Source organism: Echeneis naucrates, chromosome 5 (genome assembly GCF_900963305.1).
Source record: "Echeneis naucrates chromosome 5, fEcheNa1.1, whole genome shotgun sequence".
Classification (NCBI taxonomy): domain Eukaryota; kingdom Metazoa; phylum Chordata; class Actinopteri; order Carangiformes; family Echeneidae; genus Echeneis; species Echeneis naucrates.
In genome coordinates this window covers 23,168,409-23,240,497 of record NC_042515.1, presented here as the reverse complement: position 1 = coordinate 23,240,497, position 72,089 = coordinate 23,168,409, and the positions used below count along the sequence as shown (strand labels likewise).

The following is a 72,089-nucleotide window of genomic DNA, read 5'->3' as shown; positions in this document are numbered from 1 at the left end:
GCACTTGGTTTTTGCCAGTTCAAAACATCTGGCTGTTTTGGTTTGGAAAACAAAATACATTCAAAAGAATGATCAGGTACAAAAAAAAGTTATAGTGGTTGTTCAAATTGTGTGCACACAAAAAAAAATTATATCACTCTTGAACCTGCCCTTCAAATATATCGGAACTGTATGTGTAAAAATCCTGTGATGCTTCATACTTTGTTCAGGATTTGTTTTCCACATGAGAGCTGGAGCTGGAAGCACAGCTATACTAACTTCTTCACTAGAAATCTGGAGCTTTCCTTAAGCCCTCCCCACCACTTCTCCAGGTTGACAGCTGAGTGAGCAGAACACGTGAAGATGGTTTGAGATGACTGAGACTCAGTAACATTTAACTCTCAGTCAAAGCCATAGTTGTTTGTCGTGCACCAGAAACCAGACAGTTAATTTGTTATGTTGTTTCTAAGCTTGTAATTAAGAACATTTCTGTTCTGTTTCTGTTCTGTAGGTAAAGAAGAAACATGTTTCAGAGACTCCACATTAAAGTGGATGTAGACTCATTTATTCATCTTCTACTGCTTTACAGGTTGCTGGAGCCAATCCCAGCTCACTCTGGGTGAGGGCAGGGTGCACCCTGGACAGGTCGCCAGTCCATCATAGGGCCAACACACAGAGACAGACAGAGAACAACAACCAACCACACTCAGACTTACGCACAAATTAGAGTCACCAGTTAACGTAAACATGATGTCTTTGGATGGTGGGAGGAAATTGGAATCGCCTGTTAGCTTGTTACTGTGGCTGATCTAATGCTAAATCTGACTCTCTGTACTTGGAATCTTTCCGGTTTATTCAGTACCAACCCCTTACCCCCAGGACTGGTTCCTTAGGTTTGGTATGTAAGAGTCCCTAACTATTTGAGTCTGTTTGATCTTTTTTTTTTTTTTTTTTTAGAGTATCATTGGTTCACTGATTGTCTAATCAGGTCCCTGCAGATAAGGAGCTCAAAATAGAACTAAACCATAGAATTTAATAAGCAGCTTCTCTTCTCTGATCGTTGTGATGTCTTGTGCTATATTAAAAATTCCTTTTAAACACACACAAACAAACACACAGAGGTACTTATGTGCAGTAAGTGACATTCCACCGTGTCACCAATTAGTCTTTCTACCTTATATTTCTAATTCCATCTCCAGTGTTTCCTGGTCTCCCTCTTTCCTTTTTGTAATTCTCAGTGATGGCAGGTATGCCTCTGGTGGCACCTACAAAGTCTAAGTGAGACAAACATACAGGAGGGTTTTAGGTAAGGACTTCGGTGTGAACATTGCACATGAATCACTTGAAAGACAACATAATTTTTTCTCTAATCAATACATAGAACAGCTGTTGTTAAAACTTTCCTCTTACACTATATCACCGGTTCTGATTTGGGAGTTAGTTTTTTCCATTTTTATTGGATAGACCAGTCAACGCAAATAAAGCAGCAAAGAGACCAGCCAACCAGAATACAAACCGGTGTCTCAAAACAGGCATTTATTTTAGCTGTCTATTGACTGTGTTGAGCAGAGCTTCAAAATCTGACGAAGTATAGTTCTTCATGTGGTACTGTAATTAACAGGGTTAGGTTAGGGGACAAGAGGCTCATTGTTTTTTTCTGAGCAGCTCTGGCACAGGTGGCGTATTCACTTTATAAAACGATTTTTTCATTTTTTCCTTTTTTATGGACGGAGGAAGAAGAGAGAAGAAGAAGAGAAAAAAGAGAGAGAGAGAGGAAAAAAAAGGAGGGGGGTGGGGGAAAGAGCAGGGGAGAGGTTAAGGTTAGGGTTGGGGTTAGGGTTAATCCTAACCCCAACCCTAACCCAAGTTCAACAGCAGCCAATGGGGAAACACCGGCATTAAACTGGCACACCAATGGTGTAACACAAAGACTCAGCAACATGCTATTTGGCTTCCAGGTGGCTTCCAGGTGGTCGATCACAAACTCTATCAGTCAAGGGCATTCACACTGATAAGTGTGTTCACCCAAAAAGCACCTTTTGTACTAACTCAGTAGAGCAACAGCCTATAGGGAAAGACCAGCATCAGGTCATCCACACAACTTGGCGTGGTTCATCATTCAACCCAGTTAATCAGTTTAGAACATGCAGATTTGTAGGTCTGCCATTACCTTGTCAGACAAGAAGGAATCAGTTTGCTTCTAGTCAAGAAGTTAAGACCTAGTCTTCTGCATGACAGGCAGAGATACTGATGAGTTTTTAAAAAGATATCCTATGGGTAGTCCAAATCTAAAGGATTCAAATGCTTTGACAACATCCCCGGACTTTTAGGAATCTCAGAGAAAGCCCCTAGGACATGGTTAGAATTGAGGAAGGAGGAAAAGATTAAGTGTAGGGGAATCTAACCTGCTCTGACTTCCATCTTGACTGGGTGGTACAGGCCATCAATAGCACTGTAGCACCACCCTACTTGTAATGAAGAAGACTTTGTGTGAACATAGAACAATCAGCATTAACTCCTGGCGTGGCTAACCAACAACCTAAGCACATACAAGAAAGCTGAACAGTCCCCATATCTAATACTTATGTACTAAAGTTAACAGTGTTGGTCTTACTTTACTGTCCTGTGCTTTGTCCAAGTCCAGTGTCCAGACTCCAGAGCTGCACGTCTGAATGGTTGAATTACTCCTTCGTTCCTTGAGTTCTTTGCGTTTCTAGTGTTGCTGCTAAGTTAGAAGTTGATGCCAGCTTGAGGCTTGTTGTGTGCAGGAAACAGCAGGAAGACATTGCTAAAATATGCCTGCGTTCAGCTCGTCCACTTTTAGAAATCTTGGGCAGGACCTTCTGTCACTACCATGGGGGAGAGTAAAGTGTTGCAAAGGAGGTCAGGGCCAAGAGTCCTCTGAGTCAAATCCAAGAGAAAGGATCCACAAGAGGTCTCAGAGGATCCAAGCCAGGAGAGGATTCAAGGCTGAGAGCAGACTCAGGGCCACAAGGGAAGAGAGCAAGAGGAAGAACAAATGGGAATTTTTCTGGATCACATGTCATACAGTGAATAGTCACAAGTGGAAATTAATTTAATCCCATTTATATTATTTCATTATAATATATTGTTGCTTAGATATTTTGCTGGAACATGTTTTGTTGATGTGAAATGTGATTTTGTTTCATGGATTTAAATATTATTTAAACCTTTGTGTTATCAAAAAAAAAAAAAAAGTCACTTGTACTGACTGGATAAATGCGACACAGAGACCTGAATGGCATCGTGTCGATCTATGTATATTTAACAGTGCAGAATAAAGAAAAGAAAAATTCCCGCAGAATGACACCTAACTTCAGAGTGGAAAGGTAAGCTCTGTGGGGGACGGAGTTCAAACGAGCAGGTTGTCTTGCCCCTTTCCTGAACTCACTCACTCTCACTTACTCATTCTCTGCTGCTTATCTGTCATGGTCACGGGGGGTGCTGGAGCCAATCCCAGGCCATGTTCTGGACATGGGTGGGGTACAGGCAGAGAGAGACAAACCGCTCACCCTCACACTCGAACTACGAACAATTTAGAGTCACCAGTTAACCTAGACAGTGGCTCTGGACAGTGGGAGGCGTGCAAACTCCACACAGAAATGTCCCAGGCCGGGAACCGAACCAGCAACCTTGCTTTGAGTGCTAACCCCTATGCCACCTACTGGACCTCAAACCGGAGATGTTAAAATGCATCTTCTGTTTTTTAGTTAGCCTGCAACAAAGATCATAAAGAATCAAAGTGAGTGTGTAAATAATCTAAAACACTTTGTTTCATTTGCTACCGTGAAACAGCTTTTTTACTTATTGCAGAATGACAGTTTCCAAATAAAACCACAACTCAAGCTCAGAGACAACTTACATGCCAATGTTTATTTTGACTCAGTTGTACCAAACAGTCCTTTTGCCTGACACACTAACTAAATGTGCAATAAGAATGCTCAGAATGCACAATTCCTCCTGTAGTACTGTTTTCTCTTTGTGTTATTTTGTAGTTATATGTTTATTTTCATTTTTCTGGGCATATCTATATTTTCTATTTATGGCCCTGAGCAACACGGTGTTGGTTTTGGTCTTTTCATGAGAGAAAGAAGGATTTCAGCTTTTTCCTTATTCCACATTCAGGTTTATTTATGCTTTTCTGTTCTGTTTCTGTGTTATAGTATTTTTTTCCATGATAAGTGTTCCTGGGCAGTGAAGCACTACTCTTCCCGAGCAGAATATTTCTTTTTTGCTCTTCTAATTCTGTCCAACCTACTCTCTTCCACACCATAACCTGACCTGCAGACTCACATTTCCAGCTCCACCTGCAATACACCTTACAAAAGTTAAACCCTCTGGGGTGCACAGAATAAGAGCCAGGGCCAGGCCGGGCTGAGCCATAATGCCCTTGTTGTTGCCGGCCTTCTGGCACCAAAGCCTGGGAATAGATTTCATGCCTCCGTTCTCCCTCTATGATACTCACCCAGGCAGATCTTCATGCAAAACAATCGCCTTAGAATGTCCATGCTTCACTACAGGGCTGTTGTGTTTGCTTCTTTGTCTCATGCCATTCCCAGACTGTTGCCAGGCCCAAGGCCTGACCTGTGGGGGGATTACTTTGTCACAAAAAAGGAGAAATACATTTTCTTTGGTTTACGTGGGAATTCTGCAGCTCAGCTTACCTCTCTCTTCCTCTTAATTTTTTCCTTGCAAAGTAGTAAAGCAATGTGTAAGAGCGATTTGGCAGAAAGACGGAATACAATGGCAAATATAATGGAAGATGAAATTTACTGAGGGTGCAGAGAGGTGGAAGAGAAAAAGAAATTAGGCGAGTGTGGGGGAGAAAAGGTGAACAGAGGAATGGAGAGAGGGGGGATGGAAAGATGAAGGTACTTTTGTCTCCACATCAGGGTGCTGTCAGGTTTATAAATAACAGTAATCAATGGCCCAGCTGGCTCTGTCCTCTGCACTAATTGCTTTAAGATTTTAAAAACCAGCCTGTGATGTTTTTTTCCCCAGGACACTGTGCTGTCACTGGCCATTTGTCTCATCCATTGTTGTTTCACCTTTGGACCAATCTGTTTTTGAACACAGTGGTCTTGTTGGATTTATTTGCTGTGCAACTTTATTTTCAATATCATACACCAAGAAGTCTCCATTGGCCCAAAATCCATGTTAGAAAATTGAAAGCTGAAACTGTTTTTTTTTTTGTTTTGTTTTTTTTACAAAGCTCCAATTTGGAGATAACTGAACTCTGACACGTTAAAAGTGGACATAGACTCTGGGCCTATCAAGTGAAACCAATACAAGACAATGACCATCAGAGGGGCAGGGCCACTGCTTGTAAAAAGAAGTCAGATTATCTTGAAGTGTATGGGGAAATTGCCCTACTTCTCCTCCGATTTATTATCACAGTAACGATTTCCCTAATGAGTTTATGGTCTCAGTCTCTAGCATCATGTCTTTTTCAATACAAGATGATGTTCATTTTTTAAATGATGGTCCTTTTTAGGAGTAAACAGACCATAAAGCTGTGTATGCATTAGGGCATGGCTACTGTGTGATTGACGGACTCTACCACACAACCAGGATAGAGTACAGAACAGGTCAGAGTCACTCCTCAGAACTGAGGCTTGACTGACTTGTTTGATATTTATGACTTGATTGAAATTTGGCAGAACTGAGGGATATCTGGTGCAATGCCTACAAACCTAGAAAAACCTAGTAGGAAAGTGGGTAATCCATCAGGCTAATGGTGCGTGCTAATGTGACTGTGTGATTGCAGTTATCAGACACACTGGGAGCATGGATGTTGGGGTTTCTCTTAGGGGTGACTGTGTGGACAGGATTTTGTTCTAATTGATTGTCAGTGTTGGTTATGTTGTTTCTTATTTGGCAGCATCCGCTTTTTCCCGTTTCCAATCCTACTCTGTAATTAACTGGTTAACGGTTTATATCTTTCTTCTCTAAGTGTGACTTGTAACAGCACCGTGGGCTCATCCCTCGATTCACTCTACAGGGACATGTCTTAAATAAGAGGTTAAGAATTGAGAATGTCTTGTGATTGGCCGCTGCAGGAAGCAAGAGGATGACAAAAGAGTGCAAAACGTTGACTAAATTTTGGTTCTCAACCTGAGCTTTTTCAGTTATATCCCCCAGAGCAGGACGCTGCACACCTCATTTCTCACACTTTGCAAGCTGTTCTAGGCAACAAGGTCTAAATGCCTAAAAAGTAAAATATGGGAGAGTTCCATGACACAAAGATTCTGCTTCAACTCTTTGTCCAAAAAACTCCTTCCAAGAAACTCATGAGAGCTCAGCAGTTTTAATTCATCTTCACACATACCTCCCAGCAGCATCAAAGCCAGGGACATGCCCTATATTATAGGTCTGCCTGGCAGATATAGACTCTCTGTGGGCTAACAAGCACCGCTCTGCCCATGAACAGAACAGAGGAGCCAAAGTTTTCTGGAGCCCATAAATGTTTTGTTGTTTTTCGAATACCATTGCCTGTTTTTGTTTTTAATTTAAGTTAACAGTATTGAGGTCTGTATAGTTTCATAGACCTGTAAGACCTGTAAAGCTGAACTGACGAAGGAGCAGGTAACTTTAAGAGCAAGTCAACGTTTGTTGCTGTATAACAGTTTGTTGGTTTATTATGACTGGGAGATGACTGTTTTCTGACTGTGTCTAGATGTGCCAGTGAGGCACCATTTAAAATACAAAAGGAGAAGGAAGAATTTGTTTATGTTTGTACGTTTATTTTGCTCCAATAAATCAGCAAAATTATATAATTTTTTTAGGGACACATTTAGAAAAGTTTTATTGGCAAACTCCAGCTGAGGTTGCTTTTTTGTCTGGATAAATACATGCAAAACCACGAGGAGTGATGTCATCGCATGTAGGTACAGAGCGCACAGGTGGTGGAGAAAGACTGAGATGGAAGCTGCCACGCAGGCTGATAACAAAGATCTTTCACACATCATTCTCATGCCAGACACTCTGACCAGTTATTGTATTTTTTTCCAACTTATTTTGTATCTGTACATAAGGTTTGATCTCTAAGCTCCTCGCGCTGTTGTAGTCAACAAAATTTCACATTCAGTGACTGGATCTCTCTTACGGAAACATTTCTTAAAACGTTGACCTTTCTCCTGCCTTTTATTTAGACTTTTCATAAATCTTATACAGTGCTGGAGCCCATTGTTTGTTTCAGGCAGGAGACTTTATCCAAGCCTGAATACTTCCAGCTACTATTTTCCTCACAGGATCTATGTAAAAATAGACTGGCAACCCTGCTGCATCTTATAACCTCTTGCTCTACGCTACTCTAATAGCAGCACTCATAGTAGTGGAGCTGGGAGTTGGCCAGCGAAAAGTAAAATCTTTTTTCTTTTTTTCATGATTGCAGTAGTACACTTCATATTCTCCGTATTTTGAAATGTAGAGACAGGCAGTGAGAATAGCTTCAGGATGAGCTGACAGGAAAGCATTATTTAGTCAGGACACACAGAGAAGTCCAATAGCAAGCGTTAGCTTCTTTGCACTATGATAAGACAGACTGAAAAAGCATTCTGTTAAGTCGATAGGAGATATTCCATTCTTTTAATTAGCTATTACAGGCATCATTCTTTACACCTTGTCCTTTATGAAGGTCCCTTTACTTTGAGAGAACACCCTCTGAATTTTGTGAAATTTCTTTATGGGGAGTCATGACAGGTCCCACCTCCCCACAAGCAAAGGTTCCACCAGAAAAGTTCCTCTGTGACAGTTATACAGAGGTCACTGCATCCCAAGATCTTTGCTGCACAAGACAATTGTGATCATTTTTAAGAAATGCAAATTGAGCCACAATGATTCTACACCTACAGAACACTACACCCAACATCGTGGATGTTGTGAATGCAGAATTATCTTTGCTGGGGTCCCAAGAAAAGACTGAGCCTCCTGAAGACTACAAGTCTAAAACGTGAAGACAATGCTTAAGAGCCATTCTTTTAATGACCATCATTAAACTCAACTTAAAATAAAGTCAGATTGGGCTGAGGTCTGAGAAGACTGAGAGAGTCTCCCTGCTTCTCATTTGTTTCACTGACATTTTCTTTATGAGGTGGTGGTCTCAGTATATATTACAGTCTGCTTTAATACAATGTGATGGTCAGATCCAGCACTCACTTGTCTTCAGCTAGACGTTCGTCTCCAAATATGGTTTATCCTGGTTGATAAAAAAACAAGATGACTAACAGACATCTTACAAACTGGAGGATTCAAAGGAGCAGACCAATTGGTGACATTTGATGCGGCCATATTAGGATTAATATTAAATGTTATATAGTAATATTAAGGCTGTTTAGTGAAAGTTGTTTGGGTACTTGATAAATGGGTAAATACACAAGATGAAACAAAAATACGAAAGAATATGAATGTACAAATTAAAAAAAAATAGTTAAATGTTGAATTTGGCAGTGAATGCCAGGACGTTTTAGTGTTGATGTTTATTGGGACACCAAGCATGAAACAGGGATAGTCAGGAGCACACCTGGATGTATGTTTACCGTCTCTCTCAGATGTGACAGTAAGATTCACAGCGAGAGCCAGCTAACCACATGGACTCATGATCACTCATTTAACGCTTATCTGTTCTCAGGTTGCAGAGAGGGCTGGAGTCAATCCCAGCCAATGCTCTGGACAAGGGCAGGGTACACCCTGGACAGGTTGCCAGTCCAACACAAAGAGACAAATAGCCACGCACACTCACACTAATTACTGTAATCACCCCAGACATACATGTCTTTGGACTGTGTGTGGAAACCAGAGTACTCAGAGGAGACCCATGTAAGCACATGGTGTACATACACTGTTGTTTGTTTTATTAATGAAACATGCCAAATATATAACGAGGCAATTTCATCATGCAAATCAAAACTTACATGTTGGGAATTTGGTGAAAATTTGTCCCAAAAAGTTAGATCAACAGACCCATAGATTTAAAAATGAACCAGATGCCAAAAAAGCCATGGCTAAGAATTTTACAGGTCTGGAAAGTGACAATCTCTTTGTCAAGCACAACACCCACTCATTAATTTTTGTCTCTTTTCGACGAGATTAAGGGGGTGTCCCGAGTCCAGGTCATCTCTTTTCTAAACAGCAGAAGAGAGTTTTGGCATTTGCCTGAACTCAAAGACTTTCACACTAGTGAATGCAATGCAGTCTGCGAGTGGCAATCGATTTTTCAGTTATGTGAAGGTGAGCACTTACTTCCACAGTAGGCACCCAGCAGAGCGAATGGTTGTTCTGCTACTGATATTCCCGCAGTCATGGATCAAATAAAAAAAAACAAAAAAAAAAAAAAAAAAAAGCACCAAAGCTATAGGACATCCCAGAGGCTTAGCAGGATATAAACAACATCTCATGTCTCAGATAAATGTTCTTTCTCTTCTTTATTTTATTTTCTCCCTGTTTACCCCACCCTCTTGACCTATCCTAACCCTATCGTTCTATTTTCTCTTTCAGTCCATTTCTGATTTCTCAAGGGGAAAGTCCAGAGAAACCAGTTTCGTTCACCAGAGCCCCTGGCAAAACTTTTCAGTCTAATTACTGAACTGTGAAAGGCATCCATGTAGTGAATTGTATCAAATTTGCAGACATGCTCACTACTTACAGCCTCCTGCATTGTAAGTAGTTTGATCAAGTAACATACTGTAATACTGGTAAGAAATGATGCCTTGGATTTGCTGCTATGAGGAGTCAGTCATGCATAAGTGTTCCCGGCACCTGTTTAGCAGCCGAAGCGCTGTCTATCTCCAGTGAGGCCTGCCAGATTGGCTCATTCAAGAGTGTGTTTTGCATGGATGTGTGAGTCAGTGTGTGTATGTCCATGTGTTCATGCTGGCACAGCACTAAACTGAAGCGAAACCAACTGTGAAGAGATGACTAGGCATGCCAGGTAAATGTGGGGTTTGAGTTTTTGTATGGCTGGCCGGTGGTTTGACAAGATGCATAATAACCTAAAGTGCTGCCAAGCAACTTTTCACGTGTATGGGAATCTGTGTCTTTGCTCTTGAAAATCTTTAATGAGTCAGTCATGGACATGGAGAGTTAAAAGTAAAACAGTTAAACAGCAGTTCTATACTTTTACTAGGGCTGTCAGAGTTAAAGCATTATGTTGTTAATTGTGTGTATCACATGCTGCTATTTTGTCCTTTCGCACAGCCTTAATTTGCCATCAAGCCGTCAGCAACTTCCTGCTCCCTGAGGTCACGGAGGTGAACGACAACAACAATTCACCTCCGATGGTTCGTTTTGCTTAAACGGCTCACTAGACAAGTCAAAGTAATTATTTATATTGAATAATTCATATTTAAGGCAAGCTACATTTCTGAAGTAGACATTGTGTTCCCTCAGGCCTATTAAACTTCTTTTAAGTCCATGAACTAGTTTTCTTTGATTCGCAATCAAGATACATTGGTAAGAACTGCCTTACATTTTTAAAATTGCCAAAAAAACAATCAATCCACTCATCCATCCCATATTTACTAAAAAACAGAGCAATTTGGATTTGTCATATATAAAGAGCAAGTGTTAAAAATATATATCCATCTCCTGTCATTTATCTGTCGGTTCCAAATATTTTTCAGGCATATTTATGAATGGTAATTAAGAATGGTTAATACATAGTTATCCCATTAATCAGATCTAAAACTTCAATTATTTGACTGACCTAATTTTTACTAGTTCTAAAGATTGTGGATAAGGAAATGCAAAGAAAGGAGCTTGACATGTTAACAAAGTTCTGAACTTTTCAACACAATGTCTGTTTTGTCAACCCATGACATGAATTCCTTTCTTTGTGAAACTACTGCAAAACCTTTTTTATTTACATTCACATGTTCATGCTAGCAGTCATTTTCGATTTCCTGCACTGTTTACCTCATTATAAATTATCAGTATTAAAACTGATGTACACATACAAAACAAACAAAATGAGGACTCAACGAGATACTAAGGTATGCTTGAAAAAGATTATTTCACAGTGAGTGTGGTCTCACTATCTTGACAGTTGAATTTAACTGCCAGGAGGAAAATGGTATGCAATGTTTTAAGGGCAATGGCAGCAGCCTGAACACACATGATGGCCTGTTTAGACTATGGATAACGTTAAAGTTAGATAGATAAAGATGAAGTTTCAACACGAGTTATGCTGACCAATAATCTGGAAAAATATAAAAAATAAACATTGAGCATGTGAATATCAGAATTCGTGAACCAAAATTAAATTGTTAAAAGTGTGCTGCACAGAAGTTTCTGTTGGACTTAGAGGGAATTATTCCTTCTGTATATGATCATCCAGAAGGGCATTGAACTCATGGGTTAATTAGAACCCAGTAGGATTATGTAACAGAAAATAAATCCTCAATGAGGAATTACTATTGAAAATTCCATATCCCAAGATAGGTTCTGTCATATGGCCCTCCTTAGCAGAGCAAATGGAGGTTCCAAGAGATTGATATCAATACTGAACCGCGCAGCCAAAAAGCTGATGAATGTGGAGCCAAGACAGATTTTGTTGAGATAAAAACAATTATGTGTGAGAAGATTAAAGAGCAAAATGAGCAGTGAAATGGTGCTTCTAGTCAATGACATCAGCAACAACAAAGCAGACTTCCCATGTCTTTTCAGCACCATAAAGGTGGTATAGTGTGAGACAAATAATGTGGGCTGGCAAAGCCAAAAGCAGTCCACCAACACTCATTACAAACAGGACTGACGCACATTAGGACTTCATAATGTCTGCTTATGATTTTGAAAGAGAAAGCACGGCCCTCTGAAAGTAAAAGCTGCATTTGTTCTTGTAAATCCTAGTGTTTACTTGGCTCATTTTGTATTCATCCAAGAGGAGCATGGCAACTGACCTCAGGCACTGTTATTTACGGCTTTCATCGGGGCTTTAAATGACATGATCTGCATGGCACCTGATGAAAAAAGTAATGCTGCCACCTGTAGACAGAAGAGGTCAGGGTGCTAGCGTCAGCTGGAGTTGTACAGTTGGACACAGTTAATCTTGTCAAAGGGAATAAACGCTTTCTGTGCACTGACAAGCACTCTTTGTTTCAGAGATTGTGAAAGTCTCATGAAATTTTAATTATTTGTCTTCTTCTCAACTACTTGTGCCTAAAAAGGAAAGAAAGAAAGGCTGAAGAACAGAGGAAAAAGCGAGAAGGTGTGGGCCAAACCACTGCAATAAAAATGATGTATGAGACGTCACCCAGTGATTGGCTCAATACATCAACCTCAAAACACAAGCATGTCAGCCCCACACTCATTTTCGAGTATGGTGAAGTTCGTCTGCCTGTTGGCTAATAGGTGCAATATAAAATAACACATTGCAAGGATAGGATGGCACAATCCTTGTCACAATGCCGCAATCGTCATACACCGATCTGTAATACAACCACACACACACACACATACACACACTTTTTTTAGCGGGGGGTGGTTAACGCTGGAAGCACGAGAGCATTAACTTTGAAAATAAGCAGGTGGTGACTAAGTGGGATAACAGAGATGGCAACTGCTCTGATTGATGTGTCTATTGGTGGTCGCTGATGCTTGATGCTTCCGATGACACTCAGGAACCTATCTAAGAAAGGAGCCTGGAAACCAGCATCTGTGCGGCTTCATCACTGTGACTTAATGGATTAAATCATTCTTTGTTTCTGCTCTCTGATTACAGTGAAATCAGGATTTGATCCTAGAAATAAAAATATCACCAAATAAATACAGAACCTCGCCATTTGGCTTTTTTTTTTTACCTTTGTGATAGTGACAGTATGCCTAATGTGCCTTTTGGTGACATTGGTTGATTATGTGCCACATTTGAAATAGAAGTGATCTAAGGCTCTAATCTCTGTGTTAGCTTTCATCTTTCTCAATTAGCACAGATAATACCAGCTCTTGGTGCAGTGAAATTTGACTTCAATTTGTCTATAGATGAGCTTAAATTATCCCCACAGGGAGCATTTGTATCAAGTTTAGTTTTTTATTTGAAACGTATATTTGTGTTGGTTTGTGAAGAATGCACCATCAAAATGTCCTTCAATGTATCAAAGGAAAAAGGGCTTACCATTGTCACTTTAGAGTTTTTAAGAAAGTACAGCAAATAAATGATAATGACAAGTGTGTGTTGTAAATATTTTGACTGCTTGCTTACACCGATCAAGCATAACTGTATGACCACCTGCCTAATATTGTGTTGGTCCCCATTAGGCTGCCAAAGCAGCCCTGACCCGTCGAAGCATGGACTCCACTACACCCCTGAAGGTGTGTTGTGGTGTCTGGTCCCAAGATGTTAGCAGCAGATCCTGCAAGTCCTGCAAGTTGTGAGTTGGCGCCTCCATGGATCAGACTTATTTGTCCAGCACATCCCACAGATGCTCAATTGGATTGAGACCATTCCGGAACCAATCTTCATTCTTTGTAGCACGGCACATTATTCTGCTGAAAGAGGCCACAGACATCAGAGAATACTGTTTCCATGAAAGGATGTAGCTGGCCTACAACAATGCTTCTGTAGGTGGTACGTGTACGTGGAGTAACATCCACACAGATGGAGGACCCGAGGTTTCCCATCACACTGCCTCTGCTGGCTTCTTCCCATAATGCATCCTGGTGCCATGTGCTCCCCAGGTAAATGATGCACAGGCAGGTGAAAAGAAAATGCATCAGACCAGGCCTCCTTCTTCCATTGCTCCGTGGTCCAGTTCTGATGCTGAGGCGCCCATTGTTGGCGGCATCCCATGATGTGTCGCCATGGGCACCCTGCAGACCCAGACACAACAAACTGTGATGCACTGTGTATTCTGACACCTTTTGGTCAGAAACTTCTTGATTTTGAGGCCGGTGCATATTAAAAGCTAACAATACATCTTTAGCTAAGAATTTAAAAATGAAAAGATTTAAATTGGCTGAGGTACTAGTCATGTGTTTTGAACTTAATGCGTAGAGCGAGGGAACATAAAAAAACGATGTGCTGTGTCCTTTGCTGATGGTGACCATAGAAAAAGCCAGGTGAGACTAAATCTGCAGTTAAATCCAGTTAGATATTGATAAACTCTAGCATGCTGAGAGGGACCGCTTGGAGCATGGTGAGTGGGGGGATGGGGATTGGGTGTAGTGGGAGGGGGGGTGGATGAAGTGGTGACTCAGGAAAGACACTTGAAGTTGCCCATCCTGTTGGCCTCGCCCTTGACGTTGACAGTGCCACTGCCCTCACACTTGAAGAATGTCAGATCCTTGTGTGTCTGTGTGTGTGGGAGCAGCATCGCTGGGGTGGAGACGCTTCGATGGCAGTCACTATGACAGGGTCAGGAAGGAGGAAGAGCACTGACACTGACATCACTCGACCTTTGATGGCGCTCGCAGACACACACACAGAATGCATGCCTCTTGTTCAAGCACATTCAGACAATGTTACACAGAACAACAGTTAGATAAAAACTGAAAGAAAATCAGCTAGGATTTGTTATGACATTGTACATTACATTATTGTTGTACATTAAAACTAACTCAGGAAATGTTTTTGATTTAAAATGGTGAATTGTTCTTTTTATTCATCAGTGAGAGTTCTGGAGCTGTGAAAACTTCATTTAAAATGGTGAATCACGAGCCGAACAGGACTAGAATCTCATTTATACCTTGAATGATATTGCTTTAACTATACAAAAGTTTAAATTATTTCAGGCATAAATGTTCCTAGTGTTCCCCCTTTGACAATAATTATAACATCATTTGAAATGGCAAAGTTTGGTCCCACAGCAATTTTGTTTAGTGTATTTATAGTAAAACATTTTAATTCAGGTAAATTAAACCTGAGGAGAAGAAGAGGTGGCTGGTTTTGGAGCTTGGGATAAGTTTGTGTGCAAAAGAAGTTACACTGCTACAGATATTACTGTATCAGTGTGAATGCTGCAGCCACAACACAATATTACCATTATTGTTAGGGGCTGATAAAAGAGAACAGGTCTGGGTTAAGGGTCTTACTTGCTTTACATAATTTAATTCCAGATATTTAAATTCTCTCTCAGGCTATTTGTTTCAGTCTTCTGCTTGGTTGCACCGGAGACTCCTGGAGGCTAAGGAGGCTAAAGAGGTCGGCATGGGTCAGCGGTCCACACCCGGTCGGCATACCTGAAAGGGTGGAGGCATCCAGAGCCATATCTGGCGTGTCACATTCACAGGACTTGGATGGTGAAAAATATATAAAGAAGAAGTTTGATTTCCTGACTTTTTTTTTTTTTTATTTTCGTCTTCAAACTTGTGTCGGCTTGCTAACTTACATAAAAATCTCTAATCTATAAAACTAAGATTTTGTCCTGCAGGTCTCATCTAATGCTGTATCAGCAAAGCCCAAATTTATGGAAAAGAATATTTGTCATAATATAATATTTGAATATTTGTCATAATAATTATAAGAGGTTATTATATTATTATATCATTTGGTTTAGTTAATCAAATTGAATTTATTTATGTAGCATCAAATCATAACAGTTACTTCAAGATACTTCACATAAAGAGCAGATCTAAACCAAAATTTCCATAGAATCTTTTAAAGAAAGAAGAAAGAAAGAATTCCATCTATGAACAAAAACTTGGTGACAGTGCCAAGGAAAAACTTCCTTCAGGAGGCTGAAACCTCAGGCTCAGAGTGGGCAGTCATCTACCTTGACCGGATGAGTTGAAAGAGAAAGAAACAGAGAGATGAGGAGAGAGAAAAGTACAGTTAAACTGAGTACAGAGGAAGAAGACAGAATGAAAGCAGGAGGAAAGAGAACACAAAACAAAAAATGCAGGCAAAAACATACAGATGCACAGAGGATTAATGACTGGTACCACTAAGTTTGCATCAGTAAATATCAGCAACCTGCGACCCAACCCCAGATAAGCGGGTGAAGATGGGTGGATGGATGGATGGAAAGATTAGTGATAAATAAAAATAATAGAGGTAAAAATATAAATGATTCACAATGGCAGGAGGCAGCATGGCGGCACAGTATTTAGTATTGTTTCCTTACAACAAGGAGGTTGCTGTTCTGGTTCCCGGCCTGGGGCCTTCCTGTGTGGAGTTTGCATGTTCTCCCTGTGTCTGCGTGGGTTTCCTTTGCGTACTCTGGTGGTTTCCTGAGGACTGAGTCTGAGTGTGAGTGGTTGTTGGTCTCTGTCTGTCTCTGTGTGTTGGCCCTGTGATGGACTGGTGACCTGTCCAGGGTGACCCCGCCCTCACCCACTGTGCGTTGGGATTGGCTCCACTACCCCCAGCGACCCAGAAACAGAAAAGCAGTAGAAGATGAATGCATGAATAATAATGGCAGTTGATAACACAACAAGGAATTATAGTACTTGTGTGGGCCAAGAGTGTAAGCGTTCCTTTAATGCGGTTAGTACCTGAAAAAAAAAAAAAAAAAAAAACAATTATCTTGACATTTGCAAAGACATGAGCTATAATAGCCAGAAGCATCACCCATTGCCACAAGGCTATTCTCAATTCACACTATTATTGTTACCATTCCTGTTGCACCTGCTCCTGCTGCCTTTTTTCCATGTCCCCTCAAGATCCTGGTGACATGATGAATAGTGATATTGACTCCCATCCTGCAGGAATCCCAATGAATTGCACTGCGTTCATAGAAATAAATGTCATTTTCTGCATGAGCCATGACTGAAAGAACAAAAGTTTACAGTAATATTACAGATCATATTGTCATAAGACTCAGATCAAATTTATAGGAAAAAGTCATTGGTAAGAATATTATCAAAACTGTTGTTTTAATTTCTTGCAAGGGTTATATGGGAAAACTCAACTTGTGTAAAAGAAAGTCAACATACCTCCAGAGACAGGATTTTATGTGCAGTTATTTTCGAGTACCAAAATGGTCTCGGCCTTTCGGACGTCAATGTATTGCATTATATGATTGCTGCTACTGATGCATCCACATTAAGGCAGCCTTTTACTTTCTAGCACTGGTTGAGAGAAAGCTGGTTTTATTTTGCAGTTTGCACACTTGTATTCATGAAATTTCAAAGGCTTTATGGCTGATCATATGGTTTGCATGGAAAATATTCCACTGAGTGTTTCGGAGGATGCAGTGCAGTAAAAGTTGTAATATAAGTGAAGGAGAGCAGAATTGTAAAGTAGAATAAGTGTTGAGACGTTGGCAGTTAAAACTCCAGCAGAGCAGTTCATCCTCAGTATTGTAGCACCAGTGATATTGAGTTATTTGGTCAAATAAATCATTATATTTGACTTTGTCAATACCGCCCAGCTTTTACACTTCACATTTATGGCACTGTGTGTCCTTGCAGTTGTACCGTAACTGACTGGCTGACTGAGGTCACCAAGAGCTCCTGAGTACACGGAGTGTGCCATTATGTCGAATAATAAGAAGAGGCAGAATTTAAAAGGTGATCGATTACATCCAGAGAGACACTACACCAAACAGCCATCACTGTGGGGCAGGGACATGGGCCGTTATTGGTTGTAGCGAGAACTTATCGGCATGTGTATCTTTCTCAATGTTAGTGTAGTTTATATGGAATGAGACTACTTTGCCAATAATGCCTCCTCTTCATTTTTAACCTTGACCTAGCGCTCGTGCTCCTCAGGTAACCACAGTCACAATAACGCAAACACAGACACACAAACACACACACATTGAAAAGATGGATTCTGCAGAGGAGGTCATTTATAATTAGTTACACAGCGTGACAGTCGTTCTGGTCCAACACACACAATCAAAGACAACTCACAGCATACAGCATTCACTGCATGCACAGTAGCAATCAGTTTTCAGGGTAATCAAGTCATCACATTTTTAATAATGCATCTCCTGCTAAGGGACAGTGTACAACCTTGTAAGCTGAATGTGAGTTAATAAGCAAAAGAAACAACACTCCAGTACACTCACATTCTGCTACTACATTGAACTTTTAACACCATTTCCTTTCTCCCCCACAGCAGCAGTGGCAGCAGCAGCAGTGTGTGTTCTCAGCAGAGTGAAGCTTTCAGAGAGTGTGACAGCTCTATACTACAACACCAGCAGGGAGACAGGTTATTGTAGAAAGCCTGGAGAGAGCTGTGGGCTAACATTCAGCAGCTGCATGCTGCTGTTACCATGGACCTCTTTCTTCTTCCAAACAAATTTGGTTTCCCGTTGATGAGTATGAGCTAAGTCTCCTACTTATTTCTCCCACCTGGTTCACTCAGTGTTCTTAATGTCCTCCCCAGCATACATCTTAATGGTTGTAGGTTGGATCATCTCTTTCTCACTTGCCATCTCTCTCATCTTTCTTTCACCCCGGCAATGAATCTTTCACTGATGAGACTGTTTGGATATTTGGGTTTATGAGGGGTCTAGTGTCAGACATCTACAGGAGGGAAGCTGCTTCAATGACACTTTCCAAAGGAGGTCATTGACATTTGATGTGGGAGAATTTGCAATATTGAAAGACTCAAACTCTGTCAAGAAATTGTTTCTAAACTAAGTAAACTAGGGCACGACCAGGACAAATGTGTCAGATCTCTTAGGGACTGAGACGACGCATCAAAGAACGTACGGGCCTATGGGAAAATTTGGGTCAGTGAAGTTTCCTCAAACTCTCTGTGGCGGTTCCTTGTGTGAGGTCTGTGACCCTATACAGCGACTTTGTAGGCATTTTAAAGTAATTTATGAAAAGATGACAAGATTCCTTTGACATTATTCTGATACCAGATCTTCCACAAAAAAGATACACAAAAAATTGTTACTGAGTATGAAGCATTGGTAGAGGTTAGGCAATTTGAGAAAAGTTACAAAATTCAGTCTTTCGCTGTCTTGTAGATTACATTCAGAGTACATTCATACAATGTTTTTTGGTAGTGATCCTTTTTTTGTTGACCTTTTGCCTTCTTGAGTATAAATGCATCATATTCTAGTATTTCAATGTTAATAAGAAAAAAGCTTAATCACTGAAGTTAGCTGAAGCTTAGCTTTTGGATAAATGTAGTGGAATAAATAGCATGATATTGCCTTTCAGGAACCTTGAGGAGTTATGATAATAAACAAGATATTTAAATACAAAACATTTGTTAAATACCACAGGTCACAAAAAGCAACAAAAATTGTCACTGATGATTTAATATAGACATCAGACATTTTTGAGAAGCATGGTCTGGACGTGAGTCCAGATCCCATGAAAGGAAGCCGGATGCTTTGTTGAGAAGTTGAAAATGTGCACCGTTTAATTTGTAACACATCATCTGAGTGGGAAAGATGTATCTATCCATCTTCATGTCAGCAGGCATGTTAACAGATTACTGTCGACACACTGCCTCGATTGTGTGATCGATAGACTTTGTGTTGCATTTTTCAGGTATGATATACACATTTCTCAGTCAAAGTAGATATATTTTTTTATAATCAGATACCTAATTTCAATATTTTTCAACCATTTTAGCAGCTGCATATGGAAACCATAAAATTTTGGAGTAATTTTCTGTCAAAAAAAAAGAAATGAATTCATAATGAAAAGAAATCAAACATTTAAGCAGCTTGGATGGTTTATTTGGAGAGACAGAGGTGGCATCACCTGGCTGTGAGCAGCAAAATTTCAGCACATACAAGACAAGAAGTGTGTCCCCAGTCTTAATCACTGCAATATGAGAAAAGTGATGTGCTGAAAAAAATAAAAAATCTCAAAATAATAGGATTTTTAGAGGCACTTTTGGTTTAAAGATGGTGTTAAGTACTAAGACCACTGATAAGCAAATTTTTTTCTGGACTACTACATAATAAAAGTCCAAATCATATATCCATCCATCTTTCACCGCTTTTCTGTTTCCAGGTCACAGGGGCTGCTGGAGCCAATCCCAGCTCACTTTGGGTACACCCTGGGCAGGTCACCAGTCCATCACAGGGCCAACACACAGAGACAAACAGAGAGCAGCAACCACTCACGCCTACGGACAATTTAGAGTCACCAGTTAGCCCATCCATGATTTCTTTGGACAGTGGGCGGAAACTGGAGTACCTGGAGAAACCCAGGCAGACACAGGGAGAACATGCAAACTCCACACAGAAAGGCTTCAGGGCAGGATCTGAACCCACAGCCTTCTTATTGTGGGGGAGACAGCACTAACCACTATGCCGCTGTGCTGCCCCCAATTCATACAGCAAATATAAAATATCCACACGCTCCCCATTGTGTCAGTTTTATTAAATGAAAAATGTATTGGTGTACCAACTTCTGTTTTTAATAGAACGAACAGTTGGTGTAGTTGTGCTGTGAAATAAGAGGTCAAATGTGTGAACATTAACATTTTAACATCATGTAGTCACATCCTCCAACGTTGCCATCTTGTGGCACAAAGAAAAATTGTGAACCAGAAAACGTCATTATCACAAGCTTCCTCTGTTTGTCTGTGTGTGCGTGTGTGTGCGTGTGTGTGCGTTTGTGTGCGTGTGTGTGAGAGAGAGAGAGCAGATCTGTGGTGATAATACCTTTTGAAAGAGTGCCAGCTATGTTGATTTAACCTTTCTCATGAGATCTGACATTGTGATTTTTCATATTGTGCTATTGATACTTTGCCTTACATTTGAGTATTGTCACCATGTATTTGTGAGTCTTTTGCTGTTCACATATGCAACAGCAACTCCAATCTCATCATTCTGTGGAGCAGGACATTGCGGTTGGAGTTTGTATGTGTGTCATAGAGCCACCCTGTCCTCTCTTTCACCCCGAAAATACAGAAATACTCTCTTCATCCTGCTCTCTCTCTCTCCCGCTCCCCATCTCCCATCTCCCTCCTCCTCCAACAAGCTTTGATCCGCCCCTGCAGCCACACTGGAAAGATGACAGCGCGAGGAAAGAGAGAGTGGAGAGGGAGAGGAGCAAAGGGAGACAGAGATGACAGCTACTCAACAAGTGTGGAGCATCGGGGAAGAGAGGGAGAGTGAAAAAAGAGGAGAGTGCTATTCTGGTGATGAGCTTCTCACAATGGGAGGAGGAGACATATGGAGCATCAAGAAGCACCCAAGCTGGGTTAAACATGCAGACGCTCACTGTTCTTTCTACGCACATGCACACGCAGGAGTTCACACATGCAGACACACACAAAGTTAACTGCCTCTGTTTACCCTCAATCTGGGTCGCATGGGGTCTCTGTTACCGTCTTCCCTGGTTGACACAAATGCTGACTTTTAATATATCCAGTAATTATCATAGTCATTGAACAGTTGATTCTCAGACACTGGCTGCCGTTGTAGCTGTGCACACACTAACAGGCCATAGATAGCTGAACATCAATGGACAAACTCCAGGGATTAAAATAATCCTAACACTGAAGAGCCAAAACCGGCACTTAATCTAGAGATGGCTAGAGTCTAGATGTGTCATTGAATATATCTCTATAGGCTCTCATGTTAAAAAGTCTAACTTTATAGGAAGAAACAAACATTCCAGTGTTGTAGAAAAAGAGTTTGGTCTTTAAAGCTATTTCTCTTCTTTGTGGCAACTATAAGGTAAATTTTTATATATTTCGCCTGTTTACATTTCATTAGGATACAATCACAGTCACTGAGCTATTTATTGACAGATTGTGAAGAGGCTGGCACTAAGTTGCACCACTCTCTGTGCTTGTTCAATTAGTTCATTATCCAGTTTATTGGTCAGAGAATTAATTATTAGCCTCAGATTAGCCTTTAAACTACACACTCAGGCACCCAGCTGTGGTAACGATGCTAACAAAAGCTTTTGCTCGCCACAGTTATTTAGCTGGCATCCAAGTCTACTCAAGCTACTCACACACAGAAGGGTGGCGGAGTCTTGCGCTGGCAAGATGACAAGCCTGAGTAGTTTACACTGTAAACTGCAATTCAGAAACATGGGGATGACATCACTGATGCCATGTTTGAAGTCCATGGCATTCAATCAATAGTTTTAAGGTTGATAATATTAACTTGCGGACATTCTAAGCATTTACTTATATTTTACTTATATTTATTCAAAATTGACCATTTTATTTGTTAATTGTGAATAGGAATGTCCCTGGTATATTTTCTAAAACTTCCTTTGACTCAATCCCATGTACAGCATCCTGCTGCTGCAACTACACAACTGCCCCAAATAAGGATTGATCCACAAATGAGTCCTATACAAATTTTTACAAATGTTTACTCCTGGGTGTGTTCAGTGTGTTTGGCTGAAGATACTGAATGTCTTCAGTTGGCCCCAGCGGCCAGGGGCCATGGGAAAAAACATTTAATAGCCCAATAAGACTAGAAAATGGCAGAGGAAAATTCATCTATGCCTCCTTATGAAATAGGCAGATGCAGAGGCATGAAATTTGGGACTGGCTGCAAGTTGAATTGTTAAACTATTTCATGTGCTTTCTGTACGTGATTGATTGATTTTTATCTGTGGTTTGCCATGTTGTTTGGTCCTCGATGAAATTTTACTGTCAGAATTAATTCATTTCAATTATTTTATTGAGCAAATGTTTGCTGAAGAGGAAAGGCACTTTACAGACTAGCTAGCTTGATGGCTAACAGCACAGGAGACACTGTTCTTTAACTACAGAAGCTGTGAGGGTCAGAAGGGGTTTAAATGAAGAAGACGTTTGGACTCTAAACTGTAAAACAAATCAGTTTTAATGGTGTGAATGGTGTGACAGCCATCCCTGGAAGCTAGTTTTTTGCTCCTTTTGAGTGACATAACCCATGTGAGACGGGTAGGGTTAGGGTTAGCCTAACCCTACCCCCTTTTTGCTGCCAAAGCAGCCCTGACCCATCGAGACATGGACTCCACTACACCCCTGAAGGTGTACTCTGGTGTCTGGTCCCAAGATGTTAGCAGCAGATCCTTTAAGTCCTGCAAGTTGTGAGTTGGGGCCTCCGTAGATCAGACTTATTTGTCCAGCACATCCCACAGATGCTCAATTGGATTGAAATAGGGGGAATTTGGAGGCCAAGTCAACACATCAAACTTGTTGTTCTGCACACAAGGGTATGTCAGCATGTGCAGGCATGTGGTTCCCTCCACTTGCAATTCAAAGTCAAGAATGGACTCAATTAACATATACCACTAATTGCAATATAACTGACTCGCCTCCATGTGTAATATTCTTGCTTTATTGATTGATTGAGCTTTATTTATTTTACAGCAGGGTTAAACATATTATCTTCTGTGATATAAATTTTTGTTTTCTTTCTTTTGAGTCACCACGCTGTTGCATAAGTCCCTTTGAAGCAAAAAGCATGGCAATTGGTGGAGGACTGTTAAGTACTGGATAATAAAAAGATTTGAAAAGTAGTAAAAGTTTAAGTTTCAAAAGTAAAAGTTTAAAAATAAACAAGGAAGTTGAAGATATCTCATAAAAGCAAGTCTGGTAAAGTGACTTAAAAGATTTGGCACGCTTATTTCCTTTCTGTTCCAAAGTCCAGCGGCCCTAATGGAAAATGCATGGCCTTCTTTAGATTCAAGTCCCAAATTTGGAAAAAAGAGGAGGGTCCCCCCCACTTGATCTCAGGGTGCTGGTTGGCTTATAGGGAATTATCAGCTCTTAAAGCCAGTCTCATGTAAGTTTGACCAGCAAAATCGTAAAATCATTTCTAGCATTAAATCATATAACCAAGAGGCAGCATATAATTGGAGATGGTACGCCGCAGTTGATGTTCGAGGTGGAGGAAGACTAATTTTCAGTTGTGACAGCCTAGGTTTGTTCTGAAATGTAGTAATTAAACCAACTAAGTGTAGTGTTGATGATACCCACTCAATTTCAAAGTCAGTGGCAATCAAATCTAAAAGAATTAAAATGACACCCTCCCATTTGTGACCATAAGGAAGGGCATTTCTATGCTATGATAAGCTTTAAAACCAGACTGACATTTTTCAGAGGTTATTGTAAGGTGGTACCTAGTTGTGTTTCCACACATTAATTCTCACTCACTTTCTCACTCATCTTCTACCACTTATCTGCTTCCGGGTCACAGGTGGTGCTGGGGGCAATCCCAGCTCACATGAGTGCGGGGCCACCCTGGACAGGTCGCCAGTCCATCACAAGGCCAACACAGAGACAGACAGAGACCAACAACCACTCACACTCACACAGATCTACAGACAATTTAGAGTCACCAGTTTACCCAAACATGATGTCTTTGGACGGTGGGAGGAAACCGGAGCATCCCAGGAAGAACATGAAAACTCAGGCGGGAATTGAACCCACAACTTTCTTGTTGTGAGGCAGCAGCACTAACCACTGGCCTAAAATAGTTCAAATCAGAGTGGTCCAGGTTTGTTTTCTTCGTGTGTCAAGTGCAACAGAGGACTGCTGGGTCCTCGGTGGGGACGCTGGTTTGGTCCCAGTGAGTATCATATCATTGACATCATTCCTTGCTCTCTCTGCAATTCCCTGTTACTCTTTAAGCTGTTGTGTCAAATAAAGCAAAAAAAAAAAAAAAAAGAGGATATGGTCTCAGTTAAATACGAAAAGAAAACAGGCTTGAAATGTTAAAAGAACTATTTACTGTATTTCCCCATTGGTGTTTAAAATGCAGTCTGGTGGGATAATTTGTTGCCTGATGTCCTTGACTTTGTGAATGAGATTAAAAACTTTTTGCATCTTAGGAGGGGGTGATTGATCCTATTTTGTATAGTATTTTGGGATTTGAGCGATTTCATAAAATCTACAATTATAATTACAATGATTTTAACCCTGCATCTGCATTTTTAACTGCCTTTTGATACATTTTCATTGTGTTATTCCAGAAATCATAAACCATCTGTAACCCAGTTCTTCCCGTTTTTGTTCCTTTGTCAGATAGTCTCTTTAAGTCCTCTATGGATTGTGTTACCTCAGGCTCTGTTTGCTAATTTATCCTTTTAAGAAGCAACAGAATCTAGGACAGACTGACAGGTGTGATTAAAATTGGAGACTGTAAAAGCCTGCTGAAGAGGCTGAAATAAAGAGCTCACAAAACTTGCGAGCAGACATTGAGTTAAAAATCCTGCTGCCTACAGATGCTTTGTTTATAATAGGAGGCTGGGATAAAGCTTAGGCTGCTGTGAAAAAATAAACTGAGTGGGGGGGCTCTTTAAGCGTTTGGGTTCTTGTATTGCATGTACAAGGTGAATATCCACAATGTTCATAATCATTATGCAACTGACAGCATTAAGTTATTCTAGTGAAGCATCAGTCCACATGTTCTGAATTTATGGACAAGACGTGGGTCGAAGGTCAAATCCAAGGTTTCAGGTTAATTTATTATCATTAATGGTGTCAGTGTATATGTTAAAAATATTCTATAAAATAGTCTATAATAATTAGTCACCAGTCTAACAGTCTCTGGGTTGAAGTTGTCTTTGAGCCCAATTGCTCTGGTCCTAATGCTCTGCAGCGTCTTGCCCGAGGTGTATGTGTGTGGGGGGGTGGTTAAACATTGCAAGGGCCAGGTAAATAAGGTCCTCCATGACGTGGGCTGCATTGTTGCAGCACTTACCGATTCGATGGATGCCTCAGCCAACTTAATCCAAGCACACAGGGCAAATTGATGTTGCTATCACAATTTTCAATTATATCACCTCATAAACATGCCAAAAGAGTTGTATGACATACATATTTTATTACCATATACAGACTGAAAGCAGCAAAAATTAACCATATTAATGTCGTGCCATGCTGAGGTGTGAGCCAAACATTCAGGCTACAAAACCCAAAACAATGAGCTAAAAGAGGCTAAAAGACTGCATACAAGGAAAGGTAACAAACCCAAAGGTTCATCACCCGGGCAGCACAGCGCCGTAGTGGTTAGCGCTGTCGCCCAACAATGATCCTGACCAGGATCTTTTATGTGCGGAATTTGAATGGGTCCTGCATGGGTTTCCTCTGCGTACTCCGGTTTCCTCCCACCGTCCAAAGACATCATGTCAAGGTTACTGGTGATTCTAAATTGTCCGTAGGTAAGAATGCGAGCGTGAGTGGTGGTTTGTCTCTGTCTGTCTCTGTGTGTTGGCCCTGTGATGGACTGGTGACCAGTCCAGGGTTAACCCTGCCCCTCGCCGGATGTGAGCTGGGATTGGCTCCAGCAGCCCCGCAACGGAAAAAACAGTAGAAGTTGGATGGATGGATGGATGGATGGATGGTTCATCACCCCAAGTTAGCACTTTCATACTACACATCTGACCCATTGATAAGAAATCTAGATTAGCGCAGCTCTAAACAATAAAGCCAATGAGAACGGACACACAGTGGGACACTGTCTTTTTTAAATCTACATTTATTAAATGTAGGAGAATGATAGCGCTTGAGCGCTTTAGATCCCGACTGATTCTCTTAATTAAGAATGCCACACTAACGAGTCTGCATCTCAAGCGAACTGTGTGGAGTACATGCTTGCAATTGTCCCTCACACACAATGTAATAAAGTGACTGTGACTTTGTCAGCAGCTGTGTGGACAACTGCCAACACAACGAAGTTTGAATCTAATGCTGTGACTGTGATTAAAGCCTCTGTTAGTGGGACTTAAGTTAACCCAACTTAAGTTGATGAGTTTTAAAGAATTTATTCAGCAGATAATATCTGGAAACAACTCCCCAGCCCCTCCTCCATCCCCTCCACCACCCCCTCTTACTTTTTCACTCTCTGCCAAGTGGCTTAAAGTTGCCAGATTAACACACTGGTACACATACATTAAAAATGTTGGTCCACACTACATATCTTCCTCTGCATGTGTATGTGTGTGTGTGTGTTTGTGTGTGTGGCTGATTGCCCGGACAGGAACAGTTAACTGTGTCATTTGGATTTTCAGGGACAAGGGTTCACTTACCGGTGAATGTGGCAGACAAAGAGCTTGGAAACACACAGAAAACACACAGAAAACACACAGATACACAGACACACAGAAAAAAAAACACACATATAATAATACACACAAAGACTTGGATGCGTAGGAGTTTCACGGCTTACTGTTTCCATGTCACACCGATAGTTTGTGTGTTGGGTGTGTGGGATGGCAGGCTGTATAGAAGGAGACAGATGCTGGAGCTTACAATGGCAGATATACACACACACACACGCACACACTATATGCATAGTTCCCAAAATCTGACAAACACTGCAATAAAGCTGATGTGCTCAGCGGTACTGAGTGTCCCACAGATGAACTCCTGCTACTGAGATTCACACCAAACTGAGGGGAATCTGATCAAATACTCCAATTCCCTCCCCAAGTCTAAACTCAGGCACACACACATGCATCAGGATGTGGGCTGAATGCTAATGTCAGACCTATTTACATTTCAAGCCATTCGACTGTCAGTATCTCTGTTCAGGGAGAGAGTGGGGAATTGTCAAGACCACACAGTTCTCGCTTCATTCTTAGTTTTATTCCAACCTCTAAACCACAACATAATGGCATGATACTCTCACATCAAGAGCTGATAAGTAAACTTCAGTGATAAATGGGGAGGGGGGCTACAGTTTTATCTCTCGTTTTGTTGACAAATCCCATGTTTACACGAGTGTAGACATGAGATGCTTCCCCTGCTTTTCATCTCGTTGTTTTGGCTTCTGTATTACATCAGGCTGACCCACTAAAAGCAGTCAGCCACTGCAGCTTTTGAAAGTCTAGACCTGCTCAGATGTTCTCGTTCTAGCTGCCTCTCATGTTGTAAGGCAGGTTTCTCTTCACAGAGAAATCGAATCCAAAAGTAAATGTTGGGAAAAAAATGAAGAAGAGCCAGGACCTTTTTGGTGATGAGATTTAAATGCTTTTGTCTTTGTCAAAGATGGAGAAGGGTGAAAGTCTGCGTCTTATGTATATTCATATGAATATATATGAATATACCTAATATTATAATTCCAAATATAACTGGTTTGCAAGCAGTCCTGCTCTTAAATTATGCTTATTTGCATATTTTGTCATGGTCAGAGTGAACTGTCGGATATAATTTATTCCAAATATAAGGAAGTCAGTAAAAACGGATAGAGGAGGAATTTTTTGTACCTCCCCTTTATAAAATATGAAGATGTGGTAATGCTTGCGTGGACTTACTGTATCTATATCTACATTACACCTCAATTGACTTAATTCAGCATTTCCTTTGAAAGTGAAAGATAGAACAAAACAACAAAGACTTTAGTAAATGAATCATGAAATCTTAAATCCTAAATTTAACTTTCATCATATTGAGATAGTTTTTCCTTCTAATTTTTTCATTCAGTTACTATAAACTCCTCATCAATCAATCTGTCCTCCAGAGCTAGAAAAGAGCTGGAATCCAAGGGTGTAATTTGATACTGAACTAACATCTGATAATCAATTCAAGCACATGGCTTATTACCAGTTCAGGATCATTTCTAAGATGAGATCATCTGACATACAGAAAGTTCTACACACTTTTATTTAGTCTCAGCTTGATTGAGTTAATGCACTTTATTGAGGTATCAGGCTCCATCCACTGTCTTCAGCTGCTTGTCTTATTGAAAGTACAATCACGTGAATACGATCTCCCTTTATTTGCTCCCTGTTAGAGTTTGAATAGTTTTGATTAGGTTTGTGCTGACTTTAGACATCAGAAATGGAAGCAGGGCTGAGTGATTAGCATAACTAGAAACAGGGTGAATATTTACATTTTTTTACTATAGTAAAATGTGTTACTTCATGCCATTAATTTCTGTTATTAAAGAAATAGGGTTTGTGGAAAAAGTTGAACTGTTGTAGAAATGTTTTACATTTACATTTTACATTACATTTTACATAATTTTCAGGGATTTGTTTTCTCATATTTTTGATGGGAAACTATTTGATGAAACTATTTGAGTGAACTTATTTATTCATCCCTCACTCTTTTTATTGACTAAACACTTCCTTGTTCTGGATACTAAGGCTGAAGTGAGTCACTATATTTATCAAATCATCTTTCCAAACCAAACACTCTGTTGTTCTGGATACTAAGGCTGTTTGTACATTTGTACCCGGGTTTGTTTGTTTTTTGTGTGTGTGTGTTTGTTGTTGTCTTTGTTCTTGGGTTTTTTTATGGACTGTTACTTTACTGTACATCCATGGATATGCATTTCAATATGCAAGCACCACAGCCACAGCTGGGGGAGACCAACTTCTAAAGCGAAATTGTAAGAATTTGAAAATACAGCCGTCATCCTGCAGCTCTCCTCTCAAAGACATATGCCCAGCTGCAAGTCTTTAGGTACAGTTTAGCAACAAGTATTTGTGTATCAGCAACATTGGATAGCCTACTTCCATGCTAAAGCTGAATATTAAAGGAAATCTCCTCCATCAACCAGTTCAGATGCTATCTATCTAGCTATAGAAAAGGTCAATAACTGGCCAAAGTCAAGATTTTATGGAGTATTTAGGAATGATGATTAATCACGGTTAATCTGATTCTAATTCACTCTGTGATTATTTTGAACAAAACATTTCATCTATAATTTTACATAAAAAACAAGAATAGAAGGTGTTTTTCCAGACCCAAGTCCATATAAAAAACAGTAGTAAAGCCCATTGATAATGTAATGGAGAAAAAGTCACAAGTTTTCCAAGCAACATGTATAAAGCAACATCAAGGAAATATTGAGCAGAAGCACAGTATTAACATTATATAGTTATCAATGACACTTCCCAACTTTAAAACATGGGTGAAAGTGATAACATTAAAGCTGTAGATGAAATTTTTTAAATGTAATTATTATAAATATGGATACATTTTCAGTAAATTGTTATATTAAATTGAATGTTTGGTTGAAAAATGTTTTCAATTATTATTGGATAAATAATACATTTTCATTCACTCAATCAACTGTTTAAAATTGATAATTGATTCAATTCAAAATAATGCTATGCTGTCACTCTTTAAACTGGCCTATTGAATAGATGGCTTAACTTAAAAAAGTACACTCTTAACTTCAGCAATGTTTTTAAAGGATCAGTGGAGTGATGCCACACTCAGCCTTCTTTGTCAAATTGCTAAAAAATGCAATCTGTGTATCCCTCAAAACAGAGTATGACAAAAAAAATAAAAATAAATAAAAAAAACGCTGCCGTGCATTAGCATAAACCATAATTGGACTTTCAGTATGTATCATTTGAGCCTTTTGCACATAGAAACAGGAAACTGACAAAAACAAATGTATAGCTTGAAAACTTGCTCTTCTAACTTTTAAAAACCCTGCAATGCTCTCAGTCCACGTGTTATGTGCCTGTGTCTCTATTTTCTCCACACACACATGCTTTACATAAATCACAGTTAAGAATTAAGTTAAGCAGCAAAGCCTCCTTTCCATCTATCTTCCTCACACTCCCTGTATTTCTTGCTCCAGTTATCTACAGCACTGCCTGCAGCTACTCATCTACGAACAGAGCAGAGAAAATGAGGGAATAAACTCCAAAGTGGAGGAGGATGATGTGTAAGAACAATCATTGTGCCAGGAGGCACAATAAGCCTTTGAATAGGAGGTTCATTTATGGAACCTCTTAACCCTGTTGCTTTTTTTGTTTCTCTCTTGGAGCATCAGCAGGTTGTTTGCAGATTGTCAGGCAATGAGTTCACCAACTGCGGGTGTCACAGCCAGGTCAAGAGACATAGGCAGATGTAGTGAGTCAAACATTTGGCCGGCAGGCATCCACCGCTAGTAACTGACTGGAATTAGCAATGCTTTGCACTCTGGCAAGCTGCACTCAAGTCGCACTCTGGGCCAAACACAGTCCTGCATTGCCCTCTATAGGAGGAATAGGGAAAGGGATGGGGGCTTGTCAACACATATATACCTGTGATCTAATATCATCCATGTTATCCCATTCATTACTGTCCAATCAGTATGTTGTGTGGGTAACAGCAATCACCACAAAGTCCAATTTAAATCTGAGCTGCAAACGTCAACATTTCTAACACAAATGTAGTCTATCAATTGGTGACCCCATATATTTGTGAGACAACACTATTAACCAGAGCATTGGGAAAAAAAAATCCAAAAAAGCTAAATCTATTCATTCATTCATAGTATTCATGTATAATTTCAAGGTACTTGCATTACTGTTTTCATTAATTTGCAACATTTGAACCTAGAGTACACTTGTACAATAATAAAGTAGATCCATCCCTTCTCTATGGGAAGATGACCACAGTAAACTAAACTGAGCTGTCATCTCGAGCAAAACATTTGATAAGTCATCTTTTTCCAAATGAATGACAAAAATAATCCAATATCAACAGGCTGGGATAAGTCAAAACTTTTGGTTTTTGGTTTTCAGGTCTCCCTCTCTTGCTGTCCCTGAACTGTCCCTTCACTGCAATGTTAGAGCAAAACTATTTACAGGCATGAGAAATCTCTGTGTGTCTGTGTTTGTGTGTGTGTGTGTATGTGTGAATGTCTGTGTCTGTGTCAGTCTGTGTTTGTCTGTCAGTCTCTAATGTGTTTAACTACACTGCAGCAACGAGTGCTCAATGTCAGTTGAAAGAGAGAGAGAGAGAGAGACAGACAGACAGAGAACACGTGTTCATGTGAGTGTTGCAAGCGTCTGTTATGTGCAGGGGATGCCAACATGAAATTAAACTATGATCATGCAAATTAAATTCATTATTGATTAAGTTAAGTGTAAGCCCACTTCTTCTTGACCAGGCAAATTAAATTTTCACAGTTATAATTTTTCCCATGGCTTGGTATTACACCCCTGTTCATATAAAGGGGAAAAGGGAAATAACACAAACAGTGATGAAAAATGTTGGTTATTTATTTTAGAAGATGTAGGTGAAATAATAAAAGGTTCAGCTCTCAGTGATTAGGGAAACAAATCAGGGAGGACTCCAGACAGCAAAAAATCCCATGTTTAAATAGCTTTAATTTAAATCACTAACAAAAGGCGTAGCTCACACAGTTGGCTAGTTACAAACAACCCAAAAAGGATAGAAAGAAATGAAAACCTGACACAGTTCAATGGACTTACTAAACTAACAGGTCCCAACATGGACTAAAAACTCAAAATCATCACTTCATCCACACAACTTCCAATTAACCTTTGAGCCAATAACCTTTGAGTAAATCCAATTTACTGACAGATTTGTCAGTGTCCAGGTTATGAACACAAAAGAGCTAATTTTACGAGTCAGTGATGGTAACACCGCTAACCTTATGGACGTCAATGATGAGCCACGGGGAGCCATCAGACTTTCCCTGTATAAGGCAGGGTGAACTCCAGAACGTGGAGCTGGGGACAGCAAAGCCATGTTGTAACAAATCCTTGGTTTCCTGTTTCATTAAAGCATGCTTAGTTGGATTGGCTCGATAAGAATATTGTTTTATTGGCTAGATGTCTTTAACATCAATTTCATGCCAGAGGTCTGTGGTTGGAGATGGGACATCACTGAAACGACAAGGGAAAGAATGTATTAGTTCAGTCACATCAGCTTACTGCTCATCTGACAGATCTTTCAGATCTCAAGCTGAAATTGTGCTTCTCCGATCTGCTCTTTTTCACGTGCCTCCATCCAAATGTGAGTGAGGTGAGCATCCTCTCAGGAGTCAGCACTACGAAGAACGAGGCAAAGTGAATGGCTTCTCACACTACTGAAGTGAGTCACTATATTTATCAAATCATCTTTCCAAACCAAACACTCTGTTGTTCTGGATACTAAGGCTGTTTGTACATTTGCACCAGGTTTGTTTGTTTTGTGTGTGTGTGTGTGTTTGTTGTTGTCTTTGTTCTTGGGTTTTTTTTATGGACTGCTAGTTTACTGTACATCCATGCTTTACACAGCTGGGGAAGACCAACTTCTAAAGCAAAATTGTAAGAATTTGAAAATACAGCTGTCATCCTGCAGCTCTCCTCTCAAAGACTTATGCCCAGCTGCAAGTCTTTAGGTACAGTTTAGCAATAAGTATTAGCAACATTGGATAGCCTACTTCCATGCTAAACCTGAATATTAAATATTAAATATTAAATCTCCTCCAACAACCAGTTCAGATGCTATCTATCTATCTATAGACCAATGACAAGCAGGGCTGGGAGAGGTGCACCAATGGGAAGACAGAGGCAGAGTCAAGGTGTAGAGCAGGCGAGAGAGAGAGAGCACCAAGCAGGGGGGGCTGGACCGTAACACTTGGACTCATCACGCCACAATTGTGATGAATCCTGGTGAAGCACAACCATAGGGCCAATGTTGATGGAAACAGAAAACTTCACTGTTACCAGCATAACCGATGAAAGGCCTTCAAGATGAGATGAGTATTAGCATCATAAAGGCAAAGTAATGTTGGGATCAAATGTGAGCCTGAAATAATATCTAATAATATAGCTTACAACAGTGATTCCAATTTTTTTCTGTATTTCAAAGGCATTTTAAGCCTAAGCTGCCAGTCGTGGTTGGAGGTAATGTGCATTATGTTTCCAGTTATCCACATTTCTCAGAAATGACATGTTTTACAACCCAACCGGTCGAGGCAGATGGCCGCCCCCCCTGAGCCTGGCTCTGCTCGAGGTTTCTGCCTCTTAAAGGAAGTTTTTCCTTGCCACTGTCGCCAAGTGATTGCTCATCGGGGGATCTGTTGGGTCTCTTTAAATCATTTTATAAAGAGTTTGGTCTAGACCTGCTCTACATGTAAAGTGCCTTGATGTAACTTTGTTATGATTTGGCGCTATACAAATAAATTTGATTTGATTTGATTTGAATTTAGTGCAGACATTCACTTGCACTCAAGGAAGTGATTTTGGTGGTCTAAGGTCTTTGGAGCCTTAAAAAAATGCTTTTCAATCTCTTGAAATCACTATCCCAATATTGCCTTATGACAGTTATGACAACTTTCCCTTAAACTAAAAATTACCTGATTTTGGAGGCAAAAGGTTAAAGGTTATCACAGTGAACTCACACACGTTCCATTTCTCTGGTTACTCAAAGACCTATTCATCCATGTTAGCTCCAATGTTGAGACCTGATCCTCTAAATGTTGGACTTTAACAAGCTATTTAATGCACGTGAACATGGACAAAGCATAGCTTCAGCGTCACTTAAAAATTAGCGTTATATCGTCTTGTAGCGCTAAATAGTGCTAGTGTGAATAATGTAAAAAATCACCATCCTTCAAAGTGTGTACCACTGATAGAGTTGCCAAATCACCTTTTTTGTTCTGATTTGTTTTGTTGTTTTTGTCTATTCAGCCTGTCATCAGTCATCATGCCATATCACGTCATGTGTGGGCACGTCAAGTCACGTCACTTCACATCAGCTGGGATTGGCTCATGCCTGCCATGCAACTGCATGGATCAGCATTATAGATAATGAATGGATTGACTTTGTTTGATGAGTGCATCAGTGTGTCCAACTTGACTGACATCTGTCTGACTTGGATTACTTTTGTTGCACATGTCAACCAATTCCAGCTTAAGTCAGTTCAGCTCTAACTGGCACACAGCTCAATTGAACTGCAATAAATGAGGACACATTGAAATGTGTAGCAGCAGTAAAGGCATAGCACAGAGCCAAGAGCCTTTTTTACACAGTTTTTATTTTTGTACTTCATGGATGTGTCGTGTTTCAGCATGTGTGTTAGGCATCCTTGAATAAATGTGTTTAAAATTTAATTGGATTGTTATTTGAATTTTATTGTTTCATTCACGCTTAAGAAGGAGTTAAACAAACTCACGTTCTAGAACCTATACTTACTGTTTGCAATGCAAACAGCCGATGACATGCCTCCTCGGCGCTGTGTTGTTAAAGAATTAAAAATAACAAGCCTGGACTGGTACTGAGGGTTGTTTGTTTAGTTGCGACATTACAACGCAGATTATTTGTGTTGTAACATCACAACTATCAGAACATCTGATGACTGTGGCACAGGTGGAAGAGCAGGTCATCTACTAATCGAAAGGTTGGTGGCTTGATCCCTGACTCCTCCATTTGTCGTGTCATGTCCAAATTGTCCCTGAGAGCTGTGAAATTTGTATGTGTGTGTGAATTTGCCAGTGCTTTGAAGTCTAATCAAGAAGGTACCCTCACATGCCCAGTTTCTGAATACAGGGTGAGTACATGTGCCTATAGCCTGATGGTACCTTCACCACTTACGCATCTATCTATATGCAGGATTTTGCTATTGTAGCTGCTCTAATTGAAACTACCTCAACTGCATTATAATCAATTAGGTAAGTTAGTTAAGTGTATAAAGACTACTCAGGGTGAAATCAGGATCAAATCAGACAGAAAAAAAAAACTCAGGCACACACATTAATGTTACTGTTCTTTACTGTTCTGTACTGGTAAATTCACCTTCTTAGATTTTAGAAAGGAAATAATTAGGTAAAAACAAGACATGACAAGAGCCCCTTGACGTGGATTTGTTTTAGAAGGGATCACAGGCTGCTGTGGTTGGGGAACACTGATTTGATCTTTAACTTTCCAACTTTATGAAACGCCTTTTCAACTGTGAGATTGCACTTTGAACTAGTCCATTATATAAATTCAATGTGCTGAAAAGTACACTATTTGCCTCTGATTTACAATCCAATAGAAGAAAAGTATTGTGAAATTACAGTAGTGGAGAGTAGCCCCTGTTATATGTGGCCACTTCTACCATCCATTATCCGTACTGCTTGGTTCAGAGATGTTCAGAGACAATCAGTATTCAAGCTTCATGGTGGTTTTCAGTTTTATTTGTGAGCCATCTTCATGTAGACATTTTGAAACTCCTAAATGTGCGGATTACCTCAAATTATATCAAGTTGTGTTTGCAGATATTTTTGGTTGCTGCATTGCAGTTTGAAATATCAGCCAAAAGAGGGCAGTGCTACACAGATGAGGAAACATGGAACAATGTAGTTTGCTTCTGAATGATCCTTCATGTCTGTGATTCAACATGGTACCCAAAGTGGGAGAATCTAATTTTTCCTCACTGCAGCAGCTGCATATGAGATGTGGATCTGAGTGACTATCTGATTATGTTTGAATTTCACGTTATCACCCTACTATCTATAGTCTACAGAATAGTTGAATTAGTAGGTGCACATATCCATTGATGCATTAGTTATTGGCCCCCGAGGTGCTATAAGAACATGTCTCACAGGTAAAAGGACTTTTTCTGTAGTTGAAGGCTGAAGGACACAGAGCTGGGATTGAAGAGTGATCCAGAGTCAACTGTGAAGGCACAAAGAGAAAGACGAGTCACTTCCCTGGTTGCCACAGCAACACACCTGCTCCTCACTGTAGCATCATCCCAGGGATGATAATGCTGAAGTCTGTCTGATGTGGAAGAAGCAAGTGAAGGAGACAGAGACAGTCAGATAGAGGCAGAGACAAAGAATGCATTTTAACTGTTTCTTATTACCTTACATACAACCAACAATACGGAGCAGCAGCTGACTGTCTGATCAGGGAAATTTAATTCCATCAAAGACAAAGAGACACATGGCATTATGGGAATAACTCACATTTCAAATAAGCCCAGCTCCACCCACTAGTGGACGGGACCTACTCAAACACAGCACATGTGTGGGTGGACCTGAAATTCAATGAATATAAAAAACTGTGTTGTTTCAAACACTCTCAACAAGGATCATTGTAGTATAACTTCATAGGCTCATAGCCAAATTAATTATATATCAAGGTTACGGATTTCTTGAGTAATGGACACTTTACCTTCAGCTGTTCTATGAGGCTAATTTGTTTCCACACATTCAATTTGAAATGCTGTATAAGTTAATATAATGCACTGTGTATACCGCTTTGTGGGTATGACATTTTTAGTCTGACAATCATGCAATTGAAAATGTTTAAATGGATTCCTTAACATACACCCCACAGTAAGCACATACATTGAAAACCTTAGGTAAATTTGTTTAATGGCATGTTCAGTGAGCAAAGATATTTTTTATTGGCACCTGGCAGACAATGATCATTGGAATTCACACAAGAAATTAACAATTAAGGTATCCCTTTCTACATTCCTTTCGATCGATATATGATGCATATTGTAGCATATCTTTAAGTAGTTTTGGGTATTGCTAGAAAAAAGTATAGTCCACCAGGTTTGAGCTGAAGGACAATTTTTAGCAAAAAGGATAGGATGACAACAAATAAATCAGATATTCGTTGCTTCATATCTGAATTGTAGAAATTGATATAAGGAGAGTTGAGAAGTGTTTGGCTGGAAAAAAGTCACATTATCATGTCAAGAAGGAAAGCATGTCAAAGAATTCGAATTGCTTTTTCCAAAGGAAACAGGGAGCATAACATTCATATTGGAAATTATGCCCATTGGAGACGGGACAATTTATCTGTACCTAACCCATTTTAGAGCATCTCAAACTCAGCTTTCCAACTAACTTAAAACAGCAATCAACCAATGACAGTCTTACCCATTTGGGTTTAGTGTGGCAAGCTTAGTTTGGGTACAATTTTGGTGTCTTACAGAGAGTTCTGAGGAATTTCAGACCAGCTGAAACTGAGGTCAGCAACGGGGATTCTCAAGAGAAATGGAGCAGGAAGACTTTGCTCTCATTTGTAATTGCAAATCACTGCCTTTGCCCACCCTTGCCAGCATGCTACAATATTAACATTTGCATGGTAGCATGGAAGCAAGTGGTGCTACATTATGTCAACAAATTTGTCATTCAAGGTCAACTCACTTTTTTACTGAACAACTGTTCCTTTAGAGAATTTGCAGCACATGGAAATCCTCCACTGCCTTAGGAGGAAAAGTAGTGCATATGATTTGTTGTCCTGTTATCTGTTCATTGAATTTACCTTAGACTGTATCGCAAGTTTAGTATCATATGTTTTTCAAAACTTCCTTGATGGAATTCCAACATTAAAGTAAAACAGGCAAAACAGACAAACATACATCAGGTGACTTGTGCTGATTTATAATTAAAGGCCCAATTGGAAGAGTATTGCAAATTAGCTGAAGCTGTGATATGTGGTGCGCATGCTTAACCCTTAAAAATGCACACCCTGTAGAAGTGTACTCTTAAAAGCGTACAGAAAATATATTGAGTGCTGTTGGAAAATGGCCATTATAAATCTATGTTAAGATGTATGATTGTCGCTGGCAGCCAGTAGCTTAAGAATATTAAGTTTGACAATGTCGATCCTAAATCTCATTCTGAGATAAGGTATAGCAATACTTTTAACCTCAAGTTGATGAATACTCCATGTCTGCACTCACAGTATGTAGCAGTAGCATCACAACAGTCACTACTTAATACCCAGGATTGACAGTTTTCCATAGAATTGTTTATATTTAGCAGACAGGCCAAAATTAAAAAGAGTCCATGAAGTAATGCACATATACACGGCGAAGAGTTATTTATCACAATATGATTATGAGGTCCTGTTAACCTTTTGGTAGCAATGTGTAAAATTAGGAGAATTAAGCACAGTACAAGTACAAGTACAAGAGTGAACACGGTGGTTATCATGGTCAAGGTATGAGTTTGAGAGTATGGGAGTTGCAGCCAAAAAAATATACTGATAAATTAACAGAAATTTTGCCATGAGAGTCATAAATGCCATTCTCCTTAGATTTTTCTTTTTCTTTTCTCTCTCTCTTATTGGAGGAAATTTATCACTGAAATTAACTGTAAAACTGTAATGCCATAGATACAAGTGCTTGCAGCCTTCACCTCATGCTGCAGTGCCAGGTGAAGCAGTCTTTTTCTAGTACCAGCAAAAACATTGCAAGTTCAATTACTCTGGCTCAGATAGACATTTTATTTGTGCACGTTGCAATCTATGATTGCAATGTTGCTTTGTGGTCTTTTGGGACCCTCACTGAATTGAATGTTTGCATCCAACCTGAGGCCCTCTTTTTGTTTTCTTAACAGTGCTAACTCAACCGAGCTTGCTATCGGAGGCGGGGCACTGTATGCTAACATTGTTCCAACGAGCACCCGAAGTGCCCAACGAGAATTTAATTCATCGTTCAAATCGGCCAATGGCGGTAGAGAAGCGCCACGCTGCTCCTCTCAGAGCTCTGCGGGGGCGGTGCTTGTCGTTGCGGACCCACCCCTCAAGGCCGTGGGTTTGGTTGCACATAGGCTGCAGTTTCAGTTTGTTTTATTCACCATTTTGAGTAGCTGAAGGTAAAAAAAAATAAGATTATTTGCGTTTGGAGGACACGCCGCTGTCGTACTTTTATTTTCATGTGCTAGCTCGGACGGTGGAGTTTTGCACCAACCTCGCTCCCCTCAGTGTTTCGCAGAGCGGGAATCTATTTCTTTTTTTTTCTGTGCTCTTTCTTCTCCCTCCTTTCTTACATCCTTAACCTCTACAGTATTCCTGCAAAATGTCAAGACCAGTGAGGTAGGTGTGCTAAATTTGTCCTCTGCTCGCCGTTAGTTAATAACGACACTGTGCTGGCAGGCGTCGCAGTTAAACATGCACGCCTCGACAATGTTGTGTTTCTACGAGCTGGGAATTTTGTTTATTTCCATGAAAAAATAATGGGAACGTGTGCGTGTGTGCTTCCCCTCTCGTGTGTGTGTGTGGGGGGGCTTTTTTTTCTAACATGGATCCCAGCGGTGTGGACTGTTCGCCATATCTTGTGGAGATACGCACAGCCCGCCGCTGGGTCGTGTTTGTCGTGCTTTTAAATGGATCCACGATGGGCATCGTCGGCTGCTATGTAGGCCAGGCGGAAAATTAGTCGGTGTGATTTAGCCAGCTACGTCTTAGGGCTCACTTAAACCAGGCCTAATAATATTTTTCCTTCTAGAACTGAGAATGAGAATATGGCTACCCATTCATCCAGGGAAGGCTCTAAAACGCTAGTATGCTTCCCCTCCCCTCTCTACAAAAGGGGGGGAAAACCGGAGGAGGTGGTGGTCGGCCTTGGGATTTGATCGCGTTAACCGCTCAGACTGGGTACGTCGCGCTGTAGGCTCCATTACATCGCATTGCGCTGCATTTGCGATGTTTTTTTTTTTTTTTTTGTTTGTTTTTAGTTGTTGTTTCGGACCAACAGTATATATGTATTACTCAATGAGAGTGTCATTGTAGAGGGTGGGGGGGGCGGCAGACCCAGGGGGCGCAGATCTACATTTTCAGCGCTGGCAGTAAATTACCGCTGCTGGCTGATGTCAGAAGAAGGCGGAGAGCTACAAAAAGTCACCACACCCCCCAGTGCCAGATCCCCACTGTGATTATAACGCATGATGTGTCTTTTAATCCAAATTAAATGCCCCTTAACTTGATTACAAGTCATTTTGAGAAGGGGAATCTATCATACAGTTGTTCCCTGAAATCCTGCTGCATATTTGCACCTAAATGCCTGTATCCTGTATTTAAATCGAGGATGTTAGTGCTTGCCTTTAATTGTGTACAATGTTTTAATTTACATATTTCAAGAAGTTGCATTGAAATGACGGAGAATGCAATTAAAAATAACTTGACAAAAAAAAACTAATGTAACAAAATGTCTGAATTAGAAGTGCACAACCACTCCACTGACATGTGAAAAAATCAGAAATTCATTGAAGTTTGCTTATGTCAGCACATAGCATCAGACTTAAGTTTACACATTAAAATAAAATATTTTTTAGCTTTTATCGCCATGCTCAGTCCATTATACATGCAGAAAGATTGGCTTTATATGAGAAAACCACCACCCAACTCCAATGTCCAATTATGAAAATGATCTACTGAAGTTACCTCAAAAACAAAGACAGTGGGAAAAATCAACATACTTCTTCTTTGAATTCAGTTTTACAGCCATAGTGCAAATTTAAGGTTAATATACATCGACAAAATTTTGTGAGTAATTGGAAGGAAATGCAGCTACTGCTAAATGAGTATCTCCACAGACATGATGTAAACTTTCCTCATCAAGGATCATAAACTGTCACAGTATATATGGGGTGGTGGTACTGGAGGGGTATTAGACTGACTCCACTTTGATTTTAAAACTCTAGAGTTGTGTTGTTGCCTCGATGGGCAGGAAACAATGACATAGACACCCTCTTGGCTTTTCTGTCATGATTACCAGCATGGATACTAAGCAAAGGCAACACCTCCAGTTAATTTAAGCAATTGGAAACCAATCTCATTGCTGATCATGAAGAACGCATAATTTAAATTAGATTCAAGTAAACAGCATAGTAATCATGCATGGAAATGGTAATTGAAATAGAATCCATCGTATTGATTTGAAGTTGCATTGTATGTGTAATAATGCACAGGAAAGAATAGATAAAAGCAAGTAAACGAAGGCTGAAATCCATGTTTTTATTGAACACTGAAAACACAGCACCTCTATCAATCCTTACTGGCTGCATTGACATTTTGCAACTTGATTCTTCATCGTTTCAGAGCTGTGGGAGCAGCTGAATGGCATCAGTCACTTTACATATGAGTACAGATAATTTCTGCGGAATTTATCTTTGTGCAATGTTGCATGGCATCAACAAGAGGAATCTGTTTGGCCGAGTGTTTGCGCATCTCACAAAACGACAACCCTACACCAGCTTCTCTTTAATGGTCTGAATGAGCTCTACAGCGAATGAGTGTGTAGCCTGTGTTTTTAATTAACCTTACAGGTGTATGTCAGGTCTGGATTTGGTTTAGCGTGCATGCAGGTCTCCAGTGTGTGGAAGACCATGTTATGCATATGAACATGCTGTGGGGAATAAATACTGAGTGTTGCCCTGTTGTGCATGAAGGAACTGTCATGAGGAAACAGTTGAATGTAGGTTGATAGATTCCAAAGAATCAGATAAGTAATTCTGTTCTTGCCAAATTCTGTGTAATGTTTTTGAATAGGCATAGTAACCATTATATGAGGAGCAAGTTCCACCCACTCGATGAACAGTATATCACTCTACTCAGTGCTTTATAGTACTGTTTCCGTGCTTTATCAAATCTGTTCCACTTATTAGGAAAAATCCAAATCATTTAAACTCTAGACCACATTTTCATTGCTATCAGCGGCTTCTCACACATTGTGTGCACAAAAAAAATAAACACAGGTACATACAATGTACAATGTACCTGTACACTGATTTTCATTGTGCATACACTAACACTTAGCTGCATTAAGATGGGACAAATATTGCCGTGGAAAAGTGTTCAGGTTTTTTTTTTTTTCCTTTCCTTACTCTAAATCAAAATTATCAGTCCCAGCACTTCTAGTAGTCTAACTATAAATTCCTGGGACTTCTTGTGTGTAAATTGTGCTAATGCTAGGTTACCTAGGTTTTCATTTGATAGTTAATGTAGGATAGAATGGTCTGTTTTTTTGGCTGTAAGTTTCGGTTTGATATACTTTCTCTCCCATAAGTCATCAAATCAATTTTTGTACTTTTGCCTTTGCAATATCTTTAAATCTACACTTTTACAAATACAGGAAATGACATCTACTCTTTAAAACATATTCTAGGTGAGAATCTCCACACCCCCTAATTCAATTGTCCTACAGACATTTGAAATGCTTCCTACACCCATGATTTTTGGTGTCGGATAATCAGTCTGTCTCTTGGGGCTGATTAAGGTCTGAATGATTAATCAAACTAGATCCAAATCCTCGAAGCAAGAGTTTTTTGGTGACACCAAAATATTTGACAAAAAACATAAAGTGTTCTGAGTGTTTCAGTTGAACATAACCATTCAAGGTGATATATGCATTATAGAAAAATATGGACTTGGAGTTTAGTAATTTCCAGGTCAGGATATGTATGGAAAAAATGCATGGAAAAATATTTATATATCCAGACTATTGCCCCCCCCCCCTTTTTTTTTTTTTTGTTTTTTGTTTTTTGTAAAAAAATAAAACTGGAAATAACTGGAATACCTTAACAATCCCAAATGCAAAGCCTGATTGGCTAATGATTCAAAATAGGAAATCAAAGCTTAATGCAAACCTTGTGTAAAATTATTCAACAACTCCAACATGGGAGAGGGGTCTGTTCTAACTCATCTGCAAGGGCAGAAACACTGTTGTCCCCTGACCACATGCTCTGCAACCAGAGTCACAAAAATTTTCACCCAATGTGCAACCAAGGCCAAACACAGCAAATAACAAAATTCAAAACACACTGAATGATTAACTGTGAGAATTCATACTAGTCATTCTAGCCTTCACTTGACTTGTTAACATGAACTGAAAGTATAAATAGCTGAGAAACTGAAGCTAATGTCATTGCAGTAACTATTATCTTGGTCACCAAGCCAATAATTTGGTTTTCTCAAGCTGCATCTAAATGCACTGACTGTCCAAGCATGTCTCATGCATTTAGCCCTGTAGCCGTGTCGCACCCCCTTCTTTGGAAACCACTGGGTTATGTTGTGGTAGCTTGCTAGCCGGTAGCTAAATGATCCAGCTGAAGTCAATGCACTTATTTTGAAGTGCAATATCGCCAGTCTTTGATGCATTGTAGGTGCACTTGTCTACACTACTGTTCATGGCTCCTAAAGAACCAAGGGAATCAGTTATTACGGTTTTGTATTATTTAGTTTTTATTTACATAATAAACATCAAACAATTTGTTCTCGGGTGTCTGAACCATCTATCAAGCATGAGCAATTTGAGTCTGAGAAATATATGGATTTTTCAAATGGAAAATGTGTAGGAACACTAACCAATTATAATAAAACATTGACTATATCTTTGATTGTTTGACAGCATGTTTGATAGTTTCCTTTCTGTCCATGTACATTGCCTCCCCTAGAACATTTTGACAAAAACTGAATATTATCACTTTCGATTATACTTATTTGTAAAATTGCCCAGTTCCTTTTTAGAATAATTAATCGCCTATACATATGCACCTGGTAGTCCAGAAATGCTCTTTACTGTATCATCATTGTATAACATGTTTTTTCCTTTTCCTTTTTAAAAATGTAATGAAGTAACTGATGCAGTAGTAGGCGCAGTAAATTTGCTTACCTCCAGATACTTGATATTCTGTGACTGAAGCATTAACTGTGAAACACAGTTAACATGCTGTTTTCTTAATCTGCTAAGCTTGAAATTTCAACCACTTTGGTCAAGTGCCCAACATTTTATCCAATCGGCCCTAATATATATTTAGGAGTATTTGGTGCATCTTCCTGTGAAACATTTATTAACATGGTCATGTGAGCTGATAGTAACCATTCTAACAAATGAAACAGCAGTGTGATATGTTTTACTTTAATTTTGGTTGTAGATTTGTTGATATTGGCCTTCAATCACTCCTTACCATGGCTTCATTGTCACATCACGTGAAGAGCAAGCTAGTGAGATGAAGTGAATGAAGAGAGATACACAAGAACAGCAAAAGTAATATACAAAGTAGTGTGAGACAAAATCCAGTGGGCTTATCAAAAGGCTTTGCCAGTTGTTAAAATAACAGGGTTGTAAAGAGCACAAGACTACAATTAAGTTATGACAAACTGAGAATGTGTATCAATTGAAAAATTACATCAAAATTACAACAAAAAATGTTGCTCGATTTGTACTCCAAACTATTACTTGTGAAATATATTGTTTTTCTATAACATATATTTTTTATGGGCTGTTCCTCAGATTTTGGTCAGCGCATCTTTTTGAAATTGGGAACACCACTGGTACTAAGTAGAAAATTTTATTTCAGGCCCTCTTACCTGCTGCACATTCATGAATGCACACCTAGTTCAGCTCAATCACTCCTGAGCTTTTTTTGTTGAAACTAGTCAAATTAGTTGTTTACTTTAACAAAGCTCCAAGCAGTAGCTTCAGCATACTCTCCTATCCTCATGTTGTGTCTCATTTGGTTTGAGCTAGTTGGAAAACCAGCACCTCACTCACTCTAATATTGAGTGAATGGCAGCATTTGCAAAGCCTGGCGCGCATGTCACTGGCTGCAGGCTAAAGCTTTTACTTTGGTGAGTGTCAGTGCCTGTTCTTGTTATTTGAGTACTTGTAAATGTGCTTGTTTATGGCACCGCTGCCCAACTCTTCCTTCCGCTCCCACCATCACCGCACACTGCTCACCTGCAGTGTGGTATTCAGCCTGGTCAGAAAACTGATACACGTCTTTAGTATCTTGCAGATGATCGCAGGTGCTGCCAGTTTATCATTGTCTTCGCTGGCAGAATATTTGTTTTCCCCTTTGTTTTCTTTTGAATCTGCTAAATAACAGCATTTTGGGGGTTTTGTAAGAGGTTTGGAGGAATGACGATTCCACTGTGTTTTGAACCTAAACCATTGCTCCAGTCTCCGTTAGGTGTTTGTTACCTGAACTATAGTTGGCTACTGTCACCTGAGGCTTCCTTCATACACTTTGCCAAATTAACTGTGGAAACTGTAGAAGGTAGAGCAGTGTCCAGTTCAGTTCTCCCAGCTGGAGGCTATTTGTGGCCACTCAAACCAAATCTTACAATCCAGACATTTACACACAACGGATTTGACACTGCTTGTTGAATCTCTGGGTGTGATATGTAAATATTGTACCTCCGTCCTCCTAGCACCCATTCTTTTGTCCAATATATGACGTGGGAAGTGCCACTCCATTTGTCCTAAATGTGATTTGATGTTTATGTGTATGTGTGTGTGTCTGTGTGTGCTTCTTCACAGGAACAGGAAAGTGGTGAATTACTCACAATTCAACGAATCTGACGATGCAGGTAAGAGACATGTAACACGTTTCAGTGTTAGGAACAATTATTTGCGGTTTGTGGTGTAACTATTTTGTTCATTGGTATAAACACGTCCTACAAAGAAAGTCAAAAATCTTTGGGAACCGCTGATGCCCATGTGTGTTTGTATGGCTAAGGGGTGTCACAATCTCATTTTTAAGTTGAGTGTTTCCTCCAGGATTTTTTTCAGCAGTGGGGGCATGGTGGTGTAAACAAATTACACTAACTTTTATGGCTTTTTCCCTTACACCACAGCCATGCAATGTCAGATAAAGGCTGAATGTAAAAAAAAAAAATAAAACAATAACATTAAATAAATTAAAATAACAAATAATAATCTCTTTAACAACTAGATGGGGTTGTAGAATCAGTGGCAAAATTTGAACCCAGGCTCAGAACACTGACTTTTTCTTCGCTTTTTATCGAAGAGCTCCGAGGCTCTGTTTCAGGGACATTTTCCCAGAGGTGGCCCATTGATGCTTGGCAGCATACATGCGGCAAGGTGATCCCCAGTTCATCTGAAAATGCAGTCTGCAGTTAATACATCATGGCATGTAGATATTAACTTTATGCTATCAATTAGTTTACCCACGATAGCGTCACCGAGTTGGCACCGGGCCCAGTTAACTTAAGTTACCCGTATGTTAGCTGGCCATGAATACTTTGTGAATGTATTCAACTTATAAAATCTATTATGAGTTATCTTAAGCTAATAAGTCTACCTTTTCTCCAGTAAGTCGCTTCCCAATTTTCAAGAACGACGCTCCTCTGACTCTGACCTGGTGCCTGGCATGTCACTTTCAAGGCTGTGCTCTCACAAGTAATTAACATTGTATTAGCTCCAATAGGACCCCCCCCCCCCATCACCAGGCTGTGCTGTGAAGGTGGAGAAATGCGGCAGTGGTTTATTTGCGACAATTAAAGAATAGAAAAGAAAATAAATTCAGATGAATGTAGAGGAAATGCTGGTTGAATTTGGATCACAATCATGATTTCGACCTTCAAAAACAAAAGTGGAATTGAGGATAAAGCCATGCCCTCAACGTCCAGTCCCCCAGGTGTGTCCAGAAGAGAGAAGACACATTTCAGCTAAAATACACTATGAATACTGCCACTATAAGAGACATATTTACCAAACTTGAATATTTTTCATTGTTAGCTTTACCAACAATGTTTGCATTGTTGACCAGAAAACTGATGGTTGTAAGCTTTGTTTCGCATACCTAACAGCCACCATGTGTGAGGAAAATATGGGAGGACATCTCCATGGGCATCATTAAGAAGTAATTTTAACCATGAAAACAGCACATCTAGCACAGGCTCTTAACTCTTCTGTCCTCATTTAGAGCTACACTCCAACAAAGTTCAGTTCAGGCTAAAGTAATAACTCGCTATCTATGGGGGTATCTGTGGAATCAGACATGCAGCCTGATTGGGTGGTACAAACCCTGGATTCAAGCACTTAATCAGTGTACCTTCCATGTAGGGTATCTTTCTAAGTAAGTTTCCGTTTATTAAAGAATAAAAAATGTATTTGTTACAATGGTGTAAAACCAGTGATACTGGATTAAACTAGACTAGTTTAATAATGGCATAGCTGTCTGTGCTGAAAGGGTCTTTTCTGACCTTTTAAAATCTTTGACTCAAAAATCTAGAGAATCGTGGCACCCTTTGTATGCATACACCTTCTGGAAAGTCATCCAAAGACAAATTGCTGATGGATAAAATAGCTGTGAAATTGATATAGCAAACTGAAGTCTAACCCTAACCCTAACCTGGCATGGTATAACTGATTGATGTTGGTCCACGAAATGTTGGCGCAATACTGGAATTGAGGCTACATCCACTCTTACTCTTTAGTTTACGCCACACTAACTAACACACCAGAAAAGGAATATCACTTGGTCCTTCATGTACACGGAACATGTGCAAGCTGGTGTGAATAGGAAGCAGATTATTTACTCTGTTGATTAGTCGCACACAATATTACAAATGAAGGCTAGTCAAGGCAGTTGTAGTTGTATCTCCTTCAAAGAAAACAAAGTCAGTAACACTTTAATTTTTTATGTTTTATGTTTAGTTGAAGGATCAGTAGTATCTGTAATTGGGCAAGTTTGTTCATTTCACAATGATCCCAGTGATTTAGTGTGAAGACACCAAAGGGCTTGTAAGCAAGACTTCAGTTTGTCTTGTACATAACATGGAGTAAATACAGCATCATTGTCTTGGGACAAATATTGTACCCTTTTTTATGCACCACTTCCACTGTAATTGAAATCACGGTTAAAAAGCAAAGAGTTATTGAGAAATGAGTGGATATATCCTTGTGTGTGGAAGACAGATCTTTCTCTTTGTCTGTAGATGAGGAGTATGGTGACGATAAGCCGAAGAAGGTTCGCACAGCCCCCCGTGAGCCCAAGCACAAGCGCTCAAAGAACTCACAGGATGACAGGTGAGAGTTGTACTTCTGTGTTACAGTTTACTTTAGTACATTTACCCTGTTATATTAGTGATAATTTGGCTGATGACATTGTAGTGCCACCTTTTTAACCCATTCAGAGCCAAGACACTTAAAATATTTCAGCACTGCTAGAAAATGACCTCCTGAAACTTGATGCTTAAAACCTTTATTCCTGAGCCTCTGAAACATGGAACGAGATCTGAGATCTTAAACATTTGACTGAGTGTAAATCATTTGTTGTTGCTTGTAAATTGTACAGAGCAAAAATCTAATTTGCTTCAACATTCTCTGTTCCTTTTCTATATATATATATATATATATATATATATATATATATATGCCTGTGTGTGTGTCAGTGAACATTACAACATTACGGTCTAGAACATAGAAGCCAATGCTTTAAGGTCATAGGTAATTTGTTTTGTCTTCTGTTTCCCTGGCCGAGAAATAAGTCTTTATAAATGTGATATTATTCACCAATTATCCTCATCTGACATATTTCACCTTGAGTCTGGGCTAGCTGGTTAGCAGCCCAGGTTGAAGCCAAAGTTTTAATCTTTTTCAATGTTTTTTTTGTTTGTTTGTTTGTTTTTGTTTTTTTGTTTGTTTGTTTGTTTTTTTGAGGGGGGGGTTTACGCCAGTAATAACCAGAGAAGCTGTCAGGGAATAGGGAGAGAGAAAAGAATGACCTGCTGCATAGGTCCATTGGCCAGATTCAAACTTTGGACACTGCAATTACATGACATGCACACAAACTGCTTGACCAAACAGGTGCTACTTGACCAGGTTTTAATCTTTCTAGTCATTGTTTCCATTAAAATAACTGTTGTTATCTGCCTTAGAAACTTGGAATTTTTTTTCCTAGCTATAAGGAAAAACAAACAAAATGCATTAATGATGATGATGAATATCTCCAACCTGACAAGAATGGTCAATCACAAATAATTTCTATGTATTTATATTTATTTTATTTAGAACATGTAAAAGAAACAAAAAGAAGTATACAGATTTGGCCTTGAGGGTCTAGTAGTGAAGAGCACTGCAACCTCTGTAAGAACAGAAGGGAGGGCGGGGGATAGAGAGTGAGAAGGTCTAGTCCTGGTTGAAGGCAAGCCTTCATGAGGTAGAGAGGAGATGAGCCATATGCTGAGCCATGTGTAATTTTCTCTCTAATCATGATTGAGTTGGGTGCCATCTTTCTCCAAGTGGAGCTGCTGTACATAAATGCATCTCACGTTAGCCAAGCTCAGTCCACTCTGAACTACGGGAGCCCAAGGCGAGCATCTCTGGTGAAAGTTAAAGAGAAAACAGATTTTCATGAACTGAAAATGTCACTAACTACAAATTTGAATGAAATCGATAAAATTGATTTATCACCCAGTCCTACACTGACTCTGATCAACCATCTAAAAAAACACATAAAGGACCTGAAAGCAGTCTCTGCAGTAGACACGTTTTCATCTGCTCATTGTTCTTCTCTCTTTTCTCTTGTCATAAGGGCTTTCAGAGCACTAGTAGACATGTCTGTCACTGGCCCACTATGTCGCTGTTACACCAGAAACATTATTAGATGTTAAAAACACACAGTTGCTAATTAAAAGTCAGAAGATCTGACACTGTTACAGGAGCAACAACCTGTATCTGCTCCTCGCAGTTGTGTTTGACCTCAGTAGGAACAGACATGCAGACCCAGTGGCAGTTATTACTATTGGTTCAACATCCCAATTGTACCTGCTTGGTTTTGGTAGAAAGAAAACATTAGCTACTCTGCAACATAGCTCATGGATGGCATAGCTGCCATATATATGCCAAGTAAACAGCATGTCACATTTGTGGTATTTGCGTTTTATAATTTGGCAGTCAACAAAAGTTCCTTTAACTTCTCCTGTAATTAAAAATCTGCATGTCACATTTCAAAGAATGAACTTTATTAATTTGTTTAGTTTACTAGGTTGGAAAGAAAGTAAACATATTTAAAAGTCAGTGGAAACAGAAAATAAGTGCAACTTTGGTACTGAAGAGCTTATATATGTATATATATATATATATATATATAGTAATCTTGGACCAGTTTTTGATTCAACCACCCCTACCACCCACCTCCCCCGACTACTTGTTTGGTTGGTTTTGTTTACCAAAAAAATGTTGATTAAAATCTATGCTTTGATCTTGCTCTTCCACACTACCCAAGATTTAATATGTGGGTTGTTTTTTTTGTTGCTGTTTTGTTTGTTTTGTTTTTTTTTTTCTCCAGTGAGGATTCTGATGACAAGCTCTCCAAATCCAAAAACGATTCAGCAGGTAAGGGAGTCTATATTCCTGTTATCCCTATTCCAACTGTTCACATTAACTTTTTACAACTTGGATTGAATGTGAACAGATTATGGCCCTGATCCACATGTTCAGAAGAACAAAAAGAAGCCAGATGCAGCACTTTTAATAAGTCTATAATTTCACTGTCCCTCTGCCTTTTACATCTATCGCTGTCTGCCATGTTTGTTTTAGTTTTGCTTCTCTCGCCTCCACACAATTATGAGGATCTAGTTGTGTAAAAAGCGCGTTGAATTTAAAAATGGATTGCATGGCTGTTCAGAGTTCACTTTTCAAAAAATCTGATCTGTATCTGATTTGGGACCACATAAGAAAGTGAAAGAAAGATTTGTGCCACCCACACTGTCGTTAATCAATCAGATCTAGGATGCTTTGGGGGGAAGATCTTGTTCATGCCAGTTGGGCTTGCTGTATGAACATTTCCTTAGTGCTTTTAGCTTTGTGAAAACATCTCTGCTCAGCTCTGATCACTTGAATGTCAGCTTACTCTCTTCACTCTGTTATGTTACTCAAGATGACTTTGGCAGTGATGATGAAGATAATGACTTCGGAGAGGAGGAGGATGAAGATGGAGGAAGCGACTATGAAGAAAAAAGGGGGAAAAAGGGAAAGAAAGCCAAGGTGGAGAAACCAAGCAAGAGGGGGCCAAAGAGAAAACGGGCTGCAGGTAACAATCACTTTCGCCCTTTCGACGTTTTGACAGGGTTTTGCCTGAAGTAAAGATGAATTCCCCGTAAAATATGTTGATGCTTTGTGTGCACTGTGGAACATGTCTACAGTGTATGCAGTGTATGGTGCATGTTTCGATACTAGAACATAATTCAAAGTTCAAACAGCAGCTGGGAGATTGAGACAATCACAGGAGGAGAGAAAAGCAAGCTTCTTGTCGTCAGCTTAAACTGGTAATGAGACAGTTTGTACTTTACATTGTAGTACACTGTACTACACTTCACAGTGTAGTGATTTACTTCATCTCATCTTGAACACGCCAGATACATCAAGTGTATTAATTAACTAAGGTGGTAGACCTGTGGATTTTATAATGGCTATGCCCAAGCAGGCCCCAAATCTCAAGGTCCAGTCAGCATCCTTTTACACTGATCTGTTGACATATAAACATGTAATTGCGTTCTGAGTTAATTTGAGCTTAGTGGCTGACGGCTGTTCTTCCTTCCTCATTGGGAATGATTGAGTTGTTCGTCCGAAATAGTGATTGGCAGCTCTGATTTATGAATGAGCAAAAGGCATGTTGGATCAGCCCATCAGTCAATCACTGTCATCTTCAGAGCAGAGCAGAGAAATTTGATGCTGCTCAACTTTTTTGATCCAGTAATAATCATCTAAACAATATCCTCTTTAAACATACATCTCTGCCCTTAAATACCAACAGGATTCAAAACCCCCTGACCTCACCAGCATTAAAATTAATTATTAACCTCTATAGCTTCTTCATGAGACATTGTGTTGGTATTTGTATTAAGGACTCCCTAATCCAATGATCTGTAAAAAGCCTTTTTTACCTTCCTTTAGAAGGAGTGATGTGTGAGGCATTACAAAAAGAAATTTAGTTGCCAGCAAGGAAACTAATCAGTACGAAAGCACATTTTCAACTTAAAAGCCCAGTTTTTCCTTTTTCCAATGTTTTCACTGAAATAAAATGCTTTCTTCCATTTTGAAATTTCATCTTTGGATTTGGGGTGGTTAGTTGAACAAAATGAGATTTCACCTCCAGCTCCAGAACATGTGATGGACATTTCTCACCAGTGAAAAGAAATAATAGTTATTTGTTGTAAATCAGCCATTCTTTTATAATTATGTGAAACAGTCTGAAAAGCGCGACTCCTCATATAATTAAACTGATTCATTAAGAATTTGGATGGGAGTCCTCTGTCAGTGACTGACAGACCGTTGTCACCATTTGGAGAAAATTGATTAGTTAAAGAAAAGCATTGTCCTGCAGGAATTAGACAATGCCACCAACATAGTGAACACACAGTTATAAAATTGTGTTCGTGTGTCTTGTGACTGTGTCTGTCATGTAGATGACAGTGATGACGAGAGGGAAGTGAGTCGAAAGCGTACAGTGCGCCAGGCAGCCTCCAAAGCTGTGTCCAAACAGAGGGAGATCCTGCTGGGTGATGGAGGCAGCGAGGACGAGGAGCATGAAGACCAAGAGGAATCCTACATGGACCGTATGCATCTTTGCGTGTATCTCTACATTGCACACAGCAACACTACAAATAAAGATACGCAGATGGCCGCCCCCCCCAAGCCTGGTTCTGCTCGAGGTTTCTGCCTCTTAAAGGAAGTTTTTCCTTGCCACTGTCGCCAAGTGCTTGCTCATCGGGGGATCTGTTGGGTCTCTTTAAATTATTTTATAAAGAGTTTGGTCTAGACCTGCTCTTCATGTAAAGTGCCTTGATGTAACTTTATGATTTGGCGCTATACAAATAAATCTGATTTGATTTGATACACAACAGCAGGTTGTCAGTCATTACACCAGAAGTATACTTTGTTCCTGTGTACCAGCCACTCACAGGTACATGCTGGATAATATAAGGAAAAGTTGAGAAAAAGCGGCCACCGCACTTCGAATTACCATAGGTTCGCGAATGTTTTCTCTTGAAGAGAAATGCCAGCAGTTTCTGACAGTTGAGAGGTTGCTCTTCACAGCCATTATAGGGTCATTAAAAGAATTCCACTCGTGCCGTTGCCGGAAGTTGTTTCTTCGTTGATAACGTTAATATATTCTTTCGACATACGGTAGACTGCTGGATATCGAAGGTTCTAAGTGTTCTGGAAAAACGGGCAAAAGCACTTAGTCACAGGACACTTTCTGGTCGCAATAAGCAAAAAGTCCAGGTGGACAGTATCAATATTTGTCAAAGGGTGCTTTCTGACATGGTTGTCAGGTCTGTTCATTAAAGGGATGTGCTGTATTGTTCTTTGGGTGTGGGTTAGCCATCAGTTTGTAATTTGGCATCTTGGCTTTTGAAAACAATAGAAACCATGTTTGGAGGAGGTGGAGCTGAGGGGTGAGTGCTGGGCCCAACTTGCTCTCTATCCTGATTGTATCCATCATTAAAAAAAATTAACATGTTGCAATGAAGATTTGAAACTGGAGAGTGAGAACATGAATTAATTTGAGTGAATAAATAAAGTGAGCATTTTTACATACACTTAAAAAAAATCTTTTTTTTTTTTTTTTTTTTTTTTTTACGACCAGTGGAGTCACCCCCTGATGGTGAATAGATGAAATGAAGGTATAAGACCATTAAGACTACTTAATTTTAACGTAAAGATCAATGAATCACAAAAGTTAAGCTGCTCATCTTCTCAATAAGGTTATCGAGTGGATGCTACGACATTTAACTGGTGAGGCAGTGCTGCTGAGCAATCCAAGCTGTCAGGCAAAATTGTTCACACTTAGTAAGAAACATGACATTTTTATCTGAAATTGCTCTGTATTCTTAATGCCACAGGTTCATTATCACCTTAGTTAATAACAACCACCGAATTTTGGACTGTTGGATCTTTTTGGGTTTTTTTGTTTGTTTTTTAAAAAAGACTGCATATCTCTCTTTTGTGCACAGCTGATGAGTCTGGCAGCGACGAGGACTTCATGGTGGAGGATGACGATGACAGTGATTATGGTCACTCCAAGAAGAGAAGCAAGAAGGTGATTCGACGGGGACGGACGGACAAGAAAGAGAAGAAAAGCCCCAAACCCCGACTAAAGGCTACTGGTGAGATGTCCAGTTCTGTAGGAGGAACCTCACAGTTCCTACACCTACTTTCTATTTTACCTGAATTTGTTCACATTATCAGCAAAATATCAGTGAACCTTATTAAAGTTGCTGCAGAAAATGATGTTTTTTTTTATGGTAAATGTGGTTGAGAGCTGAATTAAAATGAATTCAACCGAACCTTTGTCACAAGAATCACAACTGGCTTCTAAATGTTCAGGTTACCGTGAAATCAGTGTGCCAACAAATTTCTCCCATCTTTGCTATTTAGAAGCATTTAATGTTATTCTCCCCCCCACCCCTCCCCCCAAGTGTGGAGCTATTGTCTCCCTCCTCAGGCATTGAAAGAAATTACACTCAGATCTAAGACAATGAGCCACGATTTTGGTCAAAAAGATGTCACAGTTTCATGACTTCCTGCTGCTCCAAAAAATTGCTCTGTTTTGTTTTGGGTTTTTGTTTCCACCTCTAATACTTCCTCTCAGGAGCGCTACACATTTTTTTTTCGTATTCACAGTTTTTCCACCACACCCCAGCTGCTTTAGCTGCTCCTTCGTTCTGTCGCTGTGGTTGCTCCCTTTGGCACCTGTTGTCTTCACATGCACTGTAAACAACACACTCACCCAACTGACAGCTGCGTGTTGTTTCCCCACATTTTGAATGTGCACTCTTAGATTCTGAAAACACTAATGCAGCCATCCCTTCTGGTGCTTCATTGAACCTATTTATAACATTCATATTGATAACACAATACTCTCTGCAGCTCTGACAAACTCACTAATTAATGTAAAAAGCATCAGTACCTGAGCTGAGTGAAGCAAAGTGGCCACAGGCTGGAGATTTAAAACTCAACTATCCTGCTAAATACAGAGATCTTGACCTGGAGCTGAGAGGCTTACTCAGTCTTGTATGCTTGAATGCACCACATGCTCATTTATATTTGAAACTTGTCAAGTAAATACAAGGATCCTAGTTATTCTGTTTAGTTCCACTTTTCCACCTCCTTTACGACTACGCTTCCAATTTAAGTTCATTACACTGTTCCATTTTATAAACTAGTTACATATATTAATTAATTATCATTCCAGTTAAATTCATTTTAGAGTAGTTTTTCTTTTTCAGCGTCAGGTTATTTTGCATAACCACTTCTCCACAAACACCATTTTTATCCTCCTTGTAATATTACAGGATGCCCCGGCTCGTTGCTTGTCATGACTAGACAGTGAGGAAACGGAGTTCCACCGTTCAATATCTGTTTGAGTGTAAATTTAAAAAGCTGTTCGCCAATTACCGCGAATTGCCGTTTCCCTCGTCTCTGGACTTTGTGCTTATGTTAAGCTAATAATCTTTCTCTGCCTCCACACTCCATGGTCTCCAATGCTTTTTATTTCATGTTTTTATCCACTTTAGAGAAATAATGATATATTGACAGTGTGGCGGGGATACTGACTTACTGCCCCGCTTCCTCCTTTAAAAGGTGTATTTCTCAGTCATGACTAGCAGCTGATTGGAAGCTTTGCAAACTAATGTCAGAGTTGGAATCCTTAGAGTTCTTTAATTTTCGTCCAGGTAACTGTGGTCTGCTTCATCACCACTCTGGTTGTCAGATACAACTTCAAAGCAATTTTTGAAGCTAAATCGTTCCCAAAAAAGGAATCAAGTACATTTCCAGTTATTGATTTTTTCTTCCTCATACCAGTTTCTTGGAATCACAGTATATTTTATTGCTTTGAGTTGTCTTGAAATTGATGTTAAGATGTTGTCATTGAGTCTTAATGGAATTTCGAGCCTCTGACACTTGTTGGAACTTTCTACTTGTGCGGCTCCATCTCTGTTTTTACATGGGCTCTAACCCTATCAAGTCATATTGTATTTGTCAAATATAAGGATGCTGGTTGAATAGCACAAAGACTTAGTAGTGTGATATCAACGTGTTTGACTTGTTTCTCAGGAACCTGCATTCATATGTAAAAGTGCAACACTACAGCTTTAATTTATCAGTAGTACTGATTACTAAGTTGAGTATGTTTTTCTTTTTACCCCAGTGACCCCCAGCCCAATGAAAGGAAAGGGGAAAGGGCGCCCCAGCACCAAGGCCCTTGAGAAGAGCTCACCCAAAGAGGAGGAAGAGGAAGACCCTGAGAGTCCCCTGGAGGAGGAAGAGGAGGAGGCAGAGAAGAAAGAGTCATCCCCTGCCCCCAAGACGACAAAGGAGGCTGCAGGAGTAGAGGAAGAGGAAGAGGAAGATGAAGAAGAGGAAGACGGCTCAGAAGAGGAGGCACCTTCTGGAGAAGACTAGAAGATGGTACCTGTTTGAAGCCCATCCTCCTTGTCTCTCTCTGTCTCCTCTCTGTTTTTGTTTTCTTTTGTTTGCGTTTAGAGGTGTTTTTGTTTTCTTATTTTGTTTGGGTTTTTTTTTTTCCCCCCTCCTGGTGGCCTGGCTCAATGGCTTGGACTTGATATGCTTTTTCTTCTCCTCCCTCCTCTCCCTCATTTAAACATTGTGCTCATGTGATCATAAGGAGTTTTTACTTCCAGCTTCAACCTCCCTATTGTCTTCATTTCCTAAATGTTTCTGCATTTCCATGAACTCACTGCCGGTGAGAATCCGTCCTGAGTGTGAACAGACAAGTTCACTCTTGTTAATGGGTTTTTCGTTGTTTTGTTTTTGTATTTTGACATTCGAGGCCTCACAATTTTGGCCCTGTTTACTTGATATCTGATCAAGCTAATATCTGCAATTGCTGGGATACATAACCTCCCAGTGTAAGTAACTAAAGCGCTGTATTCACAAAGCGATGTTAAGTCAGCACGTGCTGAGGCCTTTACACTCTGCAGCACGTGCTTTTAAACCAGGAGTGTGGTTTGACAGGGCTTTGTTTGTTCATTTGTACTTGTTGTCGATGTGTTTTGTTTGTTTTTTTTTAAAGCTTTGAAACAGTTTGCAAGTTGAAGCAGCATCTTTTAATTTTTAGTTTTAAACATCTCACAAACCTCTCAGATTCTATTCTTGCCCTGACTTCTTGTGTGACTGTGTGGAAAATGAAGTAAAGGCATTATATTGGAAAGTATTCCACTTGTAGCTGCTGCTTCTTAGATCAGAACAGTTTGAGATGTCACTGGCAGAGCGGTGGGTTCACCACCCTCTGTCTGTTACATGCCAGACTGCCACTGTCATGCATTTCAAGCCAACAGGTGTGAGTGTGTGTGTGTGTGTGTGTGTGTGTGTGTGTGTTTTTATGTACTTGTATACTTGGGATGCCTGTGGGGTACTTCCTGTAAGAGGGCGTGGCTTTTCTTTCTCTCAGCACATTGGCTGCCTATGTGAAACAGTTTCTATTATAAGTTGGGCTTTTCTAATGAAGCTCCATGCTGTGTGAAGCAACCAACCCCTTCCTCCACCCACCCTTTACGGGATACAAGTATCTCCCCACTCTGCATGGCTATAGCATCTTCTCAATATTCAACCTGTTGTGCCAGGCACCCCCAAACCTTTCAGTTTTTTGGGGATTTTTTGTTTTGTTTTTTTGTTTTTTTTTTGAGGAATGTGAGATATTCCTTCTCCTTTTTTTCTGCCCCCCCCTCTTTTTTTTTTTTTTTTTCTTTCATTTTGAGGGTTAAAAAAAATGAATGTTTTGTTCTTTTTTTTTTTTTTTTTTCTCCTGATGGTTCATTGTTCTAATTCTCTATTCAGATTTTTTTTGTAATGTTTGTTTTTTAAGAAAAGAAATAAAATGTATCATGATTTTAAAGAAAACAGTCGACCCTATCCAATCTGTTCTGCCTGATGGTTGGACAAACCATCCCTCCCTGATTTACGCCTATCCCATCAGCTTAATGGTTACTGTTGGTATCCATGTCCATTTGTTACTTAGAGCTTTTCGTTGCTCACATTAGTATTTGACAAGCTGATACATTTTTAAATCAAGAAAAAAGTACTGATGCTAAGAAGGGATTGAAATGGTGAAGTGCAGCTCAGTATATATCTGGCATTCATTTGTCTATTAATGCCTTAATTTTCATTGAGTTGAGTTTGAGTAGTGGCTCTGATATTATCACTGGAGGCCTGAGAATGTAATCTGTCCTCGTGTTTTAGGTCTATGCTCCAAGCAGCAAATTAGGCTTAGAACAAGTCAACAATCTGTATGATCAGCAGACCATCCAAAGCCATAAACGATCTCAAAACTAGTGACTCGGTGATCAGGTGCAGCACTTGTGAGATTGTCCTTTTTTGCGATAAGTAGTGTTTGATGTCAAAGAAAAAAAAAAAGACAAAAAAACGTTGCTATTATGATCTTGGGAACTAAACCTCATTTATTAGGCGGTGGTCAGGAGAATTTCTGATCGGTCCCAAGACTGCAACAGAAATCAGTCCTGGATGTGTACAGGACACACTCGAACCTAGTCCCAGGTTCAGAAGCACATTTGATTGTTTTACTGTCATTAGCAGGTTAGTGTGTTTTTCTATATTCAGGTCCTAAATTGGCACCCAGTCCTTAATGTCATTTTAAGATGATTGGATACAAATTTAAAAAAGAATAGGGGGAAAAATGTTGTTTATACCAATGTAAAAGCTCTGAGAGCTCTGTTTGCAGTAGGATCAGATAATGTCTTGTAGTTCACAGCACTGAGGGCTTGAATGAGGTTCCTCTCTATCATCCCGCAGGAGGCACATGGCATAAGGCTATGAATTTCTCCTTTTTCATCCATTGTACAAATTCTTCTGTTGTAATGTTTTTGATGTTTCTTTTCTATTTACCTTCAGTTGTACTGGCAATGTAAAAATGTAAGCCAAGTTGTGATTCTTACAGAAGACCAAGTGGAGAAGCTTTTGTCACTAGTGTGGAAAAGGAACGCTGAACTCTTGAACCTTTTGCATGTTGTGGAAGAAGATGAAGATGATGATGCCGGTAAATGCAATGGCAATATTGTGGTCTTACAAAAAAGTATTAACAACGATGATGTTGATAATGTTTTGGTTTCCCAGCTTCTAATAAAGGCAACCTACTTTTTATACGGATTTAACTACTTGTTTTGTGACGTTAAGCTCTGTGTTCTGTTTGGGTGGTGACTGATCTAGCAGATGTTCATTCATTCATCTTCTACCGCTTATCTGTTTCCGGGTTTTGTTGTGAGGCAACAGCGCTAACCGATGCCACCGTGCTGCCCTCTATCAGAAGTTTTTGTTTTTAAATTATCAACAGTATTTGGTGTCTGCCACTCATAGGCACTGTGTCACACTGCCAGCACTCAAAAGAAGAAAAACATTCCACCAAACCTTTACAAAGCCAAGCTTTCTGGGTTCCCTCCATTAGAGATGGGCAGACTGTGGGCAGACTGTCCTATTATTGAAAAGGTTAGGAAAAAAAGGCAGAAAGACCAAGTCAACAGTCAACATGTTCAAAAGCATAGATGGTCAACAAGCATACATATTTCAACATTTCATCTGCATATTTGTGCAATTTTACATAATCAGTTTATATTGTTAAAAAAAAAAAAAAGTCTCACAAAATGTTGAGTTATGTCATCTGAGCAGCGCCAGTTCTTCACGGCCGACTGAGCACTGTAAGGGCTCCGTATTAGAAAGTAGCACAACACTCTTGGGGAGGGGGGCATATATAGAGTGAAAAGGATTGGTCATGGAATCCTGTGGAACTCGATGATTAACTAAGGTCTGTGAGGACGAGTCGTTAATATGAACAAAGTGATCATATTTCAGCCTTTGTGAGAGAATATTATGGTCGGTGGTGTCAAAAGCAGCACTGAGCTGTAACAGGACAAGTATGGAGGCCTCTCTGTTGTCTGAAGCCATTAGAATGTTGTTGGTAACTTTAACCAGCACCGTTGCTGTGCTGTGATGTCCTCTAAAACCTGGCTGAAACTCTTCAAACACGCCATTCCTATGCAGATGTTCACACGTTTGGCTTGCAACTGCCTTTTCAAGAATTTTGGAGATGAAAGGGAGGTTAGATGTGGGTCTATAGCCAAAACATTCATTTATCCATCTTCTACTGCTTTTCTTTTTCTCGGTCATGGGGGGTGCTGGAGCCAATCCCTCACTCCGGGTGAGGGCGGGGTCACCCTGGACAGCTCACCAGTCCATCACAGGGCCAACACACAGAGACAGACAGAGACCAACAACCACTCACACTCAGACCTACAGACAGTTTAGAGTCACCAGTTAACCCAAACATGATGTCTTTGGATGGTGGGAGGAAACTGGAGTACCTGGAGGAAACCCGCACAGACACAGGGAGAAAATGCAAACTCCACACAGAAAGGCTCCAGGCCGGGAACCGAGCCCGTGACCTTACTGTGGGACAGCACTAACCATGCCACCGAGCTGCTTGCCAAAACATCTGGATCAAAATACATTTTTTATGAGGGGTGTAATGACTGCAATCTATGGTACATAACCAAGAGATAAAGTCACATTGATCCGATCCAGAATATACATGTTAATTTGTGGAAAAACATCTTTAAACAGCCTGGTAGGTCTTAGGAGTTACCGTTGATTGAGAAGCTGCTACATTTGATATTAAATTACTGCAAATCGGAGGTAAAAGCTGATGAATTTTGGCTCTGATTGTTAAAAAAGCTCATAAAACCATTTCTGCTGAGAGCTAAAGGAATCAGTGGTTCCACTCTCAGGTTTAAAGGTGAACAAGTCATTTGGACCATGTGTGATCACTATTTTCTGTACGAAACACATGGCCATATTGGCCGCATGTCAGCTGCACCTTTTTAAGAATAATTTTTCAGGCCCATTTTATGCTGTTATGTAACCGTAATATCCTGCTCAGGGCTCAGTATGTCCATATGGTGATCACTCAGCCCCCAGAAGGCCCCAGAAACACCTATTTAAGAACAGTGAGTGACCCATGTTTGCTCTTCTTGATGCTTTACAAACCGCCACTCTGGTTACCTTGCAACCTGGACAAAAGTTTTTGCATCTAACCAAGCTGAAACCCCAGTTCCATTTAGTAAAACAGCCGGCTGCATCAATGACTGCATATGTTGCATGCGGGCATCTTACAGACACCGCATGAATAACATTTGATTCGATAGATAAGGCACATAATGAAGTAAGGATTAGAGTCATTGACAGTATCAGGTTACATGAGGTGTGGGATGGGCGTGCTGGGTGCACCCACACTGTTCAGATCAGTCACTAACAGGCTCAGCCTCACACACAGAGACACACACAGCTCCGAAGACAACCTAAACACGTTTACATTACAAAGGTGACGAGGCACCAGCCATTTTTAACATGGTGTTTAAGTTAATTCCCCACAATGTTGGTGTATAATTTCCCAGGGGTCTCGCAGCGGTCACTAAACCAGCATCTTTGAACTCAGGATATGCTCCTTTCTAAGATCTATATATCGCAAATATATGCACACACTGTAGAGTTAGTATTTACTCTGTGATCATAGATTTTCTCTGTGTTGGGAGGTTATAATAATAACAATAATAACTTTAAGTTTATATAGCACCTTTAAAAACAGCAGTTTACAAAGTGCTTCACAAAACAAAGTAAAAACCAGTCACAATTGCATAAACCATAAGAGAAGGACTGTCGAAACAATATCACGGGTGATACAGGAACCCAGCAACAACAGATTAAGACCAGAAGGACTGAAATTACAATGCAGGGTGCAGTTAGTTAGATAAAATAAATGCAATAAGATGCAATAAGATGCAAGAATGTGGAAAGAAAGAGTTATAACAGAAGAAGGTGAAGATAAAACAAAGAGCATTAGGATAAAAGAAAGCTTGAAGATGAAGTACATGACAGTAATAAAAGATGAGCTTGGCATCACGTGTGTTTTAGTTAGAATTTTATAGGACAGACAAAAACCTATGTGGGCAGCATGGCGGTGTAGTAGTTAGCGCTGTCGCCCCACAATTGTGTGTGTGTGTGTTGTGGGTTCGGTATGAAGTTTTCATGTTCTCCCTTTTCATGTACCTGCGTGGGTTTCCTCCCACCATCCAAACACATCATGTTTGGGTTAACTGGTGATTCTAAACTGTCTGTAGGTCTGAGTGTGAGTGGTTGTTGGTCTCTGTCTGTCTCTGTGTGTTGGCCAACACACAACCACTCACAGTCACACTCAGACCTACAGCCAATTGAGAGTCAGCAATTAACCCAAACATGATGTCTTTGGACGGTAGGAAGAAACCAGAGTACCTGGAGGAAACCCACACAGGCAGGGGGGAGAACACACTGAGTTCCCCAGGCCGGGAACCAAACCCACAACACCCTTATTGTGACAGCACTAACCACTATGCTGCCGTGCTGCCACTGCTGAATATATGCATCTATTAGCCTGAAGGCCTCATGTTTCATCTGACAACCACCAACCCTCTGAGTCATGGCTCAAATTCTCGCATGCTCTCTCATCGTTTACAAACTATTTGTTATTTAAGCACCACAACTACTTAAACAACTGCCACATTTAAACTCTTGCTCTGTAACAGTGCTGCCTCTGGCCAGCAGAAACCGAACACGATATCATGCTGGAACTTTTTGTTCAGTATGTCAGTCACTTCTGCCAAAAGCTCTTAAAAATAGCATAGATGAACACTGACAACCCACAACTGTAATTCATCTCTGTAAGGAGTGGGAGAGACAGACGTAAACTGATGATGCCTGGGACATTTTCATTTAGAACAATATGGTCACTGACAGATGAATGCCATGGGAGCTTACCATGGATACCAATCGGTTTGTGGGGTATATTAGGGCAGCAGATGTCATATCCTGATGTGACGGAGCAGAAAAAATGGACGAGAGTGAGGATGTAAAAGACTTTGACGAGGACCAAGCTGTGATGTCTTAACAACTCAGTGCAACTGCAGTGGCCAAGACCTAACTAAAGTGGTCCTACTATGGTCTCTAAGCTCCAATCCAACAGAAAAGCTGCTGTTGCTCATGCTGCTAAAGATGTTCAAGCTGGTTCTGATAGGAAGGTGTCAAGACACACAGGACATCGCACATATGTTTGTTACACAGAGCAGTAGAAGAGTGTGATCACCAGATGGGATGTTTCAGATTTCATTCTGTGTGACAGAGGCACACAGCTTGTTTTCTCTATCTTCAAAGAAACTTGTAATGAGCAGTAAACCCTAAACTTGTTACTGTTTTTGACATCCTCATCGTAACATGATGGAACAGGTCATTTGGACATTGAATTGCTGAATTGCTTCTTATGTGGAAGATAATTATAAGGTCTGGGACAGACCCAGGTTCTGTATCTTTCTGGACATCCTACAAGAGTCTATGCTTTTAGCTTTTTGGGTTCTCAGACTCATGAAAACAGGAAAACATCACTAATCAAATGACAAGCAAAATCTTGTCCAAATAAAAGTAAAAAACCAACAAAAGAAATAAAAAAGTGTCTCTGGCAGACTGCCTTAAGTAGAGTACTGTGCTTTTGAGCTGAGGAAGATTTGGGGGTGAAAGTGGGATGTGGTGAAAGCCAGAGCGGGAGCTGCTGATTACTCAGACATGGTGGAGGAGAGTGGCAGGAGATGAAAAGTGTTGCAGCCATGCAAGGAAAACTATTTCTGGATCCAAGTGATCCCTTGAATGAGAACTTGGAACGACCAAACAATTTGACATGACAACCTCTCCCTTTATTAAAATTCAGAATAGGATTTAAAATCCTTCTGTTAACATATAAAGCTCTTAATGGCCAAGCTCCATCATATCTCAGAGAGCTCATAGTTCCTTACTGTCCTAGCAGGCCACTCCGCTCTCTAGATGGAGGCTTACTTGTGGTTCCTAGAGTCTCCAAGAGTAAATCTGGAGGCAGATCTTTCAGTTATCAGGCTCCTCTTCTATGGAACCAACTTCCAGTATCAGTCCGGGGGGTTGACTCTTCAGCAATATTCAAGACCAGGCTTAAAACTTTTCTGTATGACAGAGCTTATAGTTAAAAAGTCAAAGTTCATTTACTCTTTCGCTATGCTGCTATAGGCCTAGACTGCTGGGGGAAGCACAGAGTCTCTCTCTCTCTCCCTCTCAGTTTTAAGCATGTGTACTGTAAGTCTCTTTCTCACCCAGCTCCTCTCCTCTCTCTCCTTGTTTCCATCCTGCAGGTGAATCATCGCCATCCCATGTTCCTATAACAACTGCTGCTCCCACACCTTCATGAACTCCATGCAGCATCATGTTCCTGCCTGCATCTGTTTTGAATATTCCCCCCACAGACATGTCAATGCTGAGAAAAGCTCTAATCTTGTCTTCTCACACCCTAAACACAGTATGGCCTTCTTATTCCCTCCACACTCTGAACCCAATCCTTGTCAACACCCCTGTCATGGACCTAAATTAAAAAAAAAAAAAACAACTCTCTGGTACTTTATGATTTTGAGTTTTGGTTTTCCTGACATTTTATTTTTGTGAAATTAGTCAATTGAGCAAATTTGTTCTGACATCCTCAAACTTATGTCTGGAGATTCTGTGAACGTTCTCATTCAACTAGGTCATAGTTATCTAAAGGAAGCGAATCCAGTGCAACTCATATATATGACAACTCTCTGACTCAAGGAACACATAGTTTGCTGTAACCGAGCCAATGAGAAGCATACAACACTGAAAGTAAACTGAAATACACTAAATGTATGTTCCAAAGTAAACAAAGTAAACTATAGCTTATGATATGAAATGATTTTTTTATGACCAAAATGGAAAACCATGGCATCAGTCAAAAAACTAGCAGGATTTACATGAGATTAAAAAGTGACTTTTTTTTTTTTTTTTTGTCTGTAGAGGTCAGCAAGGTTGTCAACTAGCAGACCAATCTCATTGGCCTGATTGAAGAAGTCCAGGACTTGAAGGCAGCAATCAAACAGAAGGATCAGAAGACTGATAACTGACAACTGAAAGCAATACTCATGTCAATGATTTTATCATTACTGGGCTGCACACTGAACACCACAGCTATGTCAGGGCTGCATGCAGTGACCATCCAGGTGAGTGAGAAATAAAATATACTTCGACAAAAATAAATTAAAAATGTTGGCCTATTGTTGGCCTATTTTCTGATCTATGAAAGAGAAATTGTGACAAGAGAATTGGTGCATAGATTCATTATATATTATATAAACATTATATAGAAGGAAATTATTTGGCTTTTAAACACATAGAAACGATTCTGATCACCTTTTGAAAATGTCTGTGATTGGGTATCTCTTGCAGTAACAAACCTCAACAAACCAGTGCAGCTGGTGTACGGTGTGGGCGATAGCATGGCCTCCATTTGCTGTTTTCAGCCTACAGGCCTTTCTCTGCTCCACCGGGGTAATCTACAGCTGTGCTGACCTCCAACATCACCCATTGCTCCAGGAAGACCATCAGCTGAGAATCTACAGCAGCCTGTAACCTCAGATGAGCTCATGGCAACAGTGTGGCAGGAAGATATCCTGACTGACTGACACGGGGCTTGCATCAGAGGACTTGCTACATTCATTGAGGGTTTATATGGGGTCGTGTACTAACTTCCATTTGAGGCGAGTAGTAAGATGAATAGTGCATTTTGTGCTTTCAAGACAAGCCAGCGCAAACGTATTGGTGATAAGATGAAACTTGTGAAACTATGTTAACATCTAAAATGAGTTCAATTTTTATTAGATGTCCTTGTATAGGGAGTGAAAGGGAGTAACATCCTGCTGTGTACTGTTGCTAAGAAACCTCACTGGAGTCTCATGGTGCATTATGCTGCAGTCTTTTCATCCATATGCTCTGCCTGGCCTCTGGAGAATCAGTTACAGCCAGTGAGTACTAACTAAATCAAGCTAACAACCCAACAGAAAAGAAAAACGATGCAGCCATATTTGTAGCTATGCGTCCCAGTTGTTTGCTCTTGTGCGGTATGTTATTCATGATCTACAATAATGACAGTGAGTTATCGTTTAAAAGAATCTCTCCACACCCTGCTTAGCAATTCTTAAGCCCCTGGCACCAGATTTTATCAACATCTCAGGAGCAATACTGACTTTTTTCTTCATATCTGCCTCATGATTGCATAGACACATTCGCTGTTACCAAGGACATACAAGCATACCTCTGGTGCCACCCTCTCTCATAAAAGTTGCTTGGAAACATCACAGCTGAAGGACGCTTGTGGAATTTCACTTCCACTGTCTGTCTGTCTGTCTTCCCTGAAGCGATGTGCTGTAAATCTATGAAGTGATATTAATGTTCTTTTCTAACGTGCAATTCATTCAGCTTTATTTGTTGAAAGAAGCACAGATAATTTTATCTCAAGTGCTTTACATTTACTACAATGGATTCAGATGCAGTTCATTTAGAATTCTTGCAGTTAAGTTGAATAAGAGAACCTCGAAGACAAGTTTCAATTTAATAACAATTATCAGATGTAAAATGTTACTGAGATTATATGTGTTCATGGAGAAGAACTGTAACTTCGATGTTGAGTTATTTGAATCACTGTCCCATTTCTTTCTTACTGGTGAAAATATTGACTATTTAGAGACTTCTGTGGTTTGCCTGAACCACCAGAGGGCCCCTGTGTACAACAGAGGAACGGCCCAAATGAGGTCTGATCGAGGTTTTTGTTCTTTTTCTCCTTTCTTGCTTGTCTAATGTATAAATCCCAGCACTGGTGGTGCAAGTAATAAAGGTTTAATGTAAGAACATCATGCGAGGAAATTGTGTCTTTATGGGGAGATAAATGAATGTCTGCAAATTAAAGAGAAATTGCTGCTTGATTTAATGTTTCCCTCAGTTTTTTTTTTTTTTTTGGTTTGATTTCAATACTGAATGCTAAGTAGGACTTAAATAGGACTTTTAGAAATACATACAAACTCGTATCAAACTTTTCTCTCTGTTAGAGAGAAGTACTGACTTCTGGTTCAATGGAACTTGTAAGTGTGCAGCAGTTAGGACTGATGCAACATGAAGGTTCTCGGTTCAAACTACAGGTCTGGGGCCTTTCTGTGTGGACATTTCCTCTTCGTTCTGTTTCTGCATGTTCCCTCCCACAGTCTGAAGACATACACATAAATGTTAAACAAACTTCAAATGTTTATATGTCAATTCTCTGATAGACTGTTGCCTTCACCCTTGAAGGTTGGATGAATATATTTCCAACTGTTTGAGACCTAATGTCAATAAAGTATTCCAAAGAGCCCTCATCTACTAGGAATTCTAGGAAATATAATGTATAATATGTAAGTTACGTTGAACCACTGGTGGAACCATCGCTCCATAATAAACCCCTGCATAACCCATTTATCAACTTGATTGTCAATTCTGCTATACATGCGTGATATACAGAGAATCAAAATGTTTTTCTTTTCGGACCCATAAAGACCAAATCCTCCTAATTTATTTACACATTTAGGAGACCCTTTGTCCCCACAGCAGTAGGACTGCATCACTTCCTGAGTTCAGACCCTCATACATTTCTTCCACAACGCGACTAGACTGAGGAGTGAGAAATTTCCATTCTAATTAAAATTTTCATTAGATTTTACCCTCTATGCATGGACTTACTTTATTTTAGGTGTATTTTAATACCAATATATTATTATTGAGTGGAAGTGTGGTTATTTTTATCAGCTGCCGAACAATTAAATTCTCCTTTGAGGATGAGCAAAGTTCAATCTATCTATCTATCTATTCATAAAGCCATACATAATCTCAAATATACTTCACATGTGATAATTGTTATCACATTGAACTTACTTGGCACGTTTGGTAATGAAACCTAAATGCAGGAATTCTAAATATAACTGCAGCTGAATTCAGTGTAGTCATTCTATATAATATGGTGTTATAATTAGCACCATTTATCCAGAGCCTGCATTTAGGACAGCTATCAACATCTCTCAGTGGAAGAAGCCTGGAGAAGTTATTACACTGTTTGTGACTTCCACGCCGGACATTCTCTCTTCACCCAATTATGAGGACATCATTTGTCCAAACACAAATTACCACACTGTTTTCCTGTTTTCACTGGCAACGAGCACAGAATCTGGGACTGCTGTGTGAGTTTTGGTCAAACCCTGACTGTCAACAGGCTGGCTCAAAAGGATACCACAGAAAGAAACTGTTTCACTCACAAAGGACACAAGTTGTCCACAGCTGTCGTGTAACTTTGTAATGATTTCACACTGATTGAACGCATTTGATTTGATTAGATTTGACTTGATTGGAAGCTTGAGAGGGATTTGTGTGTCATGTAATATAACAAAGTTTAAAGGAAAGTCATTCTTTTTTTGAGTTTTGAAAACAAGCCATTCCTAAGGTTGAATTTCATCTAATGAAATGCACATTTGGTAGAATGACTGTTACAGAGTTGGTTTCACAGTGTAATTTAATAAACGCTTCATAATGTAAAAAGCAGATAGACAGATTGATTGATTGATTGATTAAAAAAACAAAAACAGGTTTATTAATCCGAAAGGGAAATTGGGCATCCAAGCAGCAGCAGTACACACAAACCTGACATGCAAAAGAAAAATTAAAACCATAAAAATGTACAAAAAGGACAAGATGACTGAATGTAAACAACATGAACCATGTGAACATACGATAAATATAAATTGATATATTAAGCCAAAAAATGAAACAGCTGTTTACAGTACGCTAACAGCAGCCTTACTCTGAACACACTCCTCTGCCTGGTGAAGGTGCTGTGCAGAGGATGGTGGACGTTGTCAACGATGGAGAGCAGTTTGTCCTTCACTCCCCACCAGTCTGTTTAGTTGTCCTGTGTGCCTTGACTTGCTCATTCCACACCAGTACAACATAGTGTAGAAAACAGTGGCCACCACAGACTGGTAAAATATCTGACAGGTTTTTTTTTTTTTAATAGCTATTTTAGTATCCCAGTCTTCTTAGGAAGCACAGACGTCTTTGCCCCTTCCTGTGAAGACTGTTCGACCAGCTCAGCCTGTCGTCCCTGAAATGTGGAGGTCCGGATGACCTCCACATCAACATCTGTGATGGTCGCAGGCAGGTGATGTGATTTGTTGTGCTGAAAATCTACACAATCTCCTGGGTCTTGGAGGTTTTCAGCTATACTTGAAACTCAAAGGTTAAAATTCTGAGCACAACTGATCATGCAAGAGTGTTTCACAGTTTACATGTATGACTGACACAGAAAGTTAAATATAAACATCCTAGATAGAACATCATAGATTTTTTTTCTATGTACCAGACATGTACTGAGTCCTTAATAAAGAATAAATCAAAATGGAAATAGGTATTTCCTCACTCTTGTTTAGACATATTGTTGCCTCTCCTCACTCACTGAGGTCCTTCCATATAATTTTTCATACTGTCCTTATATACTTTACATCTATACTGTTTTTCTATTATTTACTTTAGCTTATAATTCTCCAATGTTCTAGGTATTTATTTATTTATATTTTTTAATCATTGACTTTGTAACCGTCAAGAAAAGTGATATATAAAGCTGTTCCTTGCTGTATTCATACATCTCCTGTATATTTGAATAAGGTGTTGTAGGATGTCCTTCCCTTTCAGACACCGGTGAAAGAAGACCACCACACAAAGAAACAACTCTGTGTGCGCTCAACAAAATTTACGTCTAAATCATCTTTGCAGTTTTTGTAAGACTTAAAAAAACATTGAAGATGCACTTATGTGGTAATCACGTGTGAAAACTTTGTAAACTTTGGTGAACAGCAAAGATCACGTATGCCTCCAGAGAGTATCCTACTGTAAAAAGTATTAACAGAAGAGCTGACTTGCTTCACTTTCTTCTTATCTGCAGCTTTTCCGGGTGGAGGGTGAAGAAGAAAAAACTGTTTTGGCTGAAACCCGTTCCGTTAATAGGTGCTCCCATTATTCGGCCCACCCTCTGTGCACACCATCAAAAGAGCACATTGTATCCTGTTAGTCGTGCCAGAGTGATCCCTCCATCAACACATGGCAGTCAGAATTTATCGAGCGGCGGCCAATCGGAGCGCCGCTTTTAAGGCGAGCCTCCACAGCGCTCGGCCAATCAGCGGCGGGGAAGGAGACCCGTGCCTCCGAGTTGTGCAGCGATGCAGTCACGTGACGCAAGGAAAAGGAATGCCAACATGGACCCGTGGCAAGGACGGGATGTGAGCGTGCTCCGACAATAACACGACGGAGGGAAAAGGAAACACGAAAATATTCGCAGCCCTCGACGTCGCAGCGTCCCCGCACCGACGGCCCGCCGGATCGCTGACGGTAGGTCGAGCCAAACGTCCGGGATTCTCCTGCTCGGTCCGCCCGGAGAGACGGAGCGAGTATAAATAGAACAATTTTTTTTTTTGAACCAGCCGAACTTGAGGATCGTTGATTCCTCTGCAGGCGCTATCCCACCCAGGCGAATTGGCGTGTAATCGACCCCAGGCTCCTCCGCGGACATAGTTTTAGTTTGTTTTTCACGGGCCGATCGGTTCCTCCGGCGGAGTTTTCCTCAATCATAAGCTCCGTTGTGGGCGCGTCAGTGTTTTTTTTTTTTTTTTTCCGTGCACTGTGTCAAGTCCGAGGCCCTGCTGCAACATGTGCCTGACGGTGTGACAGCAGCACAAACATCCTTTACATAATCATGAGGGATTATCCTCCCTCTGACTGCTGGATGTCCTGACTTCAAAATTTGGCATCTGCGGCCCTGATAGAAGATCGACAGAGTCTCCTTGGGGCCACTAGCCAATTAAAGTTTAACTTGCACACTATAAATTTGCCTCGTCAAAGAATTATCCCATGTATAGGCTTTGGTTGGTTCTCTCATTATATTTTCCACTCCCTCAGTAAATATACTGAACAACTGGGGGCAGACACATGCTAACTATTAAGAGCCATTACTTGGCGCGTCAACCTGTATTGCTTTATTTTGAAAGGATTTTGTTCATAACTATTGGTGGCTCCTCAGTTGTCCATGAGGCCCTCAAGCAGGATAGTCTGTCAGCAACTGGTTGGTCACTAATCTTTAGTGTTGTGTTGCTCTCATTTTTTTCCCCATCCTGTCTACATGGTTACGTGCATCTTAACAAGACACAAAATCTCGATTTTCTTCAGATGTGTGAATCCTGGCGCATCTGAAATATGAAACGCAACATGCAGCCTTATCATGGAACTAAGTAATAATTCACAGTTATCTTTTGGTAACTTATAGCAGAGGTGTCAATGTATCGTGCTGTTTGGTGCAAGACTGGTTCTGCATGTGTGATGAGTATTTGGTAACAGCACACTTTAGAGAAGCAAATGATCATTTAATTCTTGAATCCTTAGTTGGTTCATTGTATTCATCATTAATGGCTAACTGATAAGCAGCTGCTTTCTTGAGAACCTGAATTGTATTTGGTGAAAATAGAGTTTTGATATCTAAAGAAGAAAAATTGCAATATTACTTGAATTAAAAAATGTATTGAATGCATTTTATAGACTTTAATAATGATTTATCAGCATTTGGGATGCAGTAGCCTAAATTCAGTGAGTTGGTTTGTTTTTTGTAGCATAAAAAAGTAAATCCTACATAGAAAATTAAAGCATGGAAGCTACCGGGTTGCATGGTGGTTAGCACTGTTGCCTCACAAAAAGAAGGTCGTAGGTCCGATTCCTGGGCCTGGAGCCTTCTTTGTGGAGTTTGTAGTTTGTGCCTGCAGGCACTCCGGTTTCCTCTACAGTCCCAAGTCCTGCATATGTAGGTTGATGGGTGACTGAATTGCCCGTGTGAGTAGTTTATCACTGTAAGTCTGTATATGGTGGCCGTGCGATAGACTTTGGACCTGTCCCGGTACACTCCCTCCCCCCCCCCCTTCCCAGCACCCCTCAGGATAAGTGGTTAAAATCCAAAAAACATGCTACTTCCCCATCGTCTCCAACACTGTGGTGATTGTTAATTTTCTTCAAGTAAAATTTTATAAACAATCAAGTTGGTTAAATGTTAATATGCATAGTTCACTGTTTTGAGCATTA

General features: G+C 40.0%; 2 protein-coding genes across 3 annotated transcripts in view; both read left to right on the top strand.

Annotated features, from left to right (window-relative positions):
* Positions 1 to 39,032: 39,032 nt before the first annotated feature.
* On the top strand, positions 39,033 to 56,559 carry nucks1a (nuclear casein kinase and cyclin-dependent kinase substrate 1a). Of its 2 annotated transcripts, XM_029503131.1 has the most exons (8): positions 39,033 to 39,313; positions 45,540 to 45,589; positions 47,963 to 48,053; positions 50,317 to 50,363; positions 50,908 to 51,060; positions 52,436 to 52,585; positions 53,987 to 54,139; positions 56,185 to 56,559. In XM_029503131.1, the coding sequence occupies exons 1-8, from the start codon at positions 39,297 to 39,299 to the stop codon at positions 56,436 to 56,438; spliced, it is 915 nt and encodes a 304-aa protein (XP_029358991.1). In that variant the 5' UTR covers positions 39,033 to 39,296; the 3' UTR covers positions 56,439 to 56,559. The 2 variants fall into 2 exon arrangements, with proteins under 2 accessions (XP_029358991.1, XP_029358992.1); XM_029503132.1 differs by lacking the exon at positions 52,436 to 52,585.
* Positions 56,560 to 70,211: 13,652 nt separating this feature from the next.
* Positions 70,212 to 72,089, top strand: part of LOC115044280 (Krueppel-like factor 15) — a 7,811-nt gene continuing 5,933 nt past the window's right edge. Inside the window, exon 1 of the mRNA XM_029503258.1 lies at positions 70,212 to 70,355. The gene's annotated coding sequence lies outside the window, so the exon portion shown is untranslated. The remainder of the gene's footprint in view (positions 70,356 to 72,089) is intronic.

Bases quoted from the DNA above. Each gene is read 5' to 3' on its own strand.
- nucks1a (XM_029503131.1), top strand. The intron at 45,590-47,962 runs GTAAGAGACATG...CTTTGTCTGTAG, and splicing joins CAACGAATCTGACGATGCAG to ATGAGGAGTATGGTGACGAT. The intron at 48,054-50,316 runs GTGAGAGTTGTA...TTTTTTCTCCAG, and splicing joins AAGAACTCACAGGATGACAG to TGAGGATTCTGATGACAAGC.